At 40.9% G+C, this 69,637-nt stretch overlaps 6 protein-coding genes and 1 long non-coding RNA gene across 9 annotated transcripts in view; 5 read left to right on the top strand and 2 right to left on the bottom strand.

Annotated features, from left to right (window-relative positions):
* Positions 1–5,049, top strand: part of ppp1cab (protein phosphatase 1, catalytic subunit, alpha isozyme b) — a 7,591-nt gene extending 2,542 nt beyond the window's left edge. Inside the window, exons 3-7 of the mRNA XM_046069530.1 lie at positions 665–895; positions 1,659–1,763; positions 3,167–3,390; positions 3,908–4,042; positions 4,166–5,049. Of these exons, the coding sequence (XP_045925486.1) occupies positions 665–895; positions 1,659–1,763; positions 3,167–3,390; positions 3,908–4,042; positions 4,166–4,261 (791 nt within the window). The 3' untranslated portion in view covers positions 4,262–5,049. The remainder of the gene's footprint in view (positions 1–664; positions 896–1,658; positions 1,764–3,166; positions 3,391–3,907; positions 4,043–4,165) is intronic.
* An 8,271-nt stretch (positions 5,050–13,320) lies between these two features.
* atp2a1l (ATPase sarcoplasmic/endoplasmic reticulum Ca2+ transporting 1, like) lies at positions 13,321–22,806 on the top strand. The gene is given in 23 exon segments (XM_046068883.1): positions 13,321–13,491; positions 14,425–14,442; positions 14,757–14,839; positions 15,954–16,058; positions 17,058–17,196; positions 17,952–18,032; positions 18,128–18,213; positions 18,306–18,603; positions 18,725–18,891; positions 18,979–19,067; positions 19,182–19,284; positions 19,377–19,508; positions 19,704–19,839; positions 19,842–19,869; positions 19,931–20,150; positions 20,254–20,365; positions 20,926–21,149; positions 21,335–21,555; positions 21,682–21,884; positions 21,975–22,060; positions 22,145–22,278; positions 22,471–22,588; positions 22,681–22,806. Coding segments are annotated over 23 exon segments (3,027 nt in total). The 5' UTR covers positions 13,321–13,373.
* A 2,404-nt stretch (positions 22,807–25,210) lies between these two features.
* On the bottom strand, positions 25,211–34,073 carry sult1st6 (sulfotransferase family 1, cytosolic sulfotransferase 6). The gene is made up of 7 exons (XM_046068882.1): positions 33,276–34,073; positions 31,497–31,625; positions 30,321–30,418; positions 30,056–30,182; positions 26,711–26,805; positions 26,457–26,637; positions 25,211–25,593 (listed from the first exon to the last, which is right to left on the bottom strand). Exons 1-7 carry the CDS (start codon positions 33,460–33,462, stop codon positions 25,481–25,483), a joined length of 930 nt encoding a protein of 309 aa, XP_045924838.1. The 5' UTR covers positions 33,463–34,073; the 3' UTR covers positions 25,211–25,480.
* A 5,714-nt stretch (positions 34,074–39,787) lies between these two features.
* Positions 39,788–40,903, top strand: LOC123983580. Its single transcript, XR_006828216.1, has 3 exons — positions 39,788–40,349; positions 40,472–40,606; positions 40,820–40,903. It is a non-coding gene; the product is annotated as an uncharacterized LOC123983580 (long non-coding RNA).
* Positions 40,904–49,710: 8,807 nt separating this feature from the next.
* Positions 49,711–54,866, top strand: LOC123983163 (tectonic-3-like). Its single transcript, XM_046069300.1, has 14 exons — positions 49,711–50,280; positions 51,186–51,300; positions 51,387–51,484; positions 51,653–51,765; positions 51,894–52,002; positions 52,372–52,484; positions 52,580–52,618; positions 52,943–53,017; positions 53,108–53,227; positions 53,304–53,402; positions 53,507–53,610; positions 53,780–53,927; positions 54,193–54,327; positions 54,425–54,866. Exons 1-14 carry the CDS (start codon positions 49,980–49,982, stop codon positions 54,659–54,661), a joined length of 1,806 nt encoding a protein of 601 aa, XP_045925256.1. The 5' UTR covers positions 49,711–49,979; the 3' UTR covers positions 54,662–54,866.
* Positions 54,794–60,486, bottom strand: mto1 (mitochondrial tRNA translation optimization 1). 2 transcript variants are annotated; one of them, XM_046069298.1, is made up of 14 exons: positions 60,337–60,486; positions 60,153–60,190; positions 59,030–59,232; positions 58,686–58,885; positions 58,449–58,566; positions 57,898–58,196; positions 57,378–57,490; positions 57,109–57,299; positions 56,872–57,002; positions 55,921–56,125; positions 55,645–55,816; positions 55,442–55,551; positions 55,140–55,297; positions 54,794–55,054 (listed from the first exon to the last, which is right to left on the bottom strand). In XM_046069298.1, the coding sequence occupies exons 3-14, from the start codon at positions 59,217–59,219 to the stop codon at positions 54,884–54,886; spliced, it is 2,058 nt and encodes a 685-aa protein (XP_045925254.1). In that variant the 5' UTR covers positions 59,220–59,232; positions 60,153–60,190; positions 60,337–60,486; the 3' UTR covers positions 54,794–54,883. The 2 variants fall into 2 exon arrangements, with proteins under 2 accessions (XP_045925254.1, XP_045925255.1); XM_046069299.1 differs by lacking the exon at positions 60,153–60,190 and having other exon boundaries at positions 60,337–60,461.
* A 1,943-nt stretch (positions 60,487–62,429) lies between these two features.
* The window catches only part of LOC123982695 (ataxin-2-like protein), an 11,982-nt gene continuing 4,774 nt past the window's right edge, over positions 62,430–69,637 (top strand). Inside the window, exons 1-13 of one of the 2 annotated variants that reach the window (XM_046068447.1) lie at positions 62,430–63,161; positions 64,223–64,262; positions 64,350–64,406; positions 64,814–64,885; positions 65,083–65,245; positions 65,720–65,841; positions 66,083–66,174; positions 66,574–66,822; positions 67,826–68,241; positions 68,320–68,406; positions 68,512–68,625; positions 68,821–68,904; positions 69,102–69,160. In XM_046068447.1, coding sequence (XP_045924403.1) covers positions 63,037–63,161; positions 64,223–64,262; positions 64,350–64,406; positions 64,814–64,885; positions 65,083–65,245; positions 65,720–65,841; positions 66,083–66,174; positions 66,574–66,822; positions 67,826–68,241; positions 68,320–68,406; positions 68,512–68,625; positions 68,821–68,904; positions 69,102–69,160 — 1,680 coding nt within the window. In that variant the 5' untranslated portion in view covers positions 62,430–63,036. The remainder of the gene's footprint in view (positions 63,162–64,222; positions 64,263–64,349; positions 64,407–64,813; positions 64,886–65,082; positions 65,246–65,719; positions 65,842–66,082; positions 66,175–66,573; positions 66,823–67,825; positions 68,242–68,319; positions 68,407–68,511; positions 68,626–68,820; positions 68,905–69,101; positions 69,161–69,637) is intronic. The other variant, XM_046068449.1, reaches the window with a different exon arrangement.

The following is a 69,637-nucleotide window of genomic DNA, read 5'->3' as shown; positions in this document are numbered from 1 at the left end:
TCATAGAGAGCTGTTATCAGTAGTTGAAGCACACAAATTAACAACACGTCAACAACGTGTAGGCTAAACGATCTGCTGCTGAAACACTTCAGTGTGGGTTGACCCTGGGCAAAACTGCGGCACAGCCGCTGCCTGTGGGATGATGGCGCCACTATTTCCTCTAGTTTTGTTTGTTGTTTGTGAAATGTACAGGCCCTGTGCCCGCTCTGTTTGGTGAGTAAGACCATAACAGGAGGCGCTTGTGATTGGCGAGCATCTGTCACACAAGGATGACAATGGAATGAATTTGTAATTGCATGACTGTTTAAAACGGGTCAGATGTGCTGTATAATTATCCTAGATTGTAATCGCCATCTTCACGATTAGCTAATCGCGTTCTTTTAAATTGCACTTTTGATTTGAAAACAACTAATCGTTCAGCCCTACTCATTATCACAAAACACAAGTGAAGCCACACCTAAATAAAGGTGCATTCATTTAAAATAATTCATGGACAATCATGGTGTGAAATGTTGTTAATTTGCAGGCTGCTAAGTGTTGTTGTACCTTTCTATCAAAGTGCCTTTTGTTGTGCGCATACAGGCAGTGTGGTCACACGTTTGGTCACACCACACACATTTGACCAACATTGCTGTTTCTACTCTAATACCCCTTGTCTCACCAGGTGATGTCCATGGGCAGTACTATGATCTGCTGAGGCTGTTTGAATATGGGGGCTTTCCACCGGAGAGCAACTACCTGTTCCTGGGGGACTATGTAGACAGAGGCAAGCAGTCCCTGGAGACCATCTGCCTGTTGCTGGCTTACAAGATCAAATACCCAGAAAACTTCTTTCTGCTGAGAGGAAACCATGAGTGCGCCTCCATTAACAGAATATATGGCTTCTACGATGAGTGTAAGTCGTATGGTATGCGTACAGATACAGACTGACATTAATCTTTGCACTCCTATCTACGCTTCCCACAGTTTGCTAAAAATGTAAGCCCATGTCTGTAGGCTTTGCATAGTCTAGGTAATACAGTCAGTGATATTCATTTAGATTTTTCAAATGTCAAAACTGGAGAAAAAAAGAAATGAGCAGCTTAATGAGTGTACAAAAACTTATGTCTGTACAGTACAAGATTGTAGTTATTTTAATGTATTTTTTATCTTGAAAAAGTAATGATTTTTTTTCTCATAATGGTCTTTGTGATGGGTCCATTTTTTGGAGTAAAGACAAACACTTATAATTCAGCCTTATAAGCATATAAAGGCTTTTAGCAAGTTCACTAACCATCTATAATTCTATCTAGATCTAAAGATAAATAAAATGTTCACAAACAAAGTTATTGTTGAGCAAATATTTACCAGCATTACTTAAATATCCTTCCCTGTGTGCATCAGCTGTCACTGTTACAGTTTGTTGGGATTGTATTGGCAACAAAAATGTGCGCTTCTCTTTGTTGAGTCTACAAATGCAAAAAGCAATAGTACACCAGGCTTCGGGCTAAGGAGCATGATCAGGCAGGAGTGATTAATCACATGCCTTTCTCTGCTATTCAGAGCCTGGATTATGTAAAATGGCGTGTTTGTAATGTGATGCAACAGGTGCAGCTATTGAGATTTTTATTGATCTCAAGATTAGATTGTGACCAAGTAATTGTGGTTTCCTCCCACAGGTAAGAGGCGATACAACATAAAGCTGTGGAAGACCTTCACTGACTGCTTCAACTGTTTGCCTGTTGCAGCCATTGTTGATGAGAAGATCTTCTGTTGCCATGGAGGTATCCTCATCAAACAGTTCCTTTGGCTTCTGTCCAGAGTACACACAACCACACAAACACACCTTTGCACAACATTATGATCGAAGACCTGCGGGACTGTGGGATCTTAATTTGTTTTGAGAATATGTATGAAGCCTTGCCCTGTTCAACTGCCAGAGCTATAGAGCACTTGTGCTTATGACTGACACGCTGGACTAAATGTGTACCAAGTTACCACAGGCAGTGCATTCTGTCCAATACAGTTAATGATTTCTTATCATGCAGGATTAAACATAGTTTATATTTCTCACATTAAGATATGGGAGCTGGTTTTGGAATTCAACTTCAAGGAAATGCCGCAGTCAATCACTAACAAAATGCTCAGCTCAGAAAGAAGCTAAATTAAAGACGCAGATCTCTGCAGCATGCTTGACAATTCTGACTAGTTTTGCAGCAGTTGTGATACAGAAAACGGAACAATAAAATTGACATAAGGGTTCAGACAATGTGACACCAACAGTCACAGCTATCTCATGTCTGCAAGACCCACTACACACAATATGTGAACAGGCACTGATAATCAGGATAAACACCACCTCTCTCTTCGAACGTATGAAGTTACGTAAGGCAGAACACACAGAAAGGATATGGTATGTTTGCTAGTGTTTATCTGTTGAGCACAGCAGTTAAAGCCCTAATCCATAATTTTTGATCCCATAAATGTTAAGCATACATACAGTTAAAAGTTGAATGAGTTGATGAAAAATCTGCATTTTTTGTCATGATTTATAAAGCTCCAACTAAGAATGATTATTATTGTTGATTAATCTGCAGATTATATTTTTGATTAATTGTTTACTCTATAAAATACTGAAATGTCCATCTGTTTCCCCGAAAGAAATACTTTGTCCAACCCAACAATCCAAAACCCAGAGATGATCAGTTTACAGTCTTCCTTTGAGAAGCTGTAAATAGGGAATGTTTGGTCTAAACCGACTCAAACTAATATTAAAAAAGCAGCAATATAGTTTTAGCTCTATAAATTAATGCACAGGCCTGATTTCCTTCTGTGTTTATAAACATTACTGATTGTGAACAAGCGCCACAGTAAAACTAAATAATGTACTTCTCAGTAATAAAAGACCTGTCAATCAGAATTGAGGTTTCGATTGCAGGTCTGATTATATGAGAATGTATTTGACATGCGTGTAAATTATGATATTGATATTGAACCTTGCACATTGTGCTAACATGGATACTCCTTGGTTGTCATACCTCAGATCCTCTAAAATCCCCTCTTTTTGCCTGGTTTAGGATTTTCCATCTAAAACCACAAACATACTCTTATGTGTAAAATCACAGATGCTAATTTCAACTTTTCCTGCCAATCTAACATGTAACTGTTATACACTGAACATCTCCAGGCCTATCCCCAGACCTCCAGTCTATGGAGCAGGTGCGACGGGTCATGCGCCCCACTGATGTGCCTGACCAGGGCCTCCTCTGCGACCTGCTGTGGGCTGACCCGGACAAGGATGTGCTGGGCTGGGGTGAGAACGACCGCGGCGTCTCCTTCACTTTTGGCGCAGACGTGGTCACCAAGTTCCTCCACAAACACGATATGGACCTCATTTGTCGGGCCCATCAGGTCAGTGCACTACCCTGATCCTAAGGTTAAAGATGCTTTTGCAGTAGGAATGAAAGGCAATAAATGAAACAAGTAACTAAATTAAACGGTAAGCCACCTCTCTGCTCTAGTTCTGGTTAAACTGTTAAGAGTTGGCTATGGATCTTGTAATGGGATGAAAGGAGAGTGTCTGTATGTACTTAGAGCAGTTTTCAGTATTTCCCACGGAATGATAGCACATTGATCAAAAAAAGTTTGTTCAGTGAATTTTTGAGGAAAAGTCAGGTGGAACTGCTGAAATACTTGGATAGCTCTTGTCCACTTCAGCAAAGGTCGATTTCAGCCCAGTTTTAACCAGGTAGGCAGTTCGAGCAACAGCAATGTATTTATCATGTATTTTCTTGTTGTGTAAGCCCTTTGTTAATATAAAATTCTCTGAATCTGGTTCTGTTTTTTGTGTCTGATTCATTGTGTACAGGTGAGAAGCAATTGTCTGAAATTCCTCTCAGTTGTCAAACTGCCATTTATCTGTTTGCAGGTGGTTGAGGACGGATATGAGTTCTTTGCAAAGAGGCAGCTAGTGACGCTGTTCTCAGCCCCAAACTACTGCGGTGAGTTCGACAATGCCGGAGCCATGATGAGCGTAGACGAGACCCTCATGTGCTCATTCCAGGTAAGCAAGAGACCAACCAGAAAATTCAGATTAAACTGTTTACATATTGAAAAAAAATAAAACTAAAAAGTTTTTGTTTATTTATTTTTGCTTAGTTTTGTCGGCTTTGTCTCCCTTTCACAGATTCTCAAGCCTGCAGACAAGAAGCTGTTCTATGGAGGTGGAGGGGGCATGGGCTCTGGTCGCCCAGTCACTCCCCCTAGGAAAGCCAAGAAATGACACCAGTAGTTTGCCCTTGACCTCCAACCCACCCTTCCTGCCCTCTCTACCTCTCTTCTCCTTTCTTTCACCAAACAGCCAGAAATCAAACCTATACCCAGGGCTTTTTTTCCTTTTTTATCTGTACTTCTTAAAAACATTTAATGTTACGAATTGTCTGAGTGAGTGCGTGTGCGTGCGCAGGCGACGAACACGTCTCGTCTGCCGGTGAGCATTAAAATCATGTGTGCACGTGTACATTTTGTGTGAGAGTATTAGAGATTTATACTTTCCCCTCTCTCTTACCACTCTTCCCTTGGAAAGGTTGAAACCACAGTGTCTGTCTGTACAGTAATTTTGACTTAAATGCAGGGTTTGGGAGACAGAGGGAGATTGCTGACATAATGAATTTAGCAGCAAAGCCCTGCCAGCAGGTGATGTGTGTGTACTTGTAGAGGGGGGAAGTATTTTGTTTTCCCTGTCCTCTGTACTGTAAAATCTCAAAAACAGGTGTGTGCGTGCGTGTGTGTCTGCGTGTGTACATGCGGTGTCTTCCCCATCTGAGTGATGTCGCAGTATCCGGGAAAAAACAGGAAGAAGTATGTCACCATGAGCAGTCGCATGCTTACCCACACAGACACACACACACATGCGTATGACTCTTCGTCTCAGATTCATATGAGCCAGAGCTGTAAAAACCCCATACAGTTTAGGTTTGTACAGATTTGATTACTTGAAAGAGATTTTTTGTGAATTCGTTTTGTAGTCTTTCATCAAGTTGACCAATAAAGCGAGAATCTGAACTACAATGTCGACCAGTCACTTTTATTGTAAGCTTGTTTCTGATATATAATATAGACATGGAATTTAGAAATAGCCCTTTATATATCTGGTAAACAGTCCTTCACAGTACTTAAAGCACCAGTAGTATGGAGACCCAAAGTCTAAACATAAAATGGAAAAATAACCTTACAAAATATGTAATCATTGAGTTTTAAGAATGAATAGGATTAAATTGGATAAGCTATAATGTTTTCATCCTGCATCTTTATACAGTGACTATTTATTGCAGGTTGATTATGCTCTCATCAAAATTATTGGCAATTCTGTCGATTAAGTAATCAATCGACTGGTCATTTCAGCTGTAAATGTTTTTCACAATTTTATGGTTGCATATTTTGTCCATATTTGTTCATATGATTATTACTTTAATAGGGTTTATTTAATATTGAATGCTTTGCACCTCCATGAAATGTATTAACTTGAACGCAGACATTTTACAAATAATCTAAAATGTTTTTTTAATGTACTACGTGCTTGGATAAAAAAAATTTTTATTTGTAAAATTAACTTATCCCACTAAATGAACTAATCAGACTCAAAGTTCTTCGTTAGTGGCTAATTGCTCACTCCCAATAAAACCGTAAGAAACTGACTGAATTTCTAATTTGACCAAGACTCCAACTACAGATTGGTCAAGTAAAATACTTAGGGAGGCTGTTCTGTCATGTGCAGGGGGTAATTAAGCCTGAACTGAATCAAAACTACTCAAATGATAGATCGGTTCAGCTGTGATCCACAGGGAGGTGCTGTTGAGCTCTTTTGATTCCTCTGGTCAAAAGATCACACAACAGAGAAAGAAACACTGTAGCTGAAACTGAGTGTTGGTTTGCATAATGCCCATTGGTTTTCCCAAGGAAAGGAAAGATTTACATTTAATAAGTGCTGGCTGTATGCATACAAGTAACTGTGGTGGTCTACTTTGGCAGTAGTTGCAACATTTTGTATAACATGTTAGATCCTAATGCCATCAGTTAGTTGGTATCGATTTAAATAAAATGTTTTTAATAAGAGTAGTAATCACCTTTTCTTGCTATGCTGTGGCCTTGATGAAGACTCAGTACCTCTCTTTTACATTCCTCATTCTATTTTTATCAAAAAGGATCCCATTTCTTCCTTAGGCATTTCTCTGGCTCTTTTTTGGCATTCATTCATCTTCCTGTCATCAACACCCTGTCTTCAAGGCGCTCTGTCCATCATTTTCCCTCCTTTTACAGGGCTAAAGAGGTGAAAGATGAAGGGCAGAGCTGAGGGGGTTGGGTTTGAAGGTTTTTAAAAATGGAAATAAATTTTCTGTAGTTCTGCCCTGTAGTTTGATATGAATAATGTTGTTTCAGCCTTTCAAAAGACCAGTAAGGTGAAAGGTGAGGGCTGTACTTATAGTATGTTTTGTCAGAAACACATTTAAGAATTCAGAATGAAGGAAATTGTTTATTTCTTAATAACCTGATGCAGAAACAATTACTTTTTCTGAAGACTAGAAGATGTTTATGATGATGATGATGATATATGTAGGCTGAAGCTGCACTGCTTCTGACAGAAACCACATTTTCACTGCTCTGATATCTGTTCGCTACTGGGAGCCTCAGCCTTTCTCATTCTCCTCCATGCATTTATAGCAGAACGATTTGAGGACTGAAGTCACACTTGGTTGTCACAATTTGTCACTGGCTATGTGATTTTTACTGTGCCATTTCCATAGGATAAAGTTTCTACATTTGGTGTTGGTCGGTGAGTCTTGAGGACCTTGTTTCTGATGTGCTCACGTTTACTGGATTCAATACTGTTATAAAAGGGTGAAAATCAAACTTTGGTTCACATTATATGGAGTTCAGTCCATTTTTGTGGCTGTTACATACTCATCAGTCATAGCTATCAACCCAAAAAGAATGTCCTGGTTAGGTAAGAGTACTCAAGACATTGAAGATGTAGCATATCACCAAGAGTTCATCTTTCAGATGATATCAAATACTGTACAGATTACTTCTTAAAGCTATGCTGGCCTGAAATACTATGCTGTGTAATTTATGACTGCTATTATGAAACTCCAGAAGGATTTTGTTCATGTGCAGACATGCCAGAAAGAAACCTGTGCAGCCGGCCTTTTGAAAACATAATTTCCCATGTTCCACAGTGTGAACATAAAAGCATGTTTTCATTTATGAAAAATAATCCCCTTAATAGATGAAATTGTGCCAGTAAATGTGTCGTTAGGCTGACAGTATGGTCCAAAGTGCTTTTGGAGTGAGAAAAATGCACTCTTTCATCAAAAAATTGCACTCAAATGAAATTATTTTTATCTTCTAAAAAACAAGGACTCAAGTAGAAGTAAAATTAGTCATCAAAATAATTATTTGTGTGAGCGTACAAAAGTATCTACCTAAAAAAAAACATACTTCAACATAATTAAAAAAAAATTAATAAATAGATGTAGCACAGTGAGTGTAAACACATGCAACTAAGTGAAAGTACAGATTTTCATCCCAAAATGTATTTGAATAAGAGTGCATTAAAATTACAAGTAGCCTACAGTTTACTCAAAAAGGTAGGCTACATGTAACAAAGTAAATGCAAGTCATTACTGCACACCTCTGTTGTTGATACTATAGTGGATGAAACTTCTCTGCAACTTGAATATAGAATTAGCTTTTATGTAAATAGTGTATTGTGAATGCCTCTTAAAATGGACTTTACATTGATTGACTCGAAGCAGCTGGAAGTCAAGTCTGAATTGATCTCAGCCTCTCAAACTAACAAGATGCTTTGCTTGATTCTTCAGACCTCGAGTTTCCCACTAAAATGTCTTTGCCAGTGAATTAAAAACATCAGCGTCTAAAAGTGCAGCGCCAGCCAAGTAAATGACACCCGATCATTAAAATGAAAGCCACTTTTGATCAACAGGCTTATTTTGCTTTCGGCTCCCCCATGGCTTATATAGTACAGCTCTAAGTGTGAGGAATGGTGTGAACAACGTGGACCTCTTCGTCCCGGTATACCACGTGGATACTGATGACACTGTGGAGGCAAATGTGCCCTCCCTATCTTATTTTCTCCCAATAGATGAAAGTTGGACTTACGAGCCTGAACTAAATGTCCAGCATTCTGAAATAAAAAAGCTCCAAAGCTGTCGTGGTGCCATGCCCTGCAGCACCAGTGTCACCTGCTCTATTTATATCTTGTGAGGAATTCTGGATTCAGAGACTCAGCTGCCACTTCTATTATTACTATTAGCTAATGCTGTAACAAGTACCCAGCTAACATGACACTGTAGCTCTTTTATCCGCTGCCTTATTGCACGGTACTAATTATGTCCTCACTGTCAATACTCACACATGTCTAATGTTATTTCATTTTATGCTGTTGGTCAGGGAAACTTTTTGTATAATGTAAAGATTAAATAGAAGTAAACACAATCAAAACAGTCACATGAATAAACATGTGAGATGAAAACCATTAGGACATTTGGAATAAAATTAATGAATAAAATAATAAAGATCAGCAACCGACCAGTAAATATAATAAGACACGTGAGTTGAAAATAAAGAAATAAGTAAGAATAAAATAAAATATTAGTGAAGACTTGCGTAGCTAAAAAGGAATGTTCAGGCTGTTTTTCATAAGACTAGATGAATGAAAGCATGTTTATGGCTACCAACTACTCTGAATGAGGTTTCCTTCACCCACAAATGGGTGATAGAGATCAGCTGGACAGCATTACAGTACAATGTGCAACCCTTAGAATGTGCTGTTAATGACAGTAACCTTCTTTAGGAAATATATCAGTGTTTCCTGGCTCCATGTCTTCAAGTGACAAATGCCGCCTTGTCCCTCTCACTTTGCTTGTGCCATGCAAGTCAGCAGAGACAGACTTAGTTGCATAAGATAGGCGTGCATACAGCTGCACCACCGCAGTACTTAACACTTGTACAGAACTGGGAACATGTACATAGTTCACAAGTGGAGGAGGAAGGAGGGAGGGCTGGGTGGGCTAAGGCGGCACATGGTGATCCCTCAGCCTGGTACGAGGGCGTGGCATGTTAGCACCACGATGGGAGTTGGAGGTGATGGGTGTCCCAGCCTTCAGGGGTTTACGTTGTAGTATTCCCTGCACCCACAGGCCACTGACACTTCAGCGATAGACTGAGGCGGAAGATGGTGGGGAGGGAGAAACCCTATCCTGCTGGGATATTGAGTTAAATGTCACTGCTCTGCCTTGAGGGAAACACTGACAGGCCGACCCCTATAACAGTCTCCAAATCTCAGAGGTCAGAACGACTGCACAACAGCTGAGGCCTGGAGAACGGCTGGGTGAAACAGAGATGGGGACACACTGACAGAACAGAATAAAAATGAAATGTTTTAGCAACATGTCTGAGAACAAACAAGCTAGTGCAAAATGTTAGTCCCTTTCACTTGTAGATGGTGGAGAAATTAATAAGATTCACCCCATGAAGTTTAACTTACAGTTCAGCTTACCTACACATTTGTATGGGCTGTAGATATCTTGCTAACTAGTGTTTAGTGTGTGCTACTTTAGCTTTACACGAGTTTGCACACTCATCATCACACTAATCATTCTGCCATGTGAACGGGGGAGGAAGGAATACACAGATCTTTTACTTAAGTAAAAGAAATACCATAGTCTAGAAATACTCCATTACAAGTAAAAATTAAAAATGTTGCTAAAGCCAAAGTACAGAAGTATTATCAGCAAATGTACTTAAAATATCAAAAGTAAAAGTACTCCTCATGCAGAATGTGTCCTTTCATAGCATTATATTATTATAGATTAGCAATAGGCTTTAGTACTTCATCATTTGTTTTTTTTAATATAAAAACTAACTAGTAACTAAAGCTTTTAAATACATGTAGTGCTTTAAATGGTACAATATTTCCCTCTGAAATGCAGTGGAGTATAAGTAGAAAGTAGCATGAAATGAAAATACTCAAGTATTTAAGTACAGTACTTGAGTAAATGTACTTAGTTAGATTTCGCCACTGCCAGTGAAATCTAAGAAAAGGATTATATACATGTATACTATATAAAATTCTTCAATCCTAATAGAAAGCGTGTTATTGAGATATATTTGCAGCATAAATATTTATATCATTATATGCGCGTGTACACTGAACAGCTTTGCACACAGCTTTTCAAAAGAGAACGAATGAATGGTCTGTTGTAGTGTGATGCTTTTTTAGTGCTTTACTGGGCGTAATTGAGCGCTTAAAATATCCATCAAACTAGGGGCTTTCTGCTCTTTTTGATTTCCACTTTTGAATTGCTCCTCACCGGCAAGCCAGAGGTCATTTGGTCACCAGCAGCTTATTGGAAACTTGAAAGCTGCCATAAAAACAATTTCCTATTTTAGAAATTCTCTGTGGAGGAGCAGCAGAAGCTCATGTTTGTGCGTTATATAGTAAGTATATAGTATCAACAGCATATAGTATAGTATCAACAGCAATGTACTCCAAAAGTACTGCAACTATGAGGTTTAGATCCGTGACATATATAAACACATTTATGATGTGTATATTCATATATATTTAAATGTTGTATATATGTAAATATATATAGAGAAATTATTCCCATTAGTTTGGGAACAGACTCACAAACACAACAAAACCTTGCTGCATCATCACAGAAATCATAAAGTAATGAGCAGTACTTAGTTGAAAAGTTGTAAAAATTTCTCTTTACTTTGAACATTTCATTTCCTTTATTTCCACACAAAATGAGTGACAGACTTACTTACAGTCCATGAGGGTCCTTGTGACTACAGAAATCCTTCAGCTGGAGTTAAGGCCTCCAATTACGCATCCACGTTGGTGGAGTGTCCTTGAGCAAGTCAATAAATATGTTTCATGGCTGCCACTGTTTATTTTTCATCTTATACTAATTCTCTTCTTACTGTACATACAATATTAATAACCATTCATACATTAACATTGTATAAAACACATGAGTATTAACAACATTCCTTTGCAACCCTTGAAGACAACAGACAAACAATTTCTTCATATCTGTCATGGTAATAGAAAGACCTCAGTGAAAAGCATTTTAAACCTGAAATAAAATAAATCACATATCAAGGCGAAAATAAATTATCCATTGGAGTGATGTTAGTAATTTAATATAAATTTTACTGGATAGTGGGGAGTCCTTAAGCTCACTTTATAGTCGTTCACACCCTGATGTGAGGTCGTGTAAATCATTATGGTCACAATGCAGTTGTGAAAATCATCACTTGAACTAAAGTGTAATAACAGCTCTTTAAAGCTGGATCATAGCAGAGTGAAATTAGCTGTGTTTGTCAGCTATAAAAGAAGTTAGAAATCAAAAACAGGACATTGCAAAAGGTCACGTTACTATTATTGTTGTTATTCATAGTAAAGGTATATTTTAATGGACTCAAATGACACAACATCACCAGCATGTTTTATTTTTATTTGTTGTAGTAATTACATACTATATTACATACGCTACATGTATAACCCATATATCGATCATCTCATTGTATTTCAGTAGGCTCTGTGCCGAACACATCTGTGGCACTGAAATGAAAGATGACACAGTCACCAACACACAGTAAAACACTACGGATGATCCAGATGGCGTACCCTGAAAGCAGTTACATTTTTTTGGAGCAGTTTGATGAAAAACTTTGCAGAATGTTACCTGTCATACAGTAAGTACCAATAAGTGTATTATTAGAGTAAAGCCTATTTCACTCAGAAGACAACTTGATGATTCTGACTGTGACAGAACTGTGACTCAGCAAAGCAGCGTAACGCAGCAATAAATAGATTGCAGCAAAAATGTGTCCAGTAGCTGTCAAACGCGGTGAGCAGTGACCACTGCTGTTCTTATAGGAACACCTGTCAGTGTATTGATTAGCAACGGCATCTTGAATTCCTCTCTACAGAGGACTCGGCACCACCAGTTTACGGCTGTTAAAACAAACAGTAAATCAGTACAGTATGTGCTCAGCATTATGTTTTATACTGAATTTTCCAACTAACATCTGAGTTTTTACAGATGTACTGTTGTCAGAAACAAGAGAACAAATGATAAACGATCAAGTCCTTAGTTACCGAACAGATTTATGAATAAAAATGAAAGTCAAGCTAATGAACCCAAGTATATAAAAAGGAAACATTTTATTTTCTCTGTTAAATTATATGTAGTTTTACTTGTCAATATCAAATTCAGTTCTCTGAATCCACCACAAGAGGCCATTGTGTCTCTCTGAATAGCAACTTGTGGTGGTGCATCTACTTAAGCCCGCACCATATCTCCCCACTGCGTTCTCTTCCTCATAAAAAAAGAGAAATAAAACCTGATCCTCCTGTATCTGCAGCCGGGGCATTTCCTCTGCAGTGTGATAGTATGACATACTGGCTGTCCTCTTGGCATTCCTGCCTTCCAAGCGATCATTTCTCTACTACACGCTCGCTTTCTTCTATCACTGCCATGTCTTAAGTAGGTTAATTATCAGGTCAGGTGTTATTATGACTGACTATTGGCTCAGCAGAACTTTAGATAAGTATGCACATGTTGTTGACAGCAGAATGTTCTCGTTTCTGGTTTGAGCTGAGAACTTTGTGTGTCAGTGTGCCAGCTCACAGTCTTTTTGTAAAAATGCCAGCTAACTCTTGTACAAGATTATTCATCTACCATCTCCCTTCGTCTGTCTCTCTCTGTGTGTAGTTCACACTCCTCTCTCTCTGGCCACCTTCTTCAGCAGAAACCAGTTGAGCCGTCACTCAACCCCCCTCCCCACTCCGATGATCTCCTGCCTCACTCTTTCACCTTCTCCCTTCTTCTTATTCCACTGACCATGCATGTTCCAAAAACAGATCTCATTTTCATCCACGGTGCGACCCCCCCTTCACCCCCTCCTGCCCCTGCAACACCACTCTCCTGCATTGCCTCCTTTCCAAATCCAAGCCTTGTCCCCAGTTCCTGTCCACCATCTCACCTCCCCATTGCGCCACCTCAAGCCCCCGCCCGCACCACCGACCCCCCTTACCACCCCCAATGTACTCCAATGCTGGAATTTGGAGGCGTGTGTCGGTGGGGTATCCACCAATCCCGAGCCCGTTGGTGATATAAAACCCTGAGCATGTATGTGCTTATTCGCTCTTTCTGTCAGACCAGCACTCCTGAATTGGAGAGTGCCACACTTCTAGGTGAGGGTGGTGGACCAAGGGTAAAAACTGCAGAGAACAACAAGAAGTAAAAGGGCGCGGATAGGTACGGTTAGACAGGACATCCCTTGTCTATCCAGAAAGGATGGAGAACGCACACACAAAGGGCCCGGCAGAATGCCTGGCTTACTTCGGAGTGAATGAGACTACCGGTCTCACTCCTGACCAGTTCAAGAAGAACCTGGACAAGTATGGCTTCAATGGTGAGTGCGGGCATCATGGGATGGGGTGGGAGGCCTACTCAAAGAAGAAAGACAAACATAGTCAGTGTTTGGTAACTCGGCCACATAGAGAAACGTCTCACATCACATTTAAAGAGAAATCGGAGTATTTACATTCAAAATACTCCAAACAAAGTACAGTGACTGTTTTCCCAAGTCGCCACCAGCAGAGTTTTCAGAGATACTTTGTTGAGTGGAGCTGGGTCGAGGTTTTTTTTTTTGCATGGGATGCTTTTTCAGAGAGGAGTTGCAACAGCTGGTAGAAATGCAGAGACATTGAGAAGCAGACTTTGAGGGCTTTGAAGAGCTATTTAAAGATAGCCAAAGAAGATGGCTGGAGAGCGAGAGAGACAGGTGATGGCTCAAGAAGCTTCCTGGGTGAAATATGGGGCGGGCGCTAACAGGAGAGGTGGATAATTTTAGACCGGGTAAAAAGGGGAGGTCATCAGATGGCTTATAGCTTAATGATTTGTAATATGATTGCTAATCAATAACCAGTGGAATGGCAATATAGGTAGCAAACGCTCTGTAATATGGTATTAAAGTTCAAAAGCAGCACACAGTGATGTTTCTGGCGCCAGCTGCTGTTAAACATAATAATGAACAGTCACTAAATGTTAGAAGTCAAAGGAAACTGATTCAGTATCAAATAAGTGAAAACATTTGTTTGTTTTTTTAACGTCAGGCCTTAAAGTCACCAAGTGTAAGACACACAGGGTTTTTTTTAAGTGGTGGAAGATAGGTCACAATTATACCACACCAAGAAGTATAACTTGTCTTCGTTTGTTGAAAACAAATCTCGATGAATGCCATTTTTCTTTTCTACTCCATGGATCATTTGAACTAACCATCCTTTTTCCCTGTCTTTCTGTCTCCATACTTGTTGTCCTCCTTCACCTTTGTGTCTGACTCCAGAGCTGCCCGCTGAGGAGGGTAAGTGTTTATCCACCCAAGAACATCCAGCTACCTGATTTGACCCAGATGGGAAGACCACCATTAATTATCTAAACTCTAAACAGTAAATACATACAGGCAGTATTTTGATTGTGTGATGCCCACATGCAAATGCCATTCTCCTGGCTATTTTTCACCATCATCTTTAGCAGCAAAGATCACAAATCTACACTATCGACTGTAAACACTTCCCTTTACACTGAAATGCAATTTGACTTTACACATTTCGGTAGTTAGATTTATATTTTGTGATGACATTTTTTTCTTTGTCTCTATCTCTTTGTCTCGCTCAGGTAAGAGCATCTGGGAGCTGATCATTGAGCAGTTTGAGGACTTGCTTGTCAGGATCCTGCTGCTGGCTGCCTGCATCTCTTTTGTAAGTAAACAAGTGTTTGTAAAAACATTTTAATCATGTGAGTAATTTAAAATTGTGGTGAACTCTGTCATAATCATTTTTAAGTGGTAGGATTTGCAGCGGACATAATAGTAGCAACAAATTCCACGAGACACGGAGGGATGAGACACTCGACTTTTTTTTCTAAGACAGAACAGGTGCACACTTTTACAAATCTCATTACAAGAATAAACTCTTCAGATTACATCCTGGCAATCAACCACAAACCTTTCTCACATTTACTTTTTGCCACAATGGTCTCTGGCCCCTCTTCCATTCTTGATTGCCATCTTGAAACAGGTAATTAATTGTATTTAACTTTAAAACCCATCACAGCAACTCATCCTGTGAGCATTTCTCTCTGGTCACTTTGTCAAGATAACTTCACCCACCCACAAGTCCCTCCACCCCTCCGTGTATTTTTTAAGGACGACAACTTGAGAGCAGAGAGACAGATTGCAAGGGCTTGTCGGAGGTGTATTAATTCCTTTGCCCAGCTTTCACCCCTTCGGGCAGCTGTCATGATGGCCTTAGAAGGCGAATATTGAGGAGCCAGTGAGAGACGGGGGTCAGGAAAGTATAGGGGGGCTGAAGGGTAGGGGTTTATTTTAAGAAGGCCCCAAGCTGAGGAGAGAAACTGAATCCTTCGGGAAAGGTCAAGCCTGAAGGAAGGAATGAAGGGTCTCCACAGAAACTGGGTTAAAGTCAGAGGGAATAAGGAGTTATGGGATCAAATTAATATAAATGATGTAATCACAAGGTCATGAACATGGCCTGTATAACTGAGCTTTTAAAATCAATTGTACATTATATCACATTGTTTGTTATTATATACTAAAAGCTATGTGAAACAATGCATACAACATTTTAAATGACCGTGGCAGCCTCCACAATCCATGGCCCTCTTATTAGTCAGTATACATATGAAGAATCTTTTCATTCAGGCACAATGCAAGTATTATTCAAGTACTTTAAATACAGAGGTTCAGACATATATGCATGCTGTTTCTCAGGAACAGTATCGCCCACTGTCACTGTTGCCTCCACTTCTGTGCTCACACTAACACTGATTTGCTCTTTACCCCTCTGACCTCAGGTGCTGGCCTGGTTCGAGGAAGGTGAGGAGACCATCACCGCCTTTGTGGAACCGCTCGTCATCCTTCTTATCCTCATCGCCAACGCTATTGTTGGAGTGTGGCAGGTTAGTGGTGAGGCCCAGCACGTTGAGCAATAAGATATATCCACTGCAAAGATGACAGAAAGTACTCAGGTTCCAGTTACTGCCATGTGTTCCACCCAGACGTAGTTGTGCAACTGTAACATTATCACTTTTACATCTTTGAAGCTCAAAATAGTTAGTGTGTGCACTAAAGTTGCTGTTACAACATAGAGTAAATCTTAAATAAACAATATTATTCAATTCCAGTCAAGAAGATAAATTAAATTAGTTACTATTTTAGCCATAATTTGCACACCCTATGGTATGTTTTGACTGCAAGCCGGCTGGATTATTCACGTTATGCAAGTCTAGCTCTTCTACATGCACGCCATTAAGTAATTGGCACTGCTGTCAGGCATAAGTCACCATGGGAACATTGTTGTTACCATCTCCCCGACGTGTGTAAATCAGCTGCTTCATTCCTGTTTTTCTCAGTGAAAACAGATCTGATCTCGGCAACCTGCTATTAGAAGATTTATGTTGTCCGCCCCAAATTAAATGTTATCACAAATATTCCCCATATATAAATCCCTCAGTTAAATGATGATGTAGATAGATCCATGGTCCACTTTCCACACAACAGTTTGTATTTATTTGGGAGGGGAAAAAACCAAGAAGACTTTGTTATAACAATATATGGTAACTTCAGAAGCAACAGCGCAAGCCAGATCATGGATTTGACCTACTCATATGTCATCAGTAGGTTGTGTATCAGTGTGTAATGACTCAGAGCCTGCTAGAGGACATTCCCAGTGCCATGCCAAGGTCAACATGAGTATAGTTTACATTTGAGCAAGGATAAACAGGCATGTTGACATCAGTTTATAGATAATTATTAGAGTGTACAGTACATTTATTTGTCCATCATGTCTGGCACAAACTTTGTGAATGTGCATCGCTGTTTTTATTTTTGCTGACCCCCTTTTCTCATTTGGACTTTTTTAATGACTGTTTGTGGCTTCTTGTCTGTGTGTGCCACAGGAGCGTAACGCTGAAGATGCCATCGAGGCTCTCAAGGAGTACGAGCCTGAGATGGGCAAAGTTTACCGTTCTGACAGAAAGAGTGTGCAGATGATCAAGGCCAGAGAAATTGTCCCTGGAGACATTGTGGAGGTGTCCGGTAAGAAATGTCAACATCGTTCATTGGCTGGCTCTTGATTGCTAATTATTTTTTAAAGGTGGAAATGTAACTTTGAAAAGATACAAAGAAACATCCAGTGAGAGACTTAAGTTTCTGTTGAGGGAAAGACTGACACAAATTCAGGATATGTGTCTGGTAAAGGCTGATGGCAAAGCCCCGTGTCTTTTTAAGGCAATGTGTGTGAGGCAGGATGGAGTAGCACTGCTATGAAAATATGCTGATGGAAGACAAGTAAAATCATGAGTATAAATACCCCCACTAGCACCTGCTCCACCTCTTCTCCCCTCCCTGCCATTGCTCACTTCTGTTCATTTATCAGTGTACACCTGTTGCCTCTCTAGCTGGCTGTCCCCACCCCCCACCATGTGTAGCTCATTCTCATTGGGCAATGCATGTGTCAGTTTTAGGTTCTGTCTCATTATGGACAAAGTATAGAAAGTTATTCTGAGCACTGGGCCCTAAATTTGGAATAACTTCTAACACAATGTTTTTTAAATATTTTTCAGTTAAGGATTTCATTATGGCTGACATAAATTGTTCTTCGTAGGACTAATACAGTTTAGTAATGTTATGGAGACGAAAAAAAGTAGTCTACTAATATATACAGTCACCATAACTACATTTATTTGATGTTTTATATAAATTGAAGAAAAATATTTTGCATTCTGTGACAATTCAGTAAATAATAACAAGAATACATTTTAATGATGGCTACTTTATGATTTGTGTCACAGTTGGTGACAAAGTCCCCGCTGACATCAGGATTGTTTCCATCAAGTCCACCACCCTGCGTGTGGACCAGTCCATCCTTACTGGTAAGATTTCAAGAAACCTTAAAATCTGCCAATACGTGTTTTTCCATCCTCACTCTATTTGCAGTTCTGAGGTCATTTCCTGTATTCTCTCTCAGGTGAGTCTGTCAGTGTGATCAAGCACACTGAAGCTGTTCCAGACCCCAGGGCTGTCAACCAGGACAAGAAGAACATGCTTTTCTCTGTAAGTGCCATAACATCAGTATTGTTTCTTCACTTCTCTGTTAATCCCGTTAAACCTGTTTTCTTACCTTTCTCTTCTTCTCTCTTCTGCAGGGCACCAACATCGCTGCTGGAAAGGCCATCGGTGTGGCTGTGGCCACCGGAGTCGCCACTGAGATTGGCAAGATCCGTGACCAGATGGCTGCTACCGAGCAGGAGAAGACTCCTCTGCAGGCAAAGCTGGACGAGTTTGGCGAGCAGCTGTCCAAGGTTATCACCCTGATCTGTATTGCTGTCTGGGCCATCAACATTGGCCACTTTAACGACCCCGTCCACGGTGGCTCATGGCTCCGTGGTGCCGTCTACTACTTCAAGATCGCCGTTGCTCTGGCTGTGGCTGCCATCCCTGAGGGTAAGGCAGCACGCCATTGAAATCAGAGAGTGACAGTCAGAGTTAGTCTATGAGAAGACTGTTCCTCCTCTGCTTGTTCATCACACTCAACGTGTGGGAACACACTCACAATGTCCCTTAGGTCTGCCCGCTGTCATCACCACTTGCCTGGCCCTCGGTACCCGCCGTATGGCCAAGAAGAACGCCATTGTCAGAAGCCTGCCCTCTGTGGAGACCCTGGGCTGCACCTCTGTCATCTGCTCCGACAAGACTGGCACCCTCACCACCAACCAGATGTGTGTGACCAAGGTGGGTATCAAAAAGAAAATTGTGTTTGTCTACAAAACTAGCCTACTTAAGACACAATTAAAACCTTCTTTGTTTCCTCTGCCACAGATGTTCATTGTCAAGAGTGTCGATGGCGACCATGTTGATCTTGATGCTTTTGATATCTCCGGCTCCAAGTACACCCCAGAGGGCGAGGTGTAAGTTGGCTGTCGTCATTCAAATCCCATATCATCCATACTTGTACTATCATACATACATACAAGCACACATAAACCGTCTCTCATTAATTTGTAATTCTCTTTGTCCTTCAGTTCCCAGGGAGGTGCCAAGACCAACTGCAGCGCATACGACGGCCTTGTTGAGCTGGCTACCATCTGCGCCCTGTGCAACGACTCCTCTCTGGACTACAACGAGGTAAAGTCTCGCAGTTTATTCGCTACACTGAAACCTTGTGGTCTTCCACAGTTTTACCAACTCTCTCTCTCTCTCACCCTCTTTTTCTCCAGACCAAGAAGATCTATGAGAAGGTTGGTGAGGCTACTGAGACCGCCCTGTCCTGCCTGGTTGAGAAGATGAACGTGTTCAACACCAACGTGAGGAGCCTGACCAAGATTGAGAGAGCCAACGCTTGCTGCTCAGTAAGTTTCCTCCTGCCTTTTGCTACATGTTGAGGATCACATTTTTATTGTTATTGTACAGCTAGTTGTGAACCAGTGAAGCTATTAGTTTATTGAATCAGTCTTAGTTCACTTAGTAGTGTTTAATTAGGGCCATCCTATGGCAAGTTGACTGCCTTTCTAATAAAAAACCTTTTTATCTGTGTCCTCCAACAGGTGATCAAACAGCTCATGAAGAAGAACGTCACTCTGGAGTTCTCCCGTGACAGGAAGTCCATGTCCGTGTACTGCACTCCCGCGAAGGGTGATGGTGGTGCCAAGATGTTTGTGAAGGCTAGTTTCTTTCTTTCTTTTCTCCTTCTCGCAGCCTTTGGTCAGACACCCGCAACTTTGACTGTGCAGCACTCAACATAACATAAAATAATCCTCCTGTTACCTCAACAGGGTGCCCCTGAGGGAGTGATTGACAGGTGCGCATATGTGCGTGTTGGCACCACCCGCGTGCCCCTGACCAACGCCATCAAGGATAAGATCATGGCTGTTATCAGGGACTGGGGTACCGGCCGCGACACCCTGCGTTGCCTGGCACTGGCCACTCGTGACACCCCACTGAAGATGGACGAGATGAACCTCGAGGACTCAACCAAGTTTATCGATTATGAGGTGAGAACTAAACAATCTCATGGACTTGATATTGAAATGCATGGAGATACTGTGACTACATGTAAAAAATTTTGAATGACTCCATTCCCGCCTCTCTCCTCAGACTGACCTGACCTTTGTTGGCTGCGTGGGTATGTTGGATCCCCCTCGTAAGGAAGTCACTGGCTCAATTCAGCTGTGCAGAGATGCTGGAATCCGTGTCATTATGATCACTGGTTAGTATCAGGGGTGGGATGAATCATCAGTGCAGGAACGTGCTGTAATGTGTTCTCTTGTAGAACATAATCATACATTTTAATGTATGATGTGTTCTATGGATTATGTATTTTACATAATAAATACATTGTATTTTTTGGCAATAATTTTGAGTTGGCCATTAAGGGGGAAATCTGATATCTAAATGTAAACAAAAGTTTAGTTGTATAAAGTTTTTGATTTAATCAAATTAAATTAAATTTAATTAAGTATTTAATAATATAATATAGAAGAAGCTTGTATATTCCCTCTTTTTTAAAAAGGCCTGTTGACATTTTATTGGGAAATTTTCTCCAGCTAGATAGATCCTAGTATATCTTATGCCACAGAAATGCCTGTGTTCTGATACCATTATTGTTGTGTAAAAAATCCACTGTAATCATCTATATCTACAATACACACAATGAAAAACACATCTTCTCCTGCAGTTTTATGATGTATCCACTCCCCTGTGGTGCAAAACATGTGTTTTACACCACCGAACTTTTCACTGACCCTCTTCTCCATCTCCATATTTCAGGTGACAACAAGGGAACCGCTATTGCTATCTGCCGTCGCATTGGCATCTTCAGTGAGGATGAGGATGTAACTGGCAAGGCCTACACTGGACGTGAGTTTGATGATCTGCCCCTCCATGAACAGGCCGAGGCCGTGCGCAGGGCTTGCTGCTTTGCCCGTGTGGAACCATCCCACAAGTCCAAGATTGTTGAGTTCCTGCAGGGCTTTGATGACATTACTGCTATGGTAAGAGCTCAGCAGCATAAGATGCAAACTAAACTTGACACAGACATAGTACTTGTCTTTTTGTTTTCCGGCTGTTAGTGTAGTGTTAGTGATTTTGTATTTGCAGTATGTCTATGTTAATTTGTGTATACACGTGTGTGGCTCTGAGAATAGTTAAACTTATGCTTCCTCTCCTCCCACCCCAGACTGGTGATGGTGTGAACGATGCCCCTGCCCTGAAGAAGGCCGAGATCGGCATCGCCATGGGCTCTGGCACTGCCGTTGCCAAGTCTGCCTCTGAGATGGTCCTGGCTGACGACAACTTCTCTTCCATTGTGGCTGCTGTTGAGGAGGGCAGAGCTATCTACAACAACATGAAGCAGTTCATCCGCTACCTCATCTCCTCCAATGTTGGTGAGGTCGTCTGGTGAGTGGCCTATGTGACACACACTCTTTCCCACACCTGAATGCCACCTTTCAGCCATTTTTCTCTCAGTCTCTGGCTAAGCTCGGCCCTCCGTTTGTTCTATTATTTCCCTTTTCACTCTCTCAGTATCTTCCTGACTGCTGCTCTGGGCCTGCCCGAGGCTCTGATCCCCGTCCAGCTGCTGTGGGTCAACCTTGTCACTGATGGTCTGCCCGCCACTGCTCTGGGGTTCAATCCCCCTGATCTGGACATCATGGGCAAGCCCCCACGTTCCCCCAAAGAGCCCCTGATTTCTGGCTGGTTGTTCTTCAGATACATGGCTATTGGTGGTAAGTAGGATTTTGGACATGGTGTTTGGATTTTATTTGAAAACAGGAAAAGCACCTGCCTACACTGACACTGTAATCTTTCCCTTACAGGATACGTCGGTGCCGCCACTGTTGGTGGTGCTGCCTGGTGGTTCCTCTATGATCCAACCGGCCCCGGTGTCTCCTACTTCCAGCTGGTAAGTAACTGTCTTTCTTTCCTGTTTGTCTTCCACAAACACTTACATGCAGACACTGCATAACCTCACCTCTCCTCTGTACAGTCCCACTTCATGCAGTGCCATGAAGACAACGAAGACTTCACCGGCATTGACTGCGAGATCTTTGAGGCTTGCACTCCCATGACCATGGCCCTGTCTGTGCTGGTCACCATTGAGATGTGCAACGCTCTCAACAGGTAATACTTGTGTTGAAATTGGGTTTTACAGCTAGTACAGAAAAACACTTTGTCAGCAAAAAAAAAAGAAATACATTTTGAAATGGCAATGCAACAGGCTTCTAGTTCTTTTTTTGATGATGACTCCAGTGGTTTCTTCAGGTAACACAGATATTTATTCTCATAATTCCTTTTTTCTTATCTTTTTTAAAGCTTGTCTGAGAACCAGTCTCTGGTGCGCATGCCCCCATGGAGCAACTTCTGGCTGCTTGCCGCAATGACCCTCTCCATGTCCCTGCACTTCTTGATCATCTATGTTGACCCTATGCCCGTAAGTCAGCCACCACTGCTCCCTCTCGACGCTTTTTGTTGTAGTCGCTGTGGTTTTGCTGCAGTTCTGACTCCCACTCTTTTGCCCCGCAGATGATCTTCAAGTTGAACCACCTTACCATTGACCAGTGGATTGTAGTCTTGAAGCTTTCCTTCCCTGTCATCGCCATTGATGAGGTTCTGAAGTTCATCGCCCGTAACTACGTTGAGAGTAAGTAACACTGCACTTTTTTCACATTCACTCTAACATATTAAAAATATAAAGATCTGTCTTATTACCTAAAATAAAATATCTTATCTCTTTTAAAAGCTTTAATATAATTCAAATTGATTAATACTTTCATCTCTTTTTTGTTAACTATTCATTAATATTTTAACAAATGGTAATCCTTCTTCATCCTGTACTACTGTCATTCCATTACCTCACATCATCTCTTCCTCTGTCTATGAATCTGTCATAAGTTCTATAATGCCAGTTTTTATCTGCCTGATCTTTCTCCCCCCCCTCCCTCCTCTCACTAACTCACCCTTTTTGTTGATTTTCAGTCTAAATTCTGTCAACCCACCACCATTAGCCTGTATCTAAAGCAAGGTATTCCACAATGTGCACATCTGCTAATGGCTATCACTTTGTATCTATAGTTTGTGTGTACGTGGTTGTGTTTCCTTAGTTTTGTCTCATATGTTTCTGTTCTTGTGCAAATCTGTCTTCAGTGGTGTCTACTGTAAAAATCATCACGCTGCTGTTGATGTACAACTCTGGGTTCTCCCTACTACTTAATCTGAAAAAATGTGTCTGATCTCTGTCACAAATTGGGACAGTGGCACTAAGGAATAGGGAGATCTCTCAGTGCTGCTGTCTGTCCCTGATGTCCTCCTCTGAGCTTATTTCTGATTTCATACAAGCTCAGAAGTCATGTTTATCACCTCTGAGTTGCTGCTGTTGGCCTCAACATAGCGTGTTTGTTGATCTGTTTTCTGTCCGCGGTGTGATCAACGCCTGTTTTGGTACCACTTTTATAAAAAGGCTTGATATTGTCAATGCCCCACAAAACCCCTTGGCAACACTTTATTTTACCCCTCCCGTTTATCATTTCTAAGCAGTGTATAAGTACATATAATAAATGGTTCATAACACACTATAATGAAGTTGTAAGCAGATAAAAATGTTTTAAGTGTTTGTTGATGTAGTTAGCCTCTCTTAATATGTAGATCATGCATGACAATTTAATATAACACAGCTTTAATTATATATGTCTTAATAGGAGAAGTTATAATTGTTGTAATTATTGTACATTAATAAAAATGCGTCCTTATATCTGCTAATAACTACACTATGTGTTATGAACAGTTTATTATATGTTTACGCCCTGCGTATAAGGGTTCAAGTTAAGTGTTACCAACTTTTTATGCTGTTCTTGTCCAAGAACCTCCTTGGGAAAATCAACAAGTTCTTGAAAAGATACTTTCCCTCCTGTGATTACACTGATTATCATCCAGGCCCTGTCAAGCTAAATTTGCCATTTCATTTAAGGGCAAGGTGGTTACAGTTTGTCCCATTTAAAGATCTTTATCACCGGGCCAAATTCCATCCTGTGAAAAACAACCTGCCTCCCCAAAAGTTAAACGTACTGAAAATTCAATCCCAATTGAGTTTCAATCTTAGGGTTTCTTCTTCTTCTTCTTCTTCTTCTTCTTCTTCTTCTTCTTCTTCTTCTTCTTCTTCAGTCCCAGACTCAAGAAGTCTGATTTAGTTTGCTCGCTGCTTTCATTAGATTACATCATGCTTTTGTAGTGAGATTAGTTTTAGATTGGGAAGTGTCAAAAAATTGACTTTGCAATGATATGTTTGTCTGTGTTGGCCTCTTTAATTTGTTTCTTTAAAGGCTCGCTCATTTGTGTTTCCATTGATCAAATCATGTGTCCAAACGTCCTTTCCCTCCCTGATTTATCCATTTTCTTTTTACCAGATACGGAAGCTAAATAGACAAGTAGAAGAAGAGGATCTTAAGAGTTGGAGAGAAAGAGGCGGAGAGGAGAGAGAGAGGAAGATCAAAACCAAAGAGGGCAGGCATAGTGAGCCAACCAATTGAAGAGAGAGGAGAAAATACAGGAAAACTGACAAAAATAACAATAAAACTTGTCAAAACTCTACAGAAAAATAGCCTCTATATAAGGAAGGAGATTTAGTTAAGATGAAGGGAAGCATCCCTGCTGATAAAGTATCACAGTATTTAAGATTTTATTCTAAGAAATAAATTATGTATTAAAAGTGATTTTTTTTTGTTAAACTTGGATATTCTCAGCTGTTGTGTTTTTGTGTCCATTTTCATATGATTGACTTTCCAGCTCATTATTTTTATTCTAGTCTTTGTTGCTAGTGTCTCGTGCAGCCTCCCTGCTTTGGCTGGGCTCTGTACAGTGTGGTGTAGGGTTGCAAAATGACTTCATATGGGCAGAAAAATCACATGCCTCCAGCTGCCAGCGCTCTCTATAGGTTCCATGCAGTCTCTGTTGGAGGTCCCATGACATAAAATGGGCATGTCCACTCAGTCACAACACTTTTGGTCTTATATATTGTTTACCTGATAAGCTGCAATAAAGTGATTACAAACTCAAGTACTTGTATTGTGGAGCACATTTTTATTGATCCTTTAAACACATTAGGATGGTTTTCCTCTTAATCTACACGTCAGGAGGTGCACTGATTATAGTTTTTAACATCCAGCATTCAGAAGTGAGTCAAACAAATGTATTTTATTGTTTTGGTTTTTAGCTCGTGTCAATTTTCTTGACAGTATTTCTGCTCTCTTAGTGCTTCACAGTGTTAGTTCATCAATCTTTGGTTCACAGAGCTGCATCAATTTAAAAAATTGTAAAAAGCCCAAATCCGTTAGATGAGGGTCCTGAATGGTATGTTGACTTCCTTCATTTGCTTTTCATAGTCTTCATCAAACAGCTTTGACTGCTCGGGTGTGAAATGGTTCATCCAATCACCCACCTCACCTGTAAAGAAAGAAAAAACAACCATGTTAGATATATAAATCAATAACCATATACCATGTTGAAATTAGCAAGTAAATAAGAAATAAGTTCACAAATTATTTTTCCTGAAATAATCTATTATTGACCATTAGGGCTGCCACTAATGATTATTTTTCTTTACGTTTATTCAATCTGATAATTATTTTTCAATTAACTTTTTAATTTTGGTTTATGAAAGAGCCCAAGCTTCAAATAACTTGTTTTCACTGGAAAACCAGGGGGTCCCCAATAAAAAGGGGAATAATTTATTTTTGTTGTAATTCCATCCATAAGTAACACAATGACAGAATTTATGACTACTTGTGTCATGGGTTTCATACATTTTCTGTTATATATCATCAAAAAGCAAGAATCCTGTTCGTGGGAGTCCGTGGTCTAATTTGTGTCAGCTTAGGGGTCCTTGATGTGAAAAATTTTGAGAACCACTGCACTAATCGTTCCAGCTATATTTCGCATAAAGTTTTCATAGTCTATTAAAATAACAGAAGCAAAGGCAAGAAATTCAGGGACCTCTAGGGGGCGCCACTGCACTGTACAATGTGAAGTACAAGGAGAAAAATATCATGATACAACAACAAAACAGAGTGGTAGTAGCTCCTGTCTGTTGAGTTTTTGTTGACAGAAAGGTTGACTTAACTGCATTATAATATTATATTTCATTATAAGATATGAAGATATGATAAGATGGTCAACCTGTGTGTTTATAGAAGTGAGACGAGGTGTTCATGATATTGTATGCCTTACTTGAAACCTTGGTACATGCCCTGCCCTGCTCATCTTTTATTATTTGATCAATATTACCCTTCTGGACGAGACAGACGCACCTTTTCTCATGAAGGGAGAGATGGACTGATCAAAAACAGGTGCTGGGACGCAGGAGTAATTTGCCATGGGGTTCTCCTTCATGTTCTTAAAGGATGTGAGCTCCACAATTCGGCTGATGACCTCATCAGACACCGACAAGTCCAGGTACCTCATGATGCGCTCCACTTCACGCCGAGGATTCTGGGAGAGTAAATATGATGGTAGGAGTGCGTACCATGCTTTGGTCCATATGTTATAGGAAGGCTCTCCTTACCTCTTTCAAGTCCTCGTAGAAGAGGTAAAGGATATTCCTCTTCTCTCTCTCCACCCAGTATCCTTTCACATGGTCATACCAGGAGCCCCATCCCACTGTAGAAACCGAACTCAGTGAGCACCTTTAATGGGAATGCTATTTCCACTCCAGTTAAAGGTTTGTGTTAACTGTGACTACTGAGCAGTTAAGTTGTAACTGTTTTCTTAAAGTTAATAAATCATTTAGTGTAGATCAATTCTTAACTTTTGGGTTGCCAGGTTGTGAAAAATCCCTCTATCAAGAAGGCTCACCAATGAACATTTAATCCACTTACCTTTTTTGGACAGACCTTCCTGCCGGGAATGTGGACCACAATCCATTCATTAACAACTTGTTAATATTTTACAACTGCTGACGCTGACCTGATGAATGACTGCAATAACCCTTTTTTATGACTTAACACCAACATATATACGCACATATACATAGAGACATTAGAAAGTGAGAAACCTATGACCCCTTCTCAATACCTTAGCATAGCATTTGTTACTGCAGAACTGATTCTCACTAAGTGAGAAATTATTTATGGATTATCAACATTTATAAATGCAGATGTGATGGCTTATTAGAAAGGGGGACACTTTAAACCTGCAATTACAGATTTGTTCTGCTACTTGGGGGCAGCTGTAAATATACAGGTAGTTGGTGTAACCTGCTAAGCATTTTTGCTTGCTGACCTTCTCCGCCTCTTCTGCCGTCACTCCTGCGTCCCTCAGCAGGTGAGTGGTTGACAGCCCCACGAAGCCTCTGCATCCAATTTCCATTGGGTACATGGTGGTTCTCCAGCCAGCCTCCCTGCACTCAGCTGCCGGTTCTGAGTATTTGAATTTCTTTCTTTCTTTCAGGGCGGAGAGACGTGATTGCAATCTCACCGGGGAACTGGAGCTGCCTGCCAAGATCGACTCTCATGTTCCCTCCGGATCTGAGGCAAAGAGCCTTGGTGTTTCTCTTGACCTGGTGTTTTTTCTTACTCCACCCTCCTTGACATACTGTATGGGGTGTTCCACAGATGATGAGGATCCACTGCTTTCCTGCTTTCGCACCTTCAGCACCTTGGCCAATTTTCTCAGGACCTGTTTGTGGTACCTTCTACAGAGCCCCTGTGAAAAGTGCCACCTTGCAGCCTGACAAGATGTGCTGTAGGCTTGCACTGGGGCGTTGCAGAGCAAGCAGCATTCCTTATTCCCAAACCACTGGTGGAGGTTCGACCTGATGAGGAAACTGAGTCTTGCATGTGGGATCTTCCATAGGTCTGACCAATTGGTTTTCCGGTTGACAACCCTGTCCCAGGTTGTCCAGTTTCCTTGTCGGCCTTATGACACAGCGTTGATCTTGTTGCACTCTTCTTCCATCCTTGTCACTTGTGCAACCACCATCTCCTTTGTTTGTTTCCTGTCGGCGCTTCTCCAAACACTAGTCCTGCCCTTGCTGCCTGGATCCTCCCAACAAGTTCTTGATGTTGCAGCCTATCAACCGCTCGGTCAACCTCAGCCTGGGCTTTCCACTTCTAGCCACTGGGGAACTTGGCGTTTGCATTTCTCACTGACTGATTATGGCCTCTCTTAGTTCAAGAACCAGCCTGGTCTTTTCCTGCTTGTATCCCAAACTGATGGATTGCAGTGGCATAGTAGTGTCAGGTGTTCTTGCTAAAAAAAACTCTCTAGTGCTCCATCACATGACTGCAGAGTCAAGAGATTATTCTTTGTAGAATCATCACTATGAATAACAACTTTCACTAACAAGTAGTCATGTTGTCCATTGTTAACATAAAAAACATTGATTACAGCCAATGATAAGTCATTAATAATTTGTTTTTCAATAGTCCATAAGGTCTGCAGTTGCAAATGTTTTTAGGTTGTTAATGAATAGATTTTGTTCCAGAAGGTAAGTGGTCTAACAGTCCAAAAAGTGGCCAAACACGTGTCATGTAACAAGTTTTCACAGTCTGGCAACCAAAAAGTAATGTGTAAGTGCAGGGGTCTCAAACTCCAGGCCCGCGGGCCAGATCCGGCCCTTCCTCCCCTTTGTTGTGGCCCGCTAGCTGATGGTAAAAAATAACAAAATCTGGCCAGCCAATTTATTGTTTTATTTAATTATATTTTTTATTATTATTTAGCTGTTTCATGCCAATTCAAGCTACCAATTTGAAATAATTAAAACAAAAACACAATTTTTAAATGCATTTCGTTTGTCATGGCAAAGGTGAATTACAGCCAACGAATGTTGTCAAGGTGAAAGGTAAGGTGACCTCAAATGCCCGCTATTGGCTGAAGAAGAAAGATGTTGCTGTTGAAATCATAACAGAAGATGGATGATAAACACAGGCTGTTTCAAGAAAGATGGACAAAGCAGTATATTTTTCATAAAGCCAAGAAGGACGCTGAAACTGCAGTTGAAGCAAGTTATGTGGTGAGTGAATTAATCACCAATGAAGGCCAATTTGATGGACTGCGTGTTGAAAGTTGCAGATATTTTATGTGGTTTGGTTTGGTCTGGATCACCATGGAGCCGACTAGAAGGCATTATAACTGACGGAGCCCCATATGTCAGGCAGAAATAACAGACTGATGGCGGTGGCCCGATGTGTATTAATTAAGTGAATGTTTGAGTTACATATACTTGAGGATGCACTACATTTAAGTAGTATATATTGTACCTTTTGACTTCAGTATAATTATCAGTCAAACACATGAAAATTTTCAAAATATGTTGGTAACGGTAATAAAGTACATAAGTACATTTTGAGAATATTGCACTTTCTTGGAGTACTTTAATTCTGCTATGGCCCTCCTATGAGATGACAGTACCACAGTAGGATGATTTGAGTTTGAGACCCCTGGTATAAAGCATTAGCAAATAATTTCTTACTCATTAATAAAGCCAGTAGTTGCAGGGTACAAACCCCTGATGGGCCTCAATAGAAAATAGTATATATATATATATATATATATATATATATATACAGTTTGATATACCTCAAAACAAGAACAACGAGAACATTTTAATCTGAATGGCATAACCTTCAGCCTGCCGCCTTGCAGGGTGCTGCTAATCTCATCATGGCCTTTGAGGCATATTAAATTTCTCATGGTGAAAAACAGTGAATTAAGGAAGCTTTCTCGATCTCCTAAATTGTCACAGATAACAGAAATCACCAACCACTTTAACATGTTTACATTGTTTTTAAATTCACAAGAACCTCTGGCTGGTGGACAGGGTAAATGTACCAGACATAGCCAAGACTATGTTGGTCCTTTCTTGGTTGAAGGTTAAATGACACCCAGGAATGTGGTTTAATCTACTTACACTCTCCCCGCATGAACTTGTGGATGTATCCCTCCCAGGGCCCTGGCTCAGGCTGGGTCAGATTCATACAATCAAAGTGGTAGTAGCTCACCATGTTGTCTTTGGCATTGCGGGCCACGTAGATAGTCTTTACACATGATCAAGGGGGAAGAGATGAAGGCAGGATTTATAACAACAATGCAGATAATAGGTAACCTAATGAGGCAGTTGCATGGCATTGTATAGTTAACCTCTCACCCCATTAAGTGCACTGACAGATTCTTACCTTGCACTTGTTTTCCCAAAATCCAGGAGGCACCAACTGAAAAGGAAGATGTGTCTTGATAATTCTTGGGGGATCCATTGTCTTCAGAAGATCAAGACCTGAAACACAAAGAAAGGATATATGTATGAAAGAGTTGAAACGCACTTCTGTTCCATACTATATTAAATTCCATGTTATGCTAATGTTGTATAAGTCCCGATCTAATGCACGGAGATAGATGTCCCACAACTGCTTTCTGACATTCAACTTAGTTAAAAGTATCTTTGTTTTCCCAAGATTTAGGGGACGTCTTAGGACAGAACTTGGTCCAGGGTGTATAAATATGAAACTACAGCCAGCACCTACTTAGCTTAGCCTAAAGACTAGAAACAGTGGGAAATAGCTAGCCTACCAGCACCTCTAAAGCTCACTTGGTAATATGCTAGCTGTTTCCCCATGTCCAGTTTTCTTTACACTAAACTAAGCTAAGCTAACTGGTTGCTGGCTGTGAAAAGCAAATAAATATAGGCTATTTCCCAAAATGTCAAACTATTTCTTTGAAACTGTTAAGCAGCTTCCGTCAAATCCATTTCTAGTAAAATAACTCTCATAACCAGCACCAAGTGGCATAAGATTTTCTAAAGTTTGTCCATGTGTGAAGATTATGTAAGTAGACTATATGCCATTACTTTGTTAGCAAGTTGACCTTTTTTTGTTTTAAAATGTTTTGCTCCCTCGTGACCAGACAAATCGATTGACACAGCTTTAAAAGTGAATTGTCAAATAAGTAATTCAAGGCAGCTAATTTTAGCTAATTCATGTTTTACTAACAGTAGCCTACCTTATATCTACATTATGTACAGCACACTATTTCTGCCTGACCAACTACATCAGTTTGTTTGTTTTTTGTCACAAACTGCAGGATTAGCTGTCACTCAGCTGTTTGGTCATTTTGGCGCTGAGAGAAATGTTTATGGGTTAATAGCTCATTAACCCTGATTAAAGCGGAAGAAACTTGCTGTTATGAAAACATTCCTCCAGTAATTGGATTTGTGAGTTCTGCCACAGTTGGAGGATGTATTAATGGATATTTTGGACAGATGTGAGGAAAATAGGGGGTAAACATCTCAATATTATTATACTTTATTAAAACTTGTAAATGCAATCACACACGAAGATGACAACATGAACACACACCTGAGGGGATGGGTGGTGGTGAGCAGATCTCTAGGAAAGGACTGCGGACAGGTGTGGGGGCTCGTTTGCAGGCCTCAGCATCTCCGTTGTGATAAAGCAGATCAACAATCTCCTGGGTCCATGTGGTGCCTTATGTCCCAGAAACACAAATTAACACTGAGTTGAATGAATAGGATAATTTCCATCTATTGAATCTCACCAGTTTGAGTCAACTGGTGATGGGGTGGTGATGGCGCTTAGATTCCCTCTGTGAGACATCTACTATTGTGTCCCTGAGCAAGACACTTAAACCCTAGTTGCTCCAGAGGCATGTGACCTCTGACATGTATAGCAATTGTAAGCTAAATGTAATGTAAATGTAACTGACATGTCATGATACACATATGTAGGCATAGTCTTCCCTCCTCTTTTGTATCCTTTGTTTGGGTATTTAAATGTGCATGTGGCACCAGTTCACATCAATAATAAATTAATTCATTTTAATTAATTTATAAACTCCTTAACTTTAACAGCTCCTGTGTTTCAGCAGGCTTTCAGCTGCATGTTCAAAAATTTCAGCACAGTCAAAATCTCTCCCACATGTCTGTGCTCTGTGACATTTCAAGAATAATATTGCTCCGCTGTAGGCTACAATGCAATTGTACAAGAAACAATTTGTTTCTTCTGTATTTCAGCTGCATTGCATGTTTCCCTATTGTGTATTGTTTCATTTGTTATTCAACATTTCTTCTTGCTGTTTTTCAGAACATTTTTAACAAAAGCTCTCAAAAAGTGATGGAGACATTCTGATTCTGACCTGTCCCCAGTGTAAACGACACCTATCTGTCGATACTTTTAAATGTCCCATCCAGGCTGTGATTGGTCGGTTCATGTTCAAGCGACATTGACGAGCTACATTCAGCACAGGGCTGCTTGAGAGGAACCCCAGCTTCTCTTCTCCCTCGTTGTGAGAATATTCATTGACTTATCCCTAACCTTAACCATCACAGCTAAATGTTTAACCCCAACACCTACCCTAAACTGAACTTAAACCCAGTTCTAACATTGACTCTAACCTGAACCCTCATACAGTCCTTTGAAGAAGTGAGGACCAGCCTATCCTGAATTTAAAAAATGCAGTTGGGTTAACAAAACAATTTTATCTATTGTCCTTAAATGGTTAAATAATTATATACAATGTTTATAGAAAATCACACAGTGAATTTCAGTAAAAAAAAAATGTAATAAAAAAACTGTTTATATTCTATGTTTCTCTTCAGCCTTTTTATCATCTTCAACCCCGGTTTCAACCAATCACACCTACATTTTATTTTATTTTATTTTCTGAAAAAGTAATTTCATATTGGTGGTGTCTGAAATGTTTAGAGCTATCATAAGATTGTCATTGTGTAACAGGGTTGAAGACTAATAGTGCACAAATCATAAAGAAGCCTAATAACAAAAAATAACAGGGATTTAATACCTGAGGTGAGAAAATATGTTTTTCTGAAAGTTAAATAAGTTATTAGTGTTGTGGGGTGTTCAGAAAAGTAATAAAATTTGGTGAACAGTCTGAAAGTCCCAATCGTACCGGTTTAGTCGAATGACTCAGTTAAATTACAATTGGTGTTATTCTCTTGCTATTGTACAGCTATTAACTATTACCGTGTGTATACCAAATACATTAAGACGCTGACAGACTTAGTGGGCAGGCTATATCACAAAATGATTTAAATATTGTTCCTATAGTCCCAGCTAAAGTCTACGCTCATGTCTGTATGTGAGCCACAGCTACGCTACCTGCTTTGGGGTAGGTTGCGATGAGGAGGTCTGACGGGTCAGGACGGAAAGCCCAGACTGAGTCCCAGTTTTTGGCGACGAGGCACATGAGAGGAACTCCTCTGACTGGAGTGAGAGGGAATCGGGTGATGGAGGCGCTGGCCTTCTGAATGGCATCGCTGTAGGACAACGCTCCCTCTTCTGACATGACTGATACTGTCAAAAGTTTGCTCGAGGAAACCCAAGAACCCAGTTGCCAAAATGTCGATTGTGAAGCGGCTCAAGCAAGACCAGTAGGCTACGGTGGTTCTTCCTGAAGTCCTGTCTTTTGTAGCTCCTCTCTCTGCTGACTTTTTGTCCTTTGTCAATCATTCACGGTTAGGCTAATTTACTTGTTTAGCCTGCGCCATAAATTCACTGCTTGTACATCGTCACGCTGTCATTATCTCTTCCTTGTGTCCCTCTCTGCTGGCCAGGAATATTTTGGTTTTGTCCCCTCTGGATTCTTTGTGGTTTCCAGCCAAAAATCCTCTCCAACATCTGAATCCAAAAGCAAGAATCTCTCCGTATGGCTCTCCCCCAAAACAATCCCTCCTGAACTGCAAGCTGCAGCCAAAGTGCTCCAGTCACTCTAAAATGTGATTCTTTTCACCCTCTTTCTATCTTTGTAACCCGAGTGCTTGTACCAGGTTCTTGTCTGCCTGCGATCACAGGAACTTGCTCAAGCAGACCTACACTAAGATGCCCTTATGTAACATTCCCAGTTACGTATGAATTCCTCTTTTGCTCACAATACTATCTTAACTGCTTCCTCTGTGATTTCAGGAAGGGGCCAGGGAGGGTCTTAAAAGAGCTAGACCACACAGAGGCAAACTGTAATCACACACAAAGAGAACAAAAGAGGTTGATTCAACATTTAATCTGACAGCTCAACAAAAGTATGTTAATACACTGTCGTTTCACTTGCGTTTCTTGCTCTTTTACCACAGAAAATAGTTTTGTGTCACAGTGAGAGGTTTGAATGTGTGTCCATATTTCCTATAGACTAAAACTTTTTTTGTGAGAGACAAAATGCAGACACTGTCGAGCTGAAACTCACCTTTGGACTTTCAAAGTCAACAAAATTATGACCTAATGGCAGTAAAAGTTCTGCTATCCTCGATTCTGCTTAAGAAAAAATAATGATGTGTATGGACATGCAGCTGGACGTGAATTAATTTGTGTTCAGAGCGCTGTGTGCTCAGTTCAGCCAGAAGCAGCTCTGTTTAGACTTTACATTCCAGGACTTCCACACTGAATATCCGGCCAAAGGTAGAAACAATATTTTCATTGAAAACAAGCTCAGCTCGACAGCAGCCAGACAGTTTTTGAATACCTGTCTTTTGCAGCTTTTTTTCTATCACTATGTACTATTATGTATACTACTATGTGGTAATATTTCACCTAGTACAAAAAACACAACACACCTTTTTTCACCTCTATAAGTAGGCTAGATCTGAAAAACATATTCCGAATTGAAAAATAACATGTTCATCCAAAGTACATGTATAACTTTGGATAAGATTCTCTTCTTAACTGGCTAAAAATCCTTAGTCTATCTCTCAAAAGTAAATATTTAGGTCAGTGAACTTGTCAGTGCCATCAGAACGACAAGTCCTCGTGTCTTGTTTATGAACAAACAAGTCAAAATGTTTAGCCATGTTGTCAATATAACAGTGTACTCTGTAAGTATTTTCTGATGTACACTTTGGCTAAGATTTCTATGACAATGATTTTTTTTTTGATGACTTTTTTTGTATGCCATATATCACTTTCACCAGTACAAAGTTATACATTGCAGGAGAGAGGACAGGAATCACAGCTATGCTTTTACTGTTCGTACTGTAATTTGTTGACAGAGCATGTCATTGTAATACAGAAAAGAAAGAGACAGGACTGTTGCATGGGATACACCCCATTGGCTGACGGTCCGGTCTGTTGTATCACAGATTCTCTTCCACATCACAACAGATATCTTCATCAATTCAGGACACATACATACAAAAAAATTCATACACATACATACAAAAAAATTCTAATAGACATGTAAAGAATGTCTATCTATATATACATTCATATATATATATATATATATATATACGGAATCCCTAATCAAATATTTCTGTACTCCATTTCCTGTGATAACGGGATAATTTTCTTGTGATTTTGAGATCACCATAATGGTAATTATAGTGTGGCTTGAAGCATTATTGGTTAGCTCACTTGGTAGAGCACAGAACTTATAGTCTTAAGGATGTGTGTTCAATCCTCACTGAAGACTAAATTTTTCTTTTTTATATTTTTCATAATCCTCAACAAATTTCTTATGAAAAGACTGTTTCACATGCTCACATGACTGGAAAGCACGTGCTGGACTCTGTGTTCCGGCATTTGGTCCACATCCATCAACTTATGGACTTTTCATTTCCATTTCAATCATTCACCGGCAGAGGAAATTCCTTCTCATTCAGGGGAATCAATGTAACGTTACACATTTCCTGACAGTTTTCGGAACCTTTGAAATAGCCGTTGGGAAATGTGTGATTGGATTCCCCTCAACCTCTTCATAACAATTTTGTTGAAGAGGATACAAAATAACACACAAAAGAAGAAAAAGAAAGTCAACAAGAACAGGAATCAAACTAATCAAACTGAGCCCTGTGCTCTACCAACTGAGCTAACCAGTGACACTGGTAATTTCTTCGAAATTGTCCTATTATCCTAAAGAAACGCACCTGACAGCCCCTGTATTCAGCTATGGTTTGTTATATCGTGATCACGAGAAAATTAATTATTAACTAATTGATTAATTATCCGGTTGTCAGGGGAAAACAACATATATTATATATATATATATATATATATATATACACACACACACACACACACACAGATGCTGGTCATATAATTAGAATATCATCAAAAAGTTGATTTATTTCAGTAATTCCATTCAAAAAGTGAAACTTGTATAATGTATACATTCATTCCACACAGACTGATATATTTCAAGTGTTCATTCCTTTTAATTTTGATGATTATAACTGACAACTAATGAAAACCCAAAATCAGTATCTCAGACAATCATGGGGAAGACTGCTGACTTGACAGCTGTCCAAAAGACGACCATTGACACCTTGCACAAGGAGGGCAAGACACAAAGGTCATTGCTAAAGAGGCTGGCTGTTCACAGAGCTCTGTGTCCAAGCACATTAATAGAGAGGCGAAGGGAAGGAAAAGATGTGGTAGAAAAAAGTGTACAAGCAATAGGGATAACCGCACCCTGGAGAAGATTGTGAAACAAAACCCATTCAAAAATGTGGGGGAGATTCACAAAGAGTGGACTGCAGCTGGAGTCAGTGCTTCAAGAACCACCACGCGCTGACGTATGCAAGACATGGGTTTCAGCTGTCGCATTCCTTGTGTCAAGCCACTCTTGAACAAGACACAGCTAAAGACAAAAAGGACTGGACTGCTGCTGAGTGGTCCAAAGTTATGTTCTCTGATGAAAGTAAATTTTGCATTTCCTTTGGAAATCAAGGTCCCAGAGTCTGGAGGAAGAGAGGAGATTTCCTGATATCAGCCACTTCTATTCGTCTGTGGAACATGCCGTGCAGCGACTTGTCCCTCCATGAAGGTTCTTCATCTTCCTTGTCCTCAAACTCGGATTTCTGCTGCCTGAGGTATTCACTAAGCCCTTCAACTTTGGGGGCCATCTTCCTGATGTACTCTTTGATCTTTGTCGTTTCATCCTGGACAGTGGTCTTGACACTCACTAGCCCTCGGCCTCCCTCGCTACGCTTGGAGTACAGTCTCAGGGTGCTGGATGCCCTCCATGCATTGTGAGGAGCTTTCTTGTCTTGATATCAGTTGCCTCTATCTCCTCCTTTGGCTAGTTTATTATACCAGCGGGTTATCTGATGACTGGCAGGGCACATGTGTTGATGGCTCGGATCTTGTTCTTCCCATTCAGCTGATTTACTCTCTGTATTTGGCTGTGGCGGACTTCCTTGCTGCCTCCTCATGATTTCCGTTAACCTGCAGCACCCCAAGGTATTTGTCTTGAAAATCTGTAATGTGGCCCTCTGGTAGTTCAACCCCCTCGATTCTGGTCATCTTCCCTCTTTTTGATACCATGCGACCACACTTGTCCAGTCCGAACGACATTCCAATGTCATTGCTGTAGATCCTGGTAGTGTGGATCAGTGAGTCGATGTCTCGCTCGTTTCTGGCATACAGCTTGATGTCATCCATGTAGAGGAGGTGACTGATGGTTGTTCCACTTCGGAACCGGTATCTGTAGCCAGTCTTTGTGATGATCTGTCTGAGGGGGTTCAGGCCTATGCAGAACAGCAGCGGGGATAGTGCATCACCTTGGTATATGCCGCACTTGATGGTGACTTGTGCAATTGGCTTTGAGTTGGCTTCCAGACTTGTTTTCCACAGCCCCATTGAGGTCTTGATGAAGGCTATTAGTGTCCTGTTGATCTTGTACATTTCCAAGCATTCCAGGATCCATGTATGTGGCACTGAGTCGTAGACTTTCTTGTAGTCAATCCAGGCGGTGCACAGATTGGTCTGGTCTTACAGTCTCGAGCGACTGCTCTGGCGACCAGTAGCTGGTGCTTGGCTCCCCTGGTATTACTGCCCATTCCCTTCTGGGCCTTGTCCTTGTATTGAGCCATGATCAGGACTGTCTGTCCTTGGGTTAACCATTCTTGGGGGGTCCCATCCATCAGCAGTTGGTTCATTTGTTCTGCCAGGCATTCATGTAGTGCAGTTAGTTTCTTCAGCCAGTAGGTGTGGAGCATGTCAGGGCCTGGTGCTGTCCAGCTCTTCATACCTGCCACTCATTCTTGGATGTCTGCCATTGTAATGGTTACTGGATCTTGTTCTGGGAGATTGCTGTGATCTGTTCTTAGATCCACTAGCCACTGAGCATTGGTGTTGTGGGATGCCTCTTTCTCCCATATGTTCTTCCAGTATATAGCCCCTCTCACCGGGATTAATTATATAGTAACAATGCTTCAGATCCATATTTTCTGCTCTAGTCCATGAATGTCTTGTTCCAGTAGCCCATTTGTCATCAGGCTGCCCTGGTTCCCTAGCACCTGACACGGACTGTGAATTGTTACTGTTTACTGGTATATATGGTATTGTGGGTGAATGTTCTGAGTGTTGCTATTTTGATGTTGTTGTTGTCTATTCTTACTTTATTTATGGTCCGTAAGAAACAACATTTCATTTAGCTATATACTTGTAGGCAAAGGATATGAATAAAGTATTTTAGTAATTTTATTTTTGATAACGTATTCAACCATTTTGCATGTAATGACTAATGCAATGAACTTATGCCTAGATGTTTTGGGGGGTAAGATTATTATTATAAAAGAGATTGGTATAATTCATTGTGATCAGCATGATATAAGCAATTAATAACGTAGGAAACAGCAGACAATTGTACATAATCATTTGCATCAGTGTGTCAAGTCATTTGCAATTTGTTCAAAATAATGAGAAAGTGCTTTTATGATGTGCACAAGTGACGAGATGATGTGGAGGTTGAACAATTAGTTTTAGCTTCACAAATGAAGAATGCAACAGTTTGGTGATGTCGATGGGTCGCAGTCTTGAAGCAGTTGGTTGTAGGAGCAATCTGGGTTACAGCACTACAGTCATCTGCAGCAGAGGCATCCATTTACACATCAGCAAACCATCTCTCACAAAACAACCTGTTGACAGAAGTTCAACTTTCTCATGAGCAAGCTCATCAGGAACCTGCCTAACAGGAATCAGTGTCACTTCAGGTTTAACAAACACCTTTCCACCAGCCAAATCATTCCCCATCAAAAAGGCAATCCCTTTTATCTGTATCTGTATCATCTGGCTTTTATCAAACATAGCTACCTACTTAGCATACAGCTAACAGTAGCTACCTACTTAGCATACAGCTAACTACGAGTGCAGGCTGGTTTAGGAGCCAGAGTAGAGACGATGAATTATATCTAGCTGTAGGTGAGCTGGAAAACAGCAGTGCGAGCTGTGTTTTCCGACACTAGCAATAGGTAAGACAAAGTAAGTGTCGATTGCGCCTGTTTAGTTATTTACCATATAGGTTTATTGTTATATTATGTTTACACCTAACTTTACGTTATCTTTACCTTGTATCTAATCTGTTTGTGTGATTATCTTGTGTCTGCAGTTGATGTTTGACTGTATGTTACTTTTACAAATGTGGTGATGTAGCTGTGTGTTTTTAGTTATGAGACAGACATTTCAGCATTGGTATACATAAACAATGATGGCTAAAGTTCTCCAAGTATCTGTGTTTCTGGTATAAAAGCTACCTATAATATAGTCTGACATTGTTCATAGCTAAACCTACTGTGTGAAAACCTTTTACTGTAATTTGTGCTGTTATTGTTGCGGTGGCAGCCCGGCTGACGGTGAGTGCCCTGTGCTCTTTTTTCTTTTTTTACTCCCTCTCGTATTTTTGTTTTCTCCCCCGTGTCTCCTCGCCTCTCCCTCTGTGTGTGTGCTCTCTCCCTCTCCGCCCTGGAGCCCGGCTGATGACCCGCACCTGTGTCTCATCAATCTTCACCTCCGCCCGCCGCACCTGCCTGCCATCAGTTTCATCTTCAACAGTATTTCTACCCCGGTTCTCCACTCCATCTTCGCTTGATCGTCGTCGCTCCAGTCCTGGTGCCACTGCTTCGTTCAAAGCTCTCCTGTTTCTTGTTCCTAACCTGTTGTCTCCCGAGACTAACCCTGTCCTTTCTTTCTCCCCGCCAGGTCCACTCACCTCCGCCATCCAGTCAGTCAGCCGGGCTCGCCTACCTGCCTTCTCCCCTCGCCTCTGCAGCGTCCCCCCGGCTTCCCTCCACGCTCCTCACCTCCCTCGCCTCGGCCTCCAGCCCCCTCTCAGTTGCCTCGCTTGAGCCTTGCCAGCCCCGCCTGCTCCTCGGTCCTCCGCGCCCTCGTCTGCTGGCGTCCCTGCTCACCTCATCCCACCTCCCGACTCCCCTCTTCCCTTTTTCCCCCCTCAATAAATTTCTTTTGGTAATCTGACAAGCGCTGCGTTTGGGTCCGTTCTGTCCACATCCGTAACAGTTATGCCATTACTTATTTTACCAGAAGTAAAAAAAAAAGCCCTGTATGTTTTATTTCTACTGTGCCCTCAGGTCACCTGCAGATTTGGAGTCTTTCATAGCCCTGTGCTTCTCACAAGTATACGCTGATTGGACCATGCTGGTTGGCCTGGATTACAACCACCATGTCCACAGTCCAGCCAGGACAAAAGCTGATGACAGAGTTCAGTATGTTGCATTATGAGTACTCCTATGCATTTTACTCAATACATTTATAAGTGATGAGTCAAAAAATATTAAACAGTATGAGGAATACAGATAGATGGTGCTGATTTATTGTTTTGATTGCATTTTATGTGGAAATGCTAACTGGTCTATAAGAGAATGATGTCAGGTATTACAAACTTTTCAATAAGCTGATCCTCCTTTCTTTATTATCAGGTACAGCCAATCGGGAAGCTTCCGGGTCTACAATATGAAGCGAATGCAGAAGTCCCTGAAACCTGCATTCTATTGAAAATCCAGCAGGGGGCGACTCTTCTGGTTGCAAAAAGAAGTCCAGCTCCATTAGAAATAATGGGATAATTATCCTACTTCTCAGCTGAATAATTACCCCAGTAAACACTTTCCTGATGAGTTAATGATCTCAGTCGCTAGTTTCAAGTCTTCTTCAATACAAAAGAATGTTCATTTACTAAATTATGGTCCCATTTATTTTAAAATGGACCAAAAAGCAGAGTATGTTTCAGGACGGGATTATCTATGATTGACAAGTCATTACCATAGCGACCTGTCAATCAGGCTAGAGCCTACTCATACCCTCGGCACTGTGTAAATTTAACCAGCGCCATTGAAAAAGCTTATTAGGAGTTGGCTGTTCACTTTCTCTGGTGAGTACATTTAGTTTAAAGACTTGTTCGCTAGACAAAGTTATCAGCTCAGTTAAAATGACAGTTAACGTGAGTTACAGTTGCACCTAGCTAAGCAAGCTAGCTAGCTCCGCACACGGCCGGGCACTTCATATGCCGTTGTTGGAATGTGAAGCTCGACGCAGGTATGTGCTGCTCAGCTTGCACCTTGTCCTCCCCGTCCTGCCTCTTCTTCTTCGGACCCTGGCAGCCCTCCCTCCTCTGCTTCGCCTCGACCACGGTCCTGTCCCAGTCTGTGCTTGGCTCTGGAGTGCAGTTCTCATCGGAGACAATAAATCTGTCACAGTGGAAACTCTAACATGCAAAACAACGTACAAGTTATGAGTCACAAGACACAAAATTTACGTTCGTGTAGTGTAACTGATGGAAACGGGAAAATGTTTATCAGCTTGTTTTTAGCTTTGCCCAATGTTACCGCAGCTGTTAGCACAGCTACCTGATGCTAACAGCTAGCCAACTCGTTACTGAATCAAAGTCAGTCTTTTTAAACCTATCCAATATTAACATGCCAGCTTGATAGTGAGTACTAACAACCGGGTTAGTTGTTTATTTTCATAACACTTACGTTAAATGCTTTCTTACCCCTGATGTGAGCCGCTGCATCGCGCTGCCCTCCGCTCGTCCTCCGGCAGAGTCTGCAACGGGTGTTCACATGTTTTGGGGGCGTGGCTTTGAAAGGAGCCCAGAAGGGAGGGGGTGGGAGTTTCTCTGTTGGATACTTTCAAAAATCCAGCAGTTTCTTGCTAGTTTCTCAAACTTACCTACCCTGTCTTTAACACATCTAGATGTGAATAGCAGGAAATAAAAGCTGAAATTTTAAACTCTTGTCTCATACTCATCTTTTGATCTTAAACCCAAATGTCTTCAGTGAACAACAAAAACAAAGGAATTTGCCTTACCGTTCCAGTACATTTGGAGGGGAATGTAGATGGATAGATAGCTTGCATTGGTTTACATAACTAAATTAAACACAGTTGCAATTACAACACATACACAACTTCCAAAACACACACATTAGGTATGCGACAAGCAAGCATGAGATAGGAGATAAAAAATAATACAATTAACAAATGTACACTATATTCTTTTCACTACTATTCCTAAAAAAGAGATCACACATGTTTTAATCACCTTAAATGCAGACCCCTCGTTGCCCTCCATTCCAAAGTCTCCAAACCCAAGAACCCCATTTTTATGAATGTTGCAGTTTTTTTATATAGTTCTCACTTGTTTATCAACTTGTTCTAGTATTTTTGCGTAACAGATTAAGTATTTTTTGTAACATTATATATTTTTTTGTGTAACCATCTGTTTCCAATGCCAATACAGCCCAATTGAATTAAATTAATCATGCTTTTTGCCTCCATCTGTTTTGATCTTACAAAGCAGACACAAACACAGTGTGTTAGAGGTTACAGTACAGATGGCAGGTTTACAGCATCCGGTTTACACTTTAACAACATTTACAGCAGCAGTCCAACATTTACATGGTGGCATCTATTAAACTTGCTTGCTTACAAGAAGCAGGGGGCATGCAATTGGTTGAAAGGGTGACAACATCACTGTTATAAAAATCTTGTTATAAAACAAAATGTGACATTATGAAAGTAAACTTGGAATGAAATAAAAGCGTAATTAAGAAAAATGTCATAATGAAGTAAAAACAGACTTCTGAAAAAAGGGCACTTTAAAATAAATGTAATGTAAATGAAAATTAAGGATCATATAACATTTCAGAAGGAGTTGAGTTTAAACAATGTCTTCTGTTATTTCACAAATTGTTGTTTCATTTATATATTTTATATGATAGATTTTTTATGTCTTCTTTTAATTATTTAATATTGAGCACTTTGGAGTCCCTTACAGAAAAACTGATCCTAGTAAAGAAGCTTTATGCAAAGTCATAATAAGCAAGTAAAAGAAGACCTGGCACTGAACTGCTGTGGCTAAAGGACATGCTTTTATTACCTTATGTTAATCTTCTACAGCATCATAAGGAGCTTTTCTTTCCAAGAAATACAGAAAAATACATCAAAGGGAGAGGTTACGTTGTAATATTTTCATGTACATTTATTCTGTTCGTCCTTGTATTTAAGTATCCAAACAAATAGTTCCTTGTGTAGCTGAAGGACAAAATGTCTAATATTTGTTTAAATAATTTTATCCAGATGGAAGTCAGTAAAGCAGATGCTTCCTGATGTGGTTCCACACATTCAAATGTGAAAGCTCAGTCTTTTTTCTTGGCCTGTATGCAGCTCCACCAGTAGTAGGTAGGTATTTCTGGAAACAACAGCACTCAAAATGAGATCCATTAATAAAACATCAGTATGGAACCATTAAAGATTAAGAGAGAAGGTAAGACTGAATGAGCTTGAGGTTAGGGCCACAGTCACAGCTGTAAAAGAAGGGAACAGCGAGGGTGCAGGCGTGCACTTCACTGTCATCACCTTAAGGTGATGACAGTGAAGCGAATAAATCTCAGGTAATCTGAATGCAATCTGGTCAGATCTAAAGTGACTCACATTTTAGTTTTCAATGTGGCCGGCCAATATCATATAAAAGGAAAAGTGATAGTGCAGAATTATCTAAAAACGTATGTGTCAAGGTATTATTCGGACAAGGCCCACACTAATCCTCTTACAATAATTTTTAAATGGTAGTGGTGAATGTAGGTTTCATGACTGTTAAACCAGTAAATAGATCATTTCATAATATTGAAGGTTATTTTCTAGCAGTCATGCAACCACCAGGGGGCACAGCTGGAAAGATTACTATTTTTACAACTACAAAGCTGTATTATAAACATATTAATTTGCTGTATTTTTGTATACAGTCTGGTAATAATCAGGTAAAAGCTGACAGCTCCATGATCTGTTTCATAATTGGCTTTCAATTTTCCACCTGTTTGTTCCAAACATTTCTTAAAAAGAGATTGAATTGGACTGGAAATTATTATTAGTAGTAAGGCTGAAGGTAAAATGACACTCAGGAATTTGATTTAATCTACTCACACTCTCCTCACATGACATTCATGCACTCAAAGTAGCTCAGGTTGTCTTTGGCATTGCGTGCCACGAAGCCTTTACACATGATCAGAGGGGAAGAGATGAAGGCAGGATTTACACAAACAATAAAGAGAACAGGTAATCTCATGAGACATTTGTTGTTGGTATTGTGTGGTGAAACTTGATACTCTCTGGGTGACTATTTTCTTAAGATTAAGACCTAAGACATACATTTGGGGAAACTGATATGTACACACTGAAAAGTTTGAAACAACATTTGTTCACCAGGTTTTCCATCCCCATTTTGCAAATATGCACAGAACATTGTGTAATTTCTTGCCTGCTTCCTCTGTGACACAGATACCTAATACCTCTGTAGAGGCCAGAAACAGAGATTCAGAAAAGCATATTTCATTTGCAGCACTTCCAGCCAAATGACCTTATGAGCTCTGCAATGAATAACTGCTTTTACTGTTTTTTTTTAATGGAAGAAATTGTTCATGCTAAACTCTAAAACTCATGCTAAACTGTGGCGAGAAACTTCTATGGGTTAATGATACGACAGAACTTGTTTGTGTTAGGGTTTGTGGTGTGGAGAAGGTTGGTGGACCCAAATGCAGAACACAGAGGAGGAGGTACAGTTTAAAGGGTTTATTCAACAAACTAAAGGCGAGCACACTTACAAAGAGCGGGAATCCAAAATCATACAGGAACAAACAAAGCAGGTGATGCAACAGAAAATCCAAACAACATGCAGGGAATAGGCAGGCAACAGGATGAGACCGCACAAACTACTACCACAGACAGACAGAGCATCAACATACTACGATGACCAGGCAGAGAATGAATGGAAACACCAAACATTTATAGACAGGGACTAACGAGCAGGGCGGGATCAACACAGGTGACTGGGATCAGGGTTAACGAGGCAGAGAGACAGAAGGGGAAAACAGAGAGACTGGATGGCAGGCAGATACTGGAGGTGAGCAGACATAACACAAGTATTGAACACTAAACCTATCAAAGTAAGAAGTAACAGATCAGAACAACAAGAACAACAAACTAATCCAGACACCATCGGACATATCACCACTAAACTAACACCAACAAGGAACACAGACTGAAGCTGGGATCAAAGAGAACACAGAGCAGAACAAGGGCAAAATACCACAGAAGTGCATAGACCAAAAGTAAACCCTAAACATGAACTAAACGAGAGAAACAGAGGCAAACAGAAGGGCACACGAAACAATGGCAAAACTCAGAAACCCACATGGGCAAAAATACAACTCATAACAGTTTGAAGATGCATATGGGTTGAGAAGCACAAAATATGTTAGGAATTTTAGCAAAAGCTAGTGCCCATATATTTGAAGTTGATATTCTGGAGACAAGAAATACTCAAGTGAGGGGATGGGTGATGAAAAACATATCTCAAGAGAAGGGCTGTGGACGAGTGTGGGTGCTCGTTTGCAGATCTCAGCATCTACATTGAGAAGCAGCAGGTCAACTGTCTTCTGGGTCCGAGTGGTCCCTTATGTCCCCAATACATCATATAAACACTGAGCTTACTTTCCATGTAATGAATTGCCCCAGCTTGAGAGCTTCCTACTCCAAATGTGAAATCAAAGCATTTGAACATTACTGTGAAATGTGCAGGGCTGCATCCAAAAGCAACTTTCTGAGTACATGCTTTGGGGTAGGTGGTGGTGTCTAGCTACAGTTAAACCTGTTCCTGCTTGTTTTCCTCTCTAGAATATACATACTGTCTTATAATCCCTATGCAGACTTTCTCTTAATCTCTTCTGTAAATGTCTTTATCTACATCCTTTTGGATATACCACAGGTTCTGTCTTTGAGCTCCTCTTTGTTTCTTGTTCAAATAATAACAAACAAAGATTATAATCAGGATGGTTATGGGAGGATTTCAATAAATTATTCCAATGACAATCCTTCCACAGCTCCCACTTGAAGCTTAAGAGCCTTATCAACCCTAAAAGGTGGCCCAGTTTTTACAACTACTTTACAGACTGGCATCTACAAATGTGCTTAGACAGCAGTCTTTTTTTACATTTTACATCGAATGAGTCAATCAATCACACACTCCATGTCAGACATAATTAGAGATTTTCTCAGTCACTTTAGTGCATATCCCACATCACTGTTTACATTTGCTCAACAGTTAGTTCAACCTCCACAACATTTAGTCATTTGTGCACATCAGTCAACAAATTGCAAATGCTTTTGGACATGCATCAATTGCTTCCATACAACTCTCTGCTGTTTTATAACATTATCATTTGCTTATGTCATGTCAGTCAAAATTAACTATACTTGTGAATGCTGAATAGTTGTTCCATGTAAAACTTATATTCCTCATTTCATTGCTTGAGTCATACAAAAATGTTGAACTAGTTTTCAAAATCTGTCAAGCAAATTTTACACATTTTTTAAAAATCTCTTTTTCCTGAAAATGTCTCCTAAATTGAACAATTTCTCTCAGGTGAACCTCAGCTTTCACTGATGAGAAGGGGTGTGTGAAGCATTAGTTGCAACCAGTGATAAGCCACTTCCCTACAGTCACTCAGCTGAATCCCATAAACCCCCACTTTACAAACATATATGAACCAAGTAGAACATATGTACCATTTCTACAATACTGTGACACAGAAATGGAAGGTCTGCCTTGTGGAAGAGGGGTGAGGGTGAGGGGAGGAAGGGCAAGGGCAAGGGCATAAAACAGGGGAAGCGGAAGAAGAGGCCAAGTACAGATTCCTTATGAAATCAGGGCTACAATTGTGGATCATGTTGTCAATCACGGCCTCACAATGGCTGAGGCTGGTCGAAGGGTGCAGCCAAATGTTGGGAGAACCACTGTAAATTCAATTATTCAAACATTTCATCGGGAGAACAGGTGTGTATAAATGGACAGTAATTCAGCACTAGACAATCTGCCCTGCGCTACTTTCATTGTGTCATACATGAAGCTTGCAGTGGGACAAGAACTTGTCACTGTTTACATTTTACATTTAGACGTACAACTTTACTGCATCACACATTTTAGTCTATTTTAGTGTACAGTAGTGTTACAGTAAAGATTTGCCATACTTAATGTAATTTTACTCTGCACCACACAGGATTGCAAGACAACCTTGCAGAGGTGGAAGAGGGCCCCTTTTTACTCTGCAACAAGTGGAAGCCATTTGTGCAATGGTGATGGCAAACAATGCCATAAGGTTGAGAGAGATACAAAGTGCTGTTATAGAGGATGACAACATCTTTGGGAATATTGAATCTGTTTCAGTCGCTACAAATGACAGAGTGCTCAGGAGGAATGAAATGCGCATGAAACAATTGTACAATGTGCCCTTTGAACAGAAAAAAACATGTAGCCTATGTGTTCTATGCGTATTCTAATGTTCAGTGCAGTAATCTGCTTACTTTGTGTAGTGTCATGCACTACACTTACATGACAGTTCTGTGTATGTGTATTCAGTGTACAATATGTTGTCCAAAATGCATTATATTACACAGGAAAAGTTGTTATAGTTTTTCTCGCTCTGTCTTCTGTAATAAAGCATGTACTGGAGCTGGAGGCCAGGGAACCGCTGCACACATTCATATAGGCTACCTTGATAAGGCGGGTTTCAATCTGGCAAAAGGTAGAAGACGTGGAAGGAATCGCATTGGGCAGAGAGCAACCATTGATGTCCCAGGCCAACGAGGAGGGAATATGTGTGCAGCCATCTCAGAAAACTGATTCCTGCAGCAGGGGTGGGTGGTAGCCTAACTTGTTACAAGTAATGCAAATTTGTAAAATAAAGTAAAAGTTGGCAACTTTTCACGTTCCTTTATTATAACTGTATTTTTACTCTTCACTCCAGTATCCATCCATCCATCGTCAACCGCTTATCCTGCGTACGGGGTCGTGGGGGGCTGGAGCTAATCCCAGTTTACACTGGGCGAAAGGCAGGGTAGGCCTACACCTTGGACAGGTCACCAGTCCATCTCAGGGCCACACATAGACAGACAACCACTCACACTCAAAACCACACCTAAGGACAATTTCAGAGACACCAATTAACCTAGCCTGCATGTCTTGGTGGGAGGAAGCCAGAGCACCCAGAGAGAACCCAAGCGGACACAGAGAACATGCAAACTCCACACAGAAAGGCTGGGGCAACCGTCACTCCAGTATTTTCTTTTCAATTCATTTTCCATTCATACCTTCATTTCTTAACCAGTCTGTAATCTGCATTTTGCTTCATTAACCGAAATGAGCTGTCAGCCAGGATGTGTGCACAGTCACGCAGAAGAGCTTTGATCTCGGGCTCTTCTTGTCACAGATATGAATGAGCTGGGGAATGCAAACATTTAGAAAATACGGCAAAAAACCTTTTCAGTTTAAGGCTTTATTCTAGTAATATAACTGAAATCCAGTGAGCGCACACCATGCCACTGGAGGCCTTGTTGGAAAGCAGCCTGCACACTGCATCACTCTTTAAGCCGGTGCCGGCAAGTGAAATAGGCTACTTTTAGCCTACTTTCCATTAACAACGTGTTAAAAGTCTTTAGTCTCTGCAGAGCAAATGTAGACAACACACTGTAACATAAGTCAGATGATCACTGGAATGATTCTGATATATTTGTTTTATAGCGTTTACCAAGTAAATTTAACATAATGCCGCAGGTTTACACCTGGCTTTCACTCAGCAGCTGCCAGCTGTCATTTATTTAGCAAACAATCATTTCTGAGATGCAGAGAGAGAGAGAGTCTGTACAAAAGACTTTAAACAACATAAGAGGAGGTTCAATATCCATTCTGCATGTGTTCTTCAGTTGAGACAGGTAGTTCAGTTCCAGCAACGATGCATAACGTTCCCTAAAAGTTCTCTGAAGGTGAGAACATTCCGAACCTTTAGAGAACATTAGGGACTTTCCTGCATCATCTGTGGTCACAAAACAACTTCACAAAGAGGACCCCCCCCCCCCCCCCCCCCCCCCCCCCCGGTTTCAAAGTCGCTCCTACACCCCTGCAATGGGTCAGTAGCCTATTTATGTCACAACTGTTACAGATTACAAACATTTAAAAAAATGGAGTATAAATGAAAAAAGAGCCTATGTTATTGGATTTCACAAATCTGCTTTTCCCTAAACAAAATGTGAGAACAAATAAAATGTGCAAACCGATCTCTTTCTTTTATTTATTTTCCCTTTTCGGTGTCTTGTTCCGTTTAATTGTTCAATTCACTCGTGTATTTGTTCTTCTTCTTAGGCTGTGGCATTCATGGTTATAGAAAGACTGCTACTGGTCGATTTAATAAGAAGCTGGTTAATGGTCTTTCTTCTCTTTTACGGGTTTTACGGTAGTACTATCTGAGAAACGGAAGTCGCCATGACATCTTCCTTGGTAACAACAAGCTTACTCTTCGTTGTATTTATGCCTAACGTTAGCATATTTAGCGAAATGCATCCATGGGAAACTTTTTCTGAATTGCTTATTTAACTTTAATGTAGTTTTATTTTATCGTAAGTTACGCGTTCGTGGGCCTTGCGTTGTCACGAGGAGAGATAACAGACAAGTTAACATTAACTATCTGTAAGTTAAGTTAACGTTAGCTAGGGTTAGCCAGCTGGAGGTACACTTCGCACTGTCTCTCTGACGAAATGAATTCGTGCCAGTGGTGTCGCTCAGTTCAGATATTTATCTTATTGTGTGGACGTTTGGCTCACGCAGCCACAGATTCAAACGTCACTGCCTCAACAAATGGGGCGCCCTTCAGCTCAGCAACCCCTGCTCCAGGAGCTACAGGTGCGGTGGACTCCACCAGTGTCGGTACGGGTGCGGTGGACTCCACCAGTGTCGGCTCAACCGAGACGGCCACTCTGGACTCCGTCACTGCAGCTCCCACTGTAGTCACTGAAGCGCCCTCTGCAACCACTGTCCCACCTGTGGTGACTTCAGAGGGTAACTTGCACCTGCCTGTTATAATTATATATAATAATATAATATAATAATAATCTTTATATAGAGAGCCAAAACGATGTTACAAAGTACTTTCACAAGTGCAAAGACAATAAAACACAGTACAAGCAGGAAGAAACTTAAAATACAGTTAAGAGAAAAATAAATAAAATCAACTAAAATCAGGCAAGGCTCTCCAATAGAAGTATGTTTTAAAAAGGGATTTCAAAGAGTTCAATGATCAGCCGCCCTGATGTCGTTGGTCAGGCTGTTCCAGAGCCAGCAAACACTTTGTCCCCTTGAGTTGTCAGTCCAGAGTCTGGAACAGACAAATGACCTCTGTGCTCTGAGTACTGGTGCACTTATGAACTGGAAATCTCAGCCAAGCAAAGCTAGACCCGATTTAAACTAGTCCTCCCAATTTATCTTTGTACATCTGTGGCTGACAGACTCATGGTAATGCAAGTTACATTGCTTTTTTAGCAATCTGTGTACAGATTAGCATCTGTGATGAGATCTCAGATGCTATTGGGAGACTCATAAATGGAGCTTGTTTATATTCTGGTGCACTTAAAAAGTCAACCATTAAATCTAATGTACATTATATCATAAATATTAGTATTGATTAAAGTATACAGTACAAATTTAAGTATAAAGTCTCAACTCAACTTTCTGGCTATTTCTAGTTACATCTTTGTCTTTTCCAGTAAGATCAACACTTATACAACTAAAGTTTATTTACAATAAACTCATAAACATAGTGTTAAGAATTAAAATAAGCTCACTGACACTGTATCCGCTGTCTTCTTACATGCTCCTGTTAAACCAGTTAATCTTGTAACATTCTGTAATTTTACATAAAACCTAAGTTGTCCCGACTAACACAAGTCTTTTCTGTTGTTATACAGGTTGTATCTGTGATTTAACCCCTGATTTCTGTGACATCGGCTGCTGTTGTGACACAGTTGATTGTGGTATTGCTTACTTGAGTACTGTCTTCACCGGATGTCCAAGGAAAGCCATGTAAGTCTTCTGCACATGCTCTGTAGTTATAACACATAAAGCGCACATATTTAGTATTTAAAAGAGTTGAAACTTTTATTTTACAGATCAGGAGTTTGCGTTGAGAAATGGCTGATGTTCAGGGCTAACGTGGATTCGTCTCTTGTCACTGTGACTGACTCGTTGTTTTGTGTCCGGCCTGAAGGTTCATAGAAATATATATTAATTAAAAAAACACTGTGTAATTCACCTTTTAAATTAATTTAATAAGTTATCAGTGCTACCACAGGGGAAATCATTAATTATGTTACAACTAATTTCACAAGAGTGTATCAATGAGCAACAAGTGTCTCCCATAAACCTCTCTCATCAGATAATGCAGCCCAGTCCCTCACAGCTCTACCTCAGTATCCAGCTTTGGGGGACTCGTACCACTTCTCACCACCAGCTCCTGCAAGCAGCAGCCACAGCAGAGATTTCTACAGGGTAAACAGATCTAAATTAATAAAAGTAATAAACATTTTGAGATTTTAAGGTGCTTGACAATACTAAAGCTGAATCAGAGAGTGTATCATTTATTAATGTAATGCATATAAGGCTACTTATTTTTGTAGGTCGATGATGTCATCCAGACATATTTCTCCCGCTCGTCTGTTCGGGGTCTCCTTCGTCAGCCATCTCCAGGGGCTGCTGCGGCATTCTGTAACAACCACAACCCTGCAAGTAAGTTCACACCAAATAAAAAAGTACGTTAAAAAGTATGTTGAGTATTTCAGTGTAGTTTCCCCAAACCTTCTAAAATCCAGACCTCCTATCTAGGTTAGGTTTAGTGTCAGGGACTTCCTCCTGTCAGAATGAGTCTTTCTCATGTCTAAATTACTTAAAAATCACATTTTTTCACATGACCTTTTTATTTCCCATAAGGATTTCCAACAGTCTCTGAAGTACACTCAGTAGATCTGCAGGCACTTTCCTTTGTATGTGTTGTGTTGTATGTGTTAAAAAACAAACAAAATGGTATAAGTGTAGTAAGATGTACCTGTAAATCACAACCTTATTTAACTCTTGTTGTTTTGTTTTTTCTGCTTGCAGAGTTCCTGAGGTCTGTGTCTCTATCTTGTACCCGTATGTTAACACCTCAGTCATGCACCACAGACCCAAATCTCAACGCCCGCTCGTACTTCTCTAACCTGAGTCTGATCAAGGTCAGGGAGTCTGTCTGCACTAAATGATTTTATGTAGATACTTACTGGTGAGAATCTCACAGCAGGTAGGCTCAAGTCAGTATTTTTAATTGCAGATTCCAATAGTGGCGACGGCACCGGTGTCGGCCTTTCTGGTAAGTCACTGATCGCACATACAGCTCAAAGCCACACGATATTAGCAGAAGTGCTAATCAAGTTGATCAAATATCAGCCTACAAAATAAGGAACACCCCTTATACGGCATCTATAGTATGAAAAAACTGTATCTGTGGCATAAAAACTTTAACTTGTTGGGTGTTGTCAGCCGACAAGTATGACTTCTTGAGTGTGGAGTTATCAGCCTGTAGAGGTACAATGTTCATTAAAAAATACATCCTTTATACCAACATTTAATGCCATTTAAAGATGTGGGGGTTTTTTTCTTCCAAAGTAAGGTGGTGTACTAACTCTTGTTTCAGATCCCAGTTACTCCACTAGCTGACTGGCCTACACCAAGGGAACAGAAGAACTTCTGTTTTAATGTGGTGAAAAAGGTGAGTAGATGAAAATGTGTGATTTTCTTTTGTTTTCTAAATCGCAAATGCATCAAACTCAAACCTCCTTTTCCCCCGATTCTCCTGTAGGTGGAGTTTGTCATAGGGTACACAGGCAGAGGGGAACTCGCGTATGCAACACTGAACGTAGTCTTAGCTGACATGGATCCTTATCAGCTGCTGTTGCAGGAGCACTCTGTACAGTTCCAGGTAGCATGTTAAAGCCACAGCTTTCATCGTTAAATCTATGATGGATTCAAAGATTAACTCCATTTCTCTCTTCCAGCTGGCAACACCCAGGCCCAGTCCAGTAGGACCGATACCTGCAGTGGGACTTAGAGTGGGATCTCCTGTCATTGGTCGCTTTAATAGAGAAGTGACGCTTGTATCCTCACAAACATCATCGTGGACTTCCCTTGAAGTTGTATTTTTGTGTATCCGGCTAGCTTTGAGTCAACCATACGTCATGGTTCCTTGACAGTGAGCTAGCTGACCTCACTGGGGGTGTCGCAGAATGGGGAGTGTTCCTTTGACCCCCTCAGACGAGCACCCATCCTCTTCACACACAACACCATCACTGGCTGCACATTCAGGTGAGTCTACGCTATTTTGCTTCGCCTCTGTCGTCGCTAGATTTAACTGATGTTTCTTACATGAAGAGTAGTGGTGAAATAGATGAAAAGTCCTGGTATTACAGATTATTATTATTCAATAGTATGTTTTCTTCCGCCTGTCTTGATACTCTTTTCCTGTGCTGCTTAGTTCCCTATCTAGTGACTGTTTAGAGCTGCGTTCCCAGATTTACGGGATCTTGCAGGGACTTGCTACTCCTGATGTGATCGCCATGAACATGGGCTCCCAACCGGACTGGACGCGAGTCATCATCCAGGAGTGTCCTGTCAGCCTGCAGGTATCAGGAATTTAATCTAATAAAGTAATTATTAAAGAAAGTTTAATAACTTGGAATGTTTTAGGATGATCTGAAACATTGTGGCACTGAATTTACACAGTTACTGCTCTGTGCCTGCGTACAGTAGATCTTTAAACTTAAAAAAACATGGAGTCTGTTTGGCTCTGCAGCAAAACCCAGAATATTTTGGATAACTTAGATGTATAGCTAACTTAGATGTGTAGACCAGTGGTTTGAATCTACAACCTTGTGTTCCCTCTCTCAGGAAACATGTAGGTCAGGCTGCATCCTCCCCAACTCCCTCTCGATCAGAGTGCTGTGGGCTCGCCAGGGTCTCTTAGACCTTCCCCAGAGCTACATCCTGGGCGCCAAATACCTTTTCCATTGTCAAAATGTCAAGGTGGGAACATCAGATATTCTTCACTTGTTGTTTCACCTCTGAAAAAATGTTTCACCTCTGAAAAATGTCAAAATTCTCTCCTCATATATTTTTCCAGTGTCCTCTGTCGTCCCCTATCGCTCTAACCACAGAAGTGACGTTTGTGGACACTACAGTTTACCCAGAACCCCCCAGGGGCTTGCCTCAGCCTAACTGGAAGTTTCCATTTGGGTTTTTCACTAGAGGCACTGCTGAGCTGGACGGACATGTTATTAACGACGCTGAGAAGGTCACATGGAGTTTAATGCTGTTCACAGTAATGTTACTAACAGGATTAGAATTCTTCACAAGGTAGTTGGATAACAGTGAAACAGTTAGGGATGTTTTGAGGCCTTCTAATCATGAGGAAATAGTTATAAATTAAATAAAAAGGGTATTGTGTTAGGGTTTTTTAACCATTTAAATAGCAAAACGTGAAAATGGTACATACTGTATCATCCTTAAATACCTTAATTTATTCTTTTGTACATTTTCAGGAATACAAACATTTTTACAAGACATTTTACGAGTCGTCATTTCACTGAGGTAAAGATGCATGTCTTGCACACAGCTTCTCATCTCCCTCCTCCTTTTGGTCCGCTCGGTTTCTGTGTGTTCTTCTCTCCTTTTGTCCTGTGTGGCGCACGTAGTTGAGGAGATGAACAATCGCAGCTGGAGTTATTCCTTGCAAACGTGTAGCAGCACCCAGCTGGAGAAGAAAAAAAACAACGTGGTATTAGTTGCACATTCACTTCATTTTACCGCAGATCACTGCTCTGAATGTGCAGACTCACAGTGCTGGGTCGAACTCTGTCCAAAATCTCTCTGACTTCCTGAGACAGAGACACTGGCAGAGAGAAATAGTCTATGTCCTGTGGGAGAGACATGCTCTCCTCCTTCTGAATTCTCTCAATCTCTTTCCTCTGTAGGTCGCAGTGAGGCCTGTACACAGCTGAATAGCAGGAGAAAAGTAGCATTGAGAAAAAACACTACTTAACTATGTTAAGGCAGCTTAAAAGAGCAGCGTTCATTCTTCAGCTCAGGAAGGCAAGGTTCACCTTTCCTGTTGTTTCAAAATGCCAATATCAGTTTTTACCCTCTATCTTGAGCCTTTGTGAGAATTCCATGTGAGGCGAAAAGCACTCTGGGAAGGCAGATGCCAGCATTTCAAAGGACACGTCATTGTATTGCAGCACATCCATAGCACTGAAATAGAAGCCCCAAAGTAACAGTCAGGACCAAAATGTGACCACAGATGTACTTTTGACTTTTTCTTGAGATGAAATATTTGTCTCTCACGTCAGTAAGGTGCTCTTGGCCTCGCTCATACCGATGTCGGGCAGCTTTTTTCTCCAGCTGGGGGCGGATAAAGCGAGAGCCTGAAGGGCTGCCAGTGCATCCTGCAGACTGTCTCTAACTCTGACAGCTTCCTGGTAGCGCAGGGGGGAAACACATCCCACCTCCGCAAACCCTGACAGAGGAAAAAAAGTTTGAGAAGAGACAGGTTGTCTTGCATTTTGTAATCCTGTCTTGTAAATCACGCTGCTTCAATAATTAAAGTCCAACTGTGCCTACCTTTCAGAGTGAGGCGGAGGTCGGCGTTGTCCGGCCTCAGAGAGGTTCGAAACTCAGCCCGGCTGGTGAACATACGGTAGGGTTCTGTTACGCCTCGACTCACCAGATCATCAACGAGAACTCCAATGTAACTCTCTGTCCGAGACAATGCCACTGCAGGCATGCAGAGCGCCCGGCGGGCAGCATTCACCCCCGCCCACAGGCCCTGCGCAGACAGGAACAACCATTATCCTCCACTGTTATTATGGAAATCTGTTTCAGTGTCAGAAAGGATGATGGTGCAGTTCTGCCATTGTTTTTAAGCCTTCTGTTATGTGTGAGTGTCTTTTGTTGCGCAAATGACTACTTGTGTATGAGTATAAAGGATTGTGGGTTCCTAATTAATACACAAAGTAGATCCCCAAAGTTTGCAAAATTGCGACAAGGAAGAAGAATCCACCCCTCCCCACTTCCCAGTGATATAAACAGCAAGTTACTTTACAAGTGAGACCAATAACACAACGAGCTACTCATTCAGTTGCTCCTGGAAAATCCAACTATGTGATGCGCCTGACATTTAGATAACGCCTGCTATCCAGTTAAAATGTGATTAATCAGGTTCAACAAGCTATAACTATATCTAACTTATTTTCTTTAAAAAATGTAATGTCTCCATTCTTAACCCCCTATGCTAAGCTCTGATTGGTCGATTGTTTCTCCAGCCTGTTTCTCCAGCCATCAATGACCACCAGACTTAACTGAATCGCTGAACAAATCATAGACGCTGACATTGACTTCAGAGGTAACCGGACTAATTGTAGGTCCGTGTGGGTATACAGTAAGCTGCTCTGTGCAGTCTGAATGTGTGATAGAGTGGAAGGGCAAGCCAGTGAATGAGGGAAATGGTCTCAAAGCTTGTGTTTTATGAACCACAATAATTGCTAAATATAGTGTAGCGGGGGGAGCATCTACCTGTGCAGCAGCCTCCTCGTACCCCGTCGTTCCGTTAATCTGACCGGCCAGAAAAAGACCTTGGGTGCTTTTCACCTGCAGGGCAGGGCTCAACTGCGTGGGACACACAAAGTCATACTGCACGCCATAACCTGGAAAAATATAAGCAAGTAGACGTGCTGCATCATTTTAACAGATTTTTAGATTTACTGTAAATCAGTCATGTAGCTATGAGCAACTGGGATTCTGGCAGCGTACCAGGTGTGTGGATCTCAGCTCTGCGCATGGCAGGGATTTCTCTGATGAGGTGAAGCTGCGTGTCAGGGGGCATGGTCATGGACAGACCTTGAGGGTACAACAGGTCAGAGGTCACCCCCTCAGGCTCTAGCCACACCTGGTGCTTTCGGCCTGGAAAGCGAAGCACTCGCGACTCAATGGAGGGGCAGTATCTAAGAGAGACGAGGGCTAGAGTTATTACTTCCAGGTTTCAGAACACACTGTGTATGACCTTTGCGTTTTTTGTGTACCTGGGACCCTTGGTGTCTTGCTGTATGTGACAGTTGAGATGAAGACTCTCCCTCACCACTCTCTCCACACCAGGAGTAGTATAGGTCAGGTAGCAAGGCAGCTGCTCTTCAGGCTTAAGAAGATTTTCGTTTCAAAATAAAGCATTCATTTTTTTAGAAAGGATTCAAGTATAAGATATAATGTAGAAGTCATTTGCACTTTAAGATCTACTACATTATTTAAATTATAAAGCTTTTCCCTTAATACTAATACTAGTGATGAACAACAGTTGGTTAATCATTTAAATAAATTCTTGGTTAACCCTTTACATCATAAAATTTGTTGGTTACAGCTTCTCTAATGTTAAGATTTGCTGATTTCATATAACTTATGTAAAAACCTCTTTTTTGAGTGTTGGTGAGACACAATTAGCAACTTCAAGACATCACTTGGGGCTTTATTTCATAAATTTTGGTGAATAAAAGTAGGTCTCTAAGTTAGAAATTGGACTAAACAAAGAGTACTTCACATAAACTTCACCTTGCAGCGTGTGTGTGTGTTAAGGAAGCTGAAAGGAGTTGGATGAGCGTCAGGGGGGTGAAGGTCAGCCAGGGAAAGGTCCACTGAATCCCTCACAATCCTGGGAGGGGTGCCGGTCCTCAGTCTGCCTATCCTCAGCCCCAGCCTCTCCCTCAGTGTCTGGGAAAGCCCGGCACTCGACGGGGCATCTCCAATCCGACCCCCAGGGGACGTGGTTTGGCCCATGAAGAGGGAGCCGGACAAGAAAGTACCAGTAGTGAGGACCACAGAGCTGGCTGAGATCAGGTGACTTCCATTTGCTGAGAAGATGTCAGAAGAAAAAAAATCTGTCTGACATTTATAATTTACATATATAAAATGATTTCCTGGACAAAGAAAAATACAGAAAAAGAATAAATAGAATATGAAAATGTATCTGAATTTGATACTAAAACTTTAACAAAAATGGTCAAACAAATAAAATGTGCTGATGACACTTAAATTACAAAACTGAATGCAGAAATTTAAATCAAAATAAAAGTGGTTACACTGGCAGCTCTTTCCCTCCCTACCCAAACGTATCCCAGTGACTCTGTGGTGTCCAGGCTCCTCTGGGTTTGCTTCTGTCACCAGCAGCTCCTCAACTGAGCCCTCCAACACTGTCAGCCTGGGAGTGGACAGCAGCTCAGACTGAATGAGACACAGCAGGCACACACAGTGACATTTTTTAATTAATCCACAAGGAAACACTCTGTTATAAATGCAGAACATGAAACCTCCTTCTTCTTTTACATCTGTGTAGGGGATACCTGAATAAATTCACGGTAGCGCTGGCGATCCAGCTGGGCCCTCGGGCCCCACACAGCAGGGCCCTTTCTACGATTCAGGACGGAGAAATGGATCCCGGCCCAGTCTCCTGCTCGACCACACAGCCCATCCAGGGCATCGACCTCCTTCACAAGCTGGCCCTTCCCTACTCCTCCTAGAGACGGGTTACAGGACAGGGCACCTGGAAAGAAAAGGCGTTGTCATTGGCCTTGATCACAACAACAAAACTGTGGCACCTGTTTAAAAAAATATCTAGATTGACAGACTGTGCTAAGAGGAAAATCAGCTTTTTGTACGGCCTCTATAATGAAGCCCTTCCCCTCACCGATAGTGTGTATTTTCTGTGAGACCAGGAGTGTCTCAGCTCCCACTCTGGCCGCTGCCGCCGCTGCCTCGGTCCCCGCATGACCCCCACCCACGACAATGACATCATACTGCTGTCTGGCAAGGTGATTGGAACGTCTGGAAACTAGATGCAGGAAGCTCTGCAGGGGGGGAAGCTTCTTTCTCAACATGTGAGATGCACACCTGTAGAGTGACGGTAACATGGTCAGAAAGGTGGACGTGATGACTTTTTTCATGGCAGCTGTAGAGCGTGAGGCCAAAACTGCTTTAATCTTTAGTTAAATAGAACTTGATACTACAATGGACTATTACTCAAAAGTAAAAGTACTTATCACATCAGGCTTGACAGGTAATACTACTTCCTATACTGCTGCTAATGTACCCCATTAAAATAAACAATGAATGAGGAACTATGCAGGGCCGAAGCTCAACCACTCGAGCAGTAATGAATCAATCGCTACATATGATGGACAGATAAAGGTTTACAGGGACCAAATTTTCACATAAAGTTCAGTTTACACATCACAAAACTCAGCTCCATTGTATTATGTTTTTTGGGGACTCTGGAGGAGCTTACTGAAGATCGAACAAACAACTCTGGTGATGTCATCAGGGTTATTTCTCAGCTTGGGCTGGAGACTCAACATTTTAACAGGAAACAAACTGGAGGTGTGGGGTTTGGAAGAGGTGGGCAAGGGCGGTCTAAAGCCATTGGTTGCATTATGGGAAATGTAGGCTAAGCGTTACTAAACAAAAGTTACTTATACTAGGGACTGAAAGTCATGAAATCAATCTCGACATGTAACACTTCGATTTTGACTGTGTGTTTTTTTTTTTTTTTTTTTGATTTTTAGAATCTGTCTCTTCTAGGTGCAAGACCAAATTGCTGACAAAAAACCTACGTTACTGTCTGCATTCAACTCCCCATTAAAATCCACTGTAGTCCACATGAATTCTAGTTGATTGCAGCCACTATTATTTAGGGAAGAACTACCTTCAAGATGTGTTTATTTGATAATAAAACACAAATTTTCGACGGAGTAACGTTAGCACTCAACATTTGGGCAAAAATGCAATACTGACCAACCAACCAATAAAGTTACCTGCTGTGTTGGTATTGTTTGGTGTTGGTCTACCAAATCTACAAAGACAATAGCATTCTTTAGTTCATAACATTAGTGAGGTAGCTCTTCATTTAGACTTCATTTCACAAGAACATACTATATTTGTACGAATGTGTGGGTTCATTGCAACTAACAAATCAGCTCAAGAATTAAAGGTACTTACAATTTCAACAGACGAAGGAGGTTTGCTGTTGGCAGAAGAGAGTAAGATTAAAGGATATATGAAGACCCTTGGGAAACTCCTGCTATGTAACGCAAACGCTCTCTGTGAAGGCCGCCATGCTGTTTGTAGCTTACAGTCGTAATAACGCGTGTATAGACGCACTGACAAAGTTTCTGCAATAGCTTATTGATGAATTCATAAATGTGATGAAAAATTAAAGCAAGCAACAGCAGCGTTACACATGAAAAGGTGGAAGAAGGAATGAATAAATATCATGGTGATACATTGTATAAAAAAAAATAAAAAATGATGTTTTGTGTGGTGGGTTGACTGCCACGTGTACAGGAGAAACCATCAATCTTCAGTACGAAATCATTTTTTTAAATATAACTTTATTATCAAATACAATGAACAAGAACAAGAATAGTCGTTAATACAAATAAAGACAAGACATGGGGTTCATACAAAAACATAAAACAAACAGCACAAATTAATTTCTTTCTTTTTTTTTAATCAGATGGGCCTATAAATGTACTGCTCAGTTGCCTATATAGGCTTAAAGGTTTAAAATGACTAAATGTGGCTTTGTAGGCATGGTAGGCAAGAATGATCAAAAGATTCATTAAGAAAGAATCTTTGTTTTCTGTTACTATTATTGTGAAAACAGTGCATTTTCCCAACAAAGACAGAATTCACTGTCAATGTTACCAATGATATATTCAGACACATATTTCCAGAATCTGCTAGAATGGGGACATTGCTCCCTTCAGAGATGGGTTAAATGCAGAGAATGAATTTCGCTACATTTATGTGTATGTGACAAATAAAGTACCTTTACCTTTATTGCCAGGACAGCAACAAAGATCCGTTGTTGTTGAACAGTTTGGTTACAAAAATTGTGTTATTGTTGGACCAGTTTTTTTTTTTATAAAATAACAAAGTAACAAAACATATCTGAGGAGGTACGAAATCATTTTTTAAGCTTTTATTGACAAACAGCTTGGTAAACATAAATCACACAAGAGTAGACAATGCCAGGGGAACATAAGGTTGACAGAATAAAAACAAAAAATCACTAATCAGCACTGAAAAATATTAAACAGGGTAAATAGGTCTTGATAGCTTTCCTGTTTTAAGAGTGGGATTGTTGTAATGTAGCCTGCTGTTTGATTTCCTGTCAAAAATGGATTTAGATTTATGAATATGTGATTTTGCAAGCAATAAAATCAAAATGAGAAAGGATTTTCCTTGGTAAGTAAAAAAGCCAAACAACACATTTTCATAGGAAAGGGAGAATTCAGAGTCAACAATACTTTTGGAGATAAAGTGCAAGATAAATAATACACATCTTCAGCCATTTGAAAAATGGGTAGTTCACATCAATGTCCTTATATCTTTGTAGCAATACCTTGGAGGGATAATAATGATGCAACATTTAAAAGACACTTCCTTAACCTTATTTAGAATTAGATATTTAGAAGATAAGCACCAAATTTTCTTCCAGTCTGAAGTGACATTATTCCAATAGGGAACAACATTTAACAGATATTCTTTTTGAAACAGAGCAGGTGGTTATTGTTTCTCATGTTAGAGGAGAAACAGATGTGGCCAACAGAAGTAGCACAATAATGTATAATATGTCTCTATTGTTTCAGATGTAGTAGCTATCTGTGAGGGGAAAATTTATGTTTAGGAAAGGAGCAATTGTAAATTTGATAGTTTTATGGAGATTTTTTCAACATTGTATGCTAGCTGAAAAGTATGAAGACCTCCAAACTTTGAGAACAGAACCAAATTCCAGATTGAGGCTGCATTTCTTAAATACTGTCTTATCCAATTGTTGAGGGTAGAGCATATAGGTTACTGTAGGCTATGTAAAAAGGGTAGAGAAATAAAGAAGCCACCATAGGAGTTCATTAATAGCCTACTGTTGTTCTAACATAGAGTGTTGTATTTCTCCATACAAAATTATAAAGTAAGTTATCAATAACCAAAGAGTTCCCTTAGTACGAAATCATTATCAAGTATCGATTCAACGCACACGTCACTCCGGCTCACTAGTAGGCCGAAGGCGCACGCGCACGTCAACGCCCCCTCCCCCCTCCACCCTCCCAGCCGGTTTCCAGTCAGTCGCGCGCGGATTGAGTCAAGTGAACCTACCGAGAGGTGGTGTTGACCGACCGCAGCAGGTTTTCATTAAGAAACCTGAACAATCTTAGCTTCCTGAGGCAACTGACAGTAACACTGATAGCTTGTTTTTTAAACGGAAGGGTCAGCGGTGCCGGAGTCAAGGCGACGCGACAGAGAAGAAAGTAAATCCCGGAGGGAAGCGAAGTGAAGATCAAAGCTAATGCTAACTCAGCTAACTTTAGCTGCTGCTAAGTAATTACACGGAAACGCGTGTAATTTTATTAGTCGCTTGCTTTGACACAACCGCTGTGGTTACACAGTAGATAGTTAGGGGGATTTGTTTAGTTACATTTAATTAAAATAGTGAGGTTTTTTGCCTTTACGTTTTAGGCCACAAGTCAGTGGTGTTAGCAAGATTAGCTCCAGTAGCCGGTCTTAGTGAGGTTACACCGGCTCTGCGCTCCTCGGGATAGGCGATATCGCTAAAGATAGTTCGCTTCACGTCGACAGGTTTCAGTGTTTCTTATAAGTTAGCTTACACTTTGTAACAGTTACTGTCAACGCTTCACGATGATGAAACAACAGCAGCAACCCGGCTCAGGCGGGAGAAAAGCGTCTAACGGGACCACGGGCCCCGGTGGAATGTCGTCTCCAGTCAGCGGCATCAACAGCGGGAACAGGACACCGGCCGGGAGGTAAGCGTGCTGGGGATGTGCTTTTAGGACAGTCCGGGGATTGTCTTGTGACTCAGAGGCCTACCGGTTAAAGCGCTGTGGGTGTGTCTCGGAAATAGAAGCTTATCTCAAGGCCAATGAGATTAGTTTGTGTTTGATTGACAGTGATTGTGGGCCAATCAGAATCCTCAAATTGAACCCAAGACAAAAAAGTGAGGTGGGTCCAAGTTTGGTGAAAGCAAAGAGGAGCAGATTAGCATACAGGCGAAACAAAGTTTATCTGGCCTGTCAGAGAAGGGACGTTGATGTTTTGATAAAAATAAAAACATTTTTACGACAACACGTCTTTGTAGCTAAAGAAAGCATGATAAAGAAACGTTATAATTAATACTGAATATATTTTAGGGCCAGCACAAGGTCATGTGTGGCGTGAATCTGAGAGGAGTGTGTGTTTACTAAACTCTTGTCTCAGTCTTTGTTTTGCAACCGTGTATGTGACTAGCAGCAATATCATCCCATTTGATCATTCTTTATGGAGGTTTCATCCAGATTGATCTCAATACCTTTTTGTTGCATGTATGAAGATGAAAGTTTGCTCTAATCAACGTTTTCAATTCAAGTCTAAATGTTGACATGGTTTAAATGTGGCTGTACCTCTTCCTTTTATTTTTTGAAGACATTAAATATTTTTAAAGGGAACAGTAAAACTCAAACATGCTTTTCCTGATGTTAACTAATATTGAAGTTTTCTTTAAGGCTGAAAATAATACGACACCATACCTCCTTATAAAAATGCCTCTGTTCAGATGCCACTGTTTTTGCTCTAAGCCATAAAGTTTGACAGTATCAATAAGGTTTATATTCACAATAGGTGATTCTAGAGAACAAGTCTTATGTGCAGTAGGAATGCTGATTTGGGAACTCATCAGGCGTCCTATGTAAGCTTGTCCACTTCTCAACTAGCCATATGCTGTAAATGAGCAATGTGGAATAGTCACTGCTTTAACTGTCCTTAAAAAACAAGTTATTCTCCTTTGTCTTCTAAGCAGACAAAGGCATTTTAACTGTGCTGTTTCTCACAGGAATCGAACTTCTGCAAAGCCGTCATTCCAGTCATCTCCTGTGAGTATATCGATGCTGACAAGTTTTTATGTCTTGTCTTAGTGAAACGTCTCTTGATGGATACTTTAAACCCTTTTCCATCTGCAGGTGTTCGAGGGTGTGTACAACAATGCCAGAATGCTTCATTTCCTCACAGCTGTTGTGGTAAGTCATTTAGCTTGTTAACAGTGTTCTTCTGGAGGTCACTTCATCTTCTTTGATTTCTTTCTTGTATGTTATATACTGCTTTGTTAAAGCACTTGCTGTAAAAAGCACTATACAAAAACATTTCACTTACTTACTTCTCAGACCAGGATGATTATTTTAGGAAATGAATGGTAGTGAAGACTTACAGCAGCTGAAATAGGGTTAAATCCTTGTTCCATCTGGCCATGAAAAACTGCCATATATTACTTTTGTCTGTAAAGAAGCACACTGCGCAGTGTACAAAATATGTTTAATCCGCAAATGCTGTTCTAGTTTTGGGTGTGTCACTGATCTAAATAGCAATTTGTTTCTGACTGACTTTTCTGGTGAAACAAGGTCCTTAACAAAATCTTTCTCGCTCTCAGGGTTCCACCTGTGACATAAGAGTGAAGAATGGCAGTGTATTTGAAGGCATATTCAAGACTCTCAGTTCTCGGGTAAGAAGCTCATGTTGAGCACAAAGGCATGCACTTCCCTGTGCCAATTTAATGAAGCTCTGCAAGTAATCCTGTCACTATAACGGTAAACTTATGTCAAGGAAAAATGTGTTTTTTTTTTTTTATTGCTTAATTTCTGCTCTGTGAGTTCACACAGTCCTCAAATTTCTGCTGCCATCCCAATGTTTGGTCCTTAGTGTGAGTTGGCTGTGGACGCTGTACACAAACGCAGCAAGGAGGAGGAGGGCCCAACATCAGCTCCGCCACGGAGGGAGGAAATCACTGACACCATGATCTTCAGCCCCTCGGACCTGGTGACTATGATCTGCAGAGATGTTGACCTCAACTTTGCCACCAGAGGTACAAACACACACATGCTGGGGGGCCATGGTAACAGGGAAAGAAACAAATACAAGTTCTTCACAGACCTGCAGTGCATTAGTAGCGAAGACATGTAGTTCCTCTTTTAAAAAGAAAAGAGGACTGAAAGTAAGCATTAGATTGCGTTCATGCTAAGAGCATCCTTGAGTTATAGTAACTGGTTTTCCAAGTGTTGTAAATTTTGACAAAGTGCACAGTTCGAATAACAAGGAGTAAAGTCTCTGAGCTGACTTTGTTTGGCTGGTTTAAATTGCCTCTTGATTTTGTGAAAAGGGGAGAGAAAATAATTGATTTGAAGTCTAGGCTCCAGTTTTTTGCAGTACGGTTAGAAGTAAGCAAATAATAACAATGTTACATAATGTAATGGTTTGAATCGGACCCAAATGCAGGTGGGCACAAACTCTTGCCAAAGGTAACACTTTAAGAATGTTTCTTTTTTTTCTTTGCTTTTAGACACCTTTACAGACACAGCCATCAGCTCTAGTCGCATCAATGGAGATCACAAGGAGAAGGTCTTGCAGAGATGGGAGGGAGGAGACAGCAATGGAGAGAGTTATGATCTGGAAAATGATGCTGTGAGTTGCACTGTCTCTTTAACCCATACAGAAACGCCAACTAACGTACTTTTTATATATACACATACAGTGTTTTTTTCAGTTGATCATTCATACTCAATCTTTTTAACTCATTAGTCTGATATGCCACAAGAAATAAAAAAATTTTTAAACTGTTGTACTAAGCATTATTATAAGCACCAATTATTTATCCACACCAATAATCTCCCTTTTTTAATTGTTTTGTTTTTTTCTTCTTAAGTCCAATGGTTGGGATGCCAATGAGATGTTCCGTTACAATGAAGTGAAATACGGAGTCACGTCAACATATGATTCCAGCCTCTCCATGTATACGTAAGTTTCCACATAGATTCATTGCTTTCACAATTTCTTGATAAATTATTATTACTAAGATTACTGTAAAAGTTTTTGCAAGGAGACCAGGAGAAAAAATTGGAAGTTGGTACTCTGAGTAGTGAGACTTTACATATATATCTTTTGTATTGTACTTTTGGCAGCATCTCTGGTATAATTACAAATCAAAAGTGAGAATCTGTTTACAATACATCCATTACATCCATCATCCTTAAATGGCAGTATTGTCCACTTATGTCATTGTTGACCAGGAGTTTACAGGTTGTCATTCTTACCAAATACTGTACCACTCCTGCTGACCTCACTAGTCAATTCAACTTAAAGCAGAGAGCAGGAAAACATGTTTCTTTGTCTCACCTTCCTCCTGCTGTCCTGCAGTGTGCCACTGGAGAAGGGCAACTCCGAGGTCTTCCGACAGAGGGAGGCACGCGCTGCTCGCCTGGCCAGTGAGATTGAGTCTAGCCCCCAGTATCGCCATCGAGTCGGCCTGGAAAATGATGAGTGCAAAACTGAGGAGGACAAGTACAGCGCTGTGGTGCGGGATGGCGGCGATCGCGAGAGGGGCCGTGAGAGCCCCCGTGACAGAGAGCGCGAAAGGGGCCGAGACAGCCCTGGAGCCAGCAACAGGTTGGGAGGGGCCACTTGTTTCTTGGGCATGTAGTTAGTGGTATTTGTCTCATTTTAGATTACAATCCACCCAAATGTAATACAGTGTGATCCGTAGGTCGTTGTCACAGCAGAAATTTTGACATGTCATTGTAAAAACAACGGCTCTCTTCTGTTCAAGTTAGGTCTGGGCGGTATATCGGTATAATGAGGTATACTGATATAATTTCAAAACAGATATAAAATTAGACACTTTTTATAGTTTATACCAATATAGTTTGATGTTGAGTTAATTAATATGTTTCCGTAAAGTCTTGCCAGCGTTTGCTCCTCTCTCTCACCCTCATCGTGCAGCCCCGCCCCTCCCTCTGCGTCTGCATGCACAGTCTACTCACAGTCTGTAACAACATGGAGGGAGAGACTGCTGAAGATTTGGCTTGTAAAAAACACGGTTCATTCAGTGTTTCCCACACATTCACTTTACTTCGGCAGGCTGCCTGGGTTAGGCGACACAGTGTAGCATTTATCAGAGAAACACAAAGGGATTACGTTACAAGTAGATGTGTTTGCAACAGATAATGTTATGTCTGTGAGTGTGAAGAGAACTGAAGGAGGCAGATTCAATAAGTGAGTGACACTTAAGATGGAAAATCAAGTATAATTTAAAATGGTGAAATAACAAACGAGCTAAATTACTTCAAATGGTAAAAACATGGCCGCTAAAACAGACAAAAACCTGTTAAACCTGTGAGTCAAACATTAACAACAACAGCAAGATGGAAATGTCTAGGAGAAATTGTATAAACGGTGATAACCAGTAAGCCACAGAAAAAAATATTCAAATAATAATATTTCTGAACACTTTAAAGACTTCTTGCCAGTTTTGGGGTTCAAAGTTCATTCTTGACTTTAGAAACAGTTTGGAAGCAGTTGACAAAACAATCTCATTCTTAGGTCCCCTAAGTGACTATTGTGGAGCTTTCAATTCAGCTTATAGGTGATGTGTATTATCTTTGTCTTTCAGGGAAGGCAAGTACATTCCATTACCTCAACGCCAGAGAGAGATGAACCGGGAGCGAGCTGAGAGAGGCCCTGGAGGACCTTCACCCCACAATCGTCTAAGCACAGGTTATCGCTCCACCCCTCCATCCTCCTCTTCCCCAAGACCCCCACTGCCTTCTGCGGCCGGGCCCCAGCCCGGCGCCTCCCCCTCAGAGAGAAGCAGCCCCTTGTCAGGCCGAGGCGGGGCCTATGCTGCCCACCACCCCCAGGGAAGCCCAAGCCCAGGCCCGGGCTCTCCAGGAGGACCAGCACCCACGCCAACCTCTGCTTCCACTGCCCCATCACCAGCCAGCTCCCCCGCCTCACACGGACACACAGTTTCTCATTCCCACTCACTCCCACACTCGCTGTCTGACGCTGGCAGGCCTGTAAATGGAGGTAAGTGTGTGAACTTGTGATAGAACACTTGTGCTAAGGCAGCACGAATTGTGACAGATTTTGCTTTGTGCGTTTTAGTCTCTGCCAGAACATCGCCTAAAGCCCAAAGACCTGCACAGTCGAGCAGAACAGTCCGCACGTCAAACTCTCACTCTCAGTCCACAGGTACATTCAGTCCACTGCTGTTACAAATTCCTCTTCTATAATATAATATTATAGTGGATCTTGTCTAAAACCTAACCTTTATTTTTCCTTGTTCTGCCCTTGCAGCAACTCGCTCTCCTAAATCAGGCTCTTGCCAGGACATGCCTTATTTGGACACATCGTCTGTCTCCATGCCTGCCCAGAAGACGTCTGGCCCCGCCCCACTTTTCCCCGTAGATGGTACCGTCTCGTCTGTCGTTTTGTTTTATCGTTAAGAGTTTGAAATCAAAGTCAAAACCATTTTTTCTGTAATGACACAAGCTTCATCTGCCCCAATGAGAAACGAGTCACCTCATAGCAGTGAGCAACAACTTTTGAAGGTGGATTCTAATGAAGCGATACAACTAATTAGTTTGTCCTGTGTCTCATCTTTAGTGAATGAGATCCTTGGCGCAGCTGCGAAAGAACGCTCAGCCACCGAGAGCCCCAGCAGCACAGAGGAAAGCAAGAGCACTAAAGGTGTGTGTACAAGACCTCAAATTGGTAGCAGCTAAATGCTGGAAATATGTTTTGTTTTGTTTTTAAATTGGCCACATGAGTCAGAGGACATACAATACACTTGCCTAATTTCATATCCTGTGTGTTTTTGACAGCATGCACTGCGTTTGCCATTGTCACATTTCACATTAACCTTGGTTGCTTCTCTCCTCCACCAGCTCCCTCAGGTCAAAGGTCGCAGATTGAAGAGCTGCGGAAATTTGGCAAGGAATTCAGGGTAAGACTGCAGTTTCCTTTCCGTGAAGCGTGAAATGAGAAAATCTGTGACCAATCAAGAGGTTGTGACCTCGGACATCACTGATGTTAGATGACGTCTGTTTTTTTATTCTCTTCCTCGTGTTATTCACTTGGTTGTGACCATTAACATATTTCAGATAACATTAAATACCTGTTGGTTTACTCAATCTTCACAGGATGCTGTGAAGGTCAGGACAGTATGTTAATGATAGTATACTCACTTTTTAATGCAATGCTTCGTAGTGTAAAATTAGTTGTATATTCTGCTTTCTATAGTGCAGTTGTTTGCAGTGTGTGACTATTTACTGTTGTACTTTTTACCCCCGGGTGGAAGAGGTGAAGTTCAGACATGTCTCATGTCTCAACATTTTGATTCATAAGATTCTGTAAGGAAAATACTTGTGCAAAGTATTTACTAAAACTTAATATTGTATAATTGCAAATCTGTTATAGATCC

This window comes from Micropterus dolomieu, linkage group LG14 (assembly GCF_021292245.1).
Source record: "Micropterus dolomieu isolate WLL.071019.BEF.003 ecotype Adirondacks linkage group LG14, ASM2129224v1, whole genome shotgun sequence".
Lineage (NCBI taxonomy): Eukaryota > Metazoa > Chordata > Actinopteri > Centrarchiformes > Centrarchidae > Micropterus > Micropterus dolomieu.
The sequence above is the reverse complement of the archived record's forward strand: the minus strand, read 5'-3'. Positions and strand labels throughout refer to the sequence as shown.

What these genes read in the sequence shown, in the direction of transcription:
- mto1 (XM_046069298.1), bottom strand. Translation starts at nt 59,219, where the DNA reads ATGTTGAGAAAGAAGCTTCCCCCCCTGCAGAGCTTCCTGCATCTAGTT. An exon ending in AGCTGAGATCCACACACCTG is followed by an intron (nt 57,003 to 57,108) that starts GTACGCTGCCAG and finishes ATATTTTTCCAG; the next exon opens with GTTATGGCGTGCAGTATGAC. An exon ending in ACAAAGGCTCAAGATAGAGG is followed by an intron (nt 55,298 to 55,441) that starts GTAAAAACTGAT and finishes CCTGCTATTCAG; the next exon opens with CTGTGTACAGGCCTCACTGC.
- LOC123983163 (XM_046069300.1), top strand. Translation starts at nt 49,980, where the DNA reads ATGAATTCGTGCCAGTGGTGTCGCTCAGTTCAGATATTTATCTTATTG. An exon ending in ACCTGTGGTGACTTCAGAGG is followed by an intron (nt 50,281 to 51,185) that starts GTAACTTGCACC and finishes GTTGTTATACAG; the next exon opens with GTTGTATCTGTGATTTAACC. An exon ending in GTTTTAATGTGGTGAAAAAG is followed by an intron (nt 53,018 to 53,107) that starts GTGAGTAGATGA and finishes ATTCTCCTGTAG; the next exon opens with GTGGAGTTTGTCATAGGGTA.
- sult1st6 (XM_046068882.1), bottom strand. Translation starts at nt 33,462, where the DNA reads ATGTCAGAAGAGGGAGCGTTGTCCTACAGCGATGCCATTCAGAAGGCC. An exon ending in ACCACCACCCATCCCCTCAG is followed by an intron (nt 30,419 to 31,496) that starts GTGTGTGTTCAT and finishes TTTGTGTTTCAG; the next exon opens with GTCTTGATCTTCTGAAGACA. An exon ending in CTCTCCCTTCATGAGAAAAG is followed by an intron (nt 25,594 to 26,456) that starts GTGCGTCTGTCT and finishes CTTTCTTTACAG; the next exon opens with GTGAGGTGGGTGATTGGATG.